Source organism: Oreochromis aureus, linkage group 3 (assembly GCF_013358895.1).
Source record: "Oreochromis aureus strain Israel breed Guangdong linkage group 3, ZZ_aureus, whole genome shotgun sequence".
NCBI lineage: Eukaryota > Metazoa > Chordata > Actinopteri > Cichliformes > Cichlidae > Oreochromis > Oreochromis aureus.
In genome coordinates, this window is record NC_052944.1 from 11,261,450 (window position 1) to 11,314,189 (window position 52,740).

The window sequence follows — 52,740 nt, forward strand, 5'->3', positions numbered from 1 at the left end:
AAGAAACGGGAGTATTATGTTGTGGCGATGCTTCATTGCATCTGGAACTGAAGATTGAAGATTTTGAAAGACAATCTCGACAAAGAACAATGAGCCAGGTTTGCTCAGGAGGTGAGTGTGAGACTTGTTGAAAGCTACAACAACTGATTACAGATGGTTAGCTAACAAGGATGCACAACTTACCATTAGCATCAGAGAGCTTATAGGTTTGACCCTGGTAGGTTTTTTTTTTTTTTTTTTTTTCTAGGGGGGTTCTGTGTGCAAAGTAAAATAATGAAAGCATCCATAATAAAACTTGAATGTTTGGAAAAGTTGTGTTAAAAATTCTTTGCTCAGTTTAACAGCACTTGAGAAATACTTGTAAAACACAACAATGAATTTTCATAGGGAGGGCTAATAATTCTATCCTCATCTGTATATTGGCAATACAACAAAGCATTCTGCTAGTATTAATTGAAGACCGAGGCTGCTGTTTGCATAAACACATTTGTTGTTAAGGTGATTACTTAAATACGGAAGGTCAGCAAATGAAAACATGCATGGCTATGTTTCTCGTGGGACTCTTTTTACATTCACTGCACCTTTTCAAAGTTGATCTCAAACCAAAAACATGTGAACAAAGCTCCTCGAGGCGCTTGCTGGTTCAGAACTTTTCCTTCCTTCAATTGTTTTGCGTCATGATATGGCTCATTTCAACCCCCATGACACCATTTACTCAGACGCCTGGCATGTACTGACAGCTACTGTTTACTATTCATCGAAACATACTGTGTATGAATTTCACCAGAGCATAAATTATTAAAAGAAAACCTCTTCACACTATGTCAGAATTTAGGTTGGCAAATCTTTTGCATATGTAAACTTCCAAAGGCATTTGAATGTACAATTGCTAGCAAGAATATTGTTAACGGGTGTAGGATTGTAAGACCAGCTTGGAAAAATGTATGTAAACAGTTAATTAACAGATTAGTTTGGTCTGAACATGTGTTTGTGACAAGAATGACCCGACCACACAGTTCACGTTTCGACACTTTTTATTTGGTTGTTCTTTCTTCCAACTCTCGGCAGCAGCTTTCCAACTGCCAGCCACACACAAAACACCAACTCAGGTCCTGGTACATTCTTTATAGGTGAGACATAATCAGCGGATGGAGCTCAGGTGTGTCTCAGGCTCCCCTGACACCACCCTGAGCCCACTGCTCCACCTCTCCCCTGCAGCTGAGTCACAAGCCACACCCTGCCACAGTGTTTTATGGGGAAAATGGGCTGTTGGCCCCACAGACGAGCAGACTTATTTTTTTGCTTCAAAATTTAAGGTGAGGCTGATTCCCGTCACAAAACACCCACAAATTTTAAATTAAGCTACTTACATATGCTAAACGACATATATTTGCAAAGGTAAAGTGAGTACACTCTTAATTTTACAGAAAAAATGACATTATATTGAAATTGACTTATTAGTCTTTCAGGGAGCATAAAGTTTTGAAACAAACACAGCTGCTCATGTTTTTCGGCTCCTCAGCAAACATGTCTGTGTTGGGCAGGTGGTCACTTACAAATTACATTGTTACATTCAAAATCCTGCTCCTCACATACAAGGTCTTAAATAATCAGGCCCCATCTTATCTTAATGACCTTGTAGTACCATATCACCCTATTAGAGCACTTCGCTCTCACACTGCAGGCCTACTTGTTGTCCCTAGAGTATTCAAAAGTAGAATGGGAGGCAGAGCCTTCAGTTTTCAGGCCCCTCTTCTGTGGAACCAGCTTCCAGTTTGGATTCGGGAGACAGACACTATGTCTACTTTCAAGATTAGGCTTAAAACTTTCCTTTTTGCTAAAGCATATAGTTAGGGCTGCACCAGGTGACCCTGAATCCTCCCTTAGTTATGCTGCAATAGACGTAGGCTGCCGGGGGATTCCCATGATGCATTGAGTTTTTCCTTTTCAGTCACCTTTCTCACTCAACATGTGTTAATAGACCTCTCTGCATCGAATCGTACTTGTTATTAATCTGTCTCTCTTCCACAGCATGTCTTTATCCTGTTTTCCTTCTCTCTCCCCAACCGGTCGCAGCAGATGGCCCCGCCCCTCCCTGAGCCTGGTTCTGCCGGAGGTTTCTTCCTGTTAAAAGGGAGTTTGTCCTTCCCACTGTCGCCAAAGTGCTTGCTCATAGAGGGTCATATGATTGTTGGGTTTTTTCTCTGTATGTATTATTGCAGGGTCTACCTTACAATATAAAATGCCTTGAGGCAACTATTGTTGTGATTTGGCGCTATACAAATAAAATTGAATTGAATTGAATTATGTACTCTGGACATACTGGTGTGTTTAGCCATTTTGCAAAGAATAACAAACTATTTCAAATGCCACTTTATATGATTTTAGTTTTTCTTTTTCCCTGAAGATTCTCCTCTGTACAATAGAGCCCATAAAGTGTTAAAGAACAGTTTTATGCTGAAACATGTTCATCTTTATCTACCAAACAGTTTTTTTTTTGTTTGTTTTTTTACTAAGGTGTGAGTCTCGTCCTGACTTGGTCTGAGGTTATTTCCAAATTGAGCATCTCAAAAAAAAAAAACAACTGAACAGACCCTGACCACCTTTGTGCAGTTTGCAGCCCTGAAGTAAACAATCCCACAACTGCCACACTACAATCTAATACAAAATAAGTGTAGTATTTTGACTGTTCAGTAAATATCATAATTTGCTCATGTATGTCAATATTTATAAGAAATTGATTGATTGATTGATATACCTTTATTAGTCCCACAAGGGGGACATAACCCAGGAGAAGAAAGAAGATCAGTCAGTTTCATAAATGATCAATTGTTATTAAATCTAAGGCCCCGAGAACCAATCACAGAAAGTTGGGGAATGGCTGCAATCAAAGCATTGTAAGATAGTGAAAGATATACCCTTAGGCCCCCTTCTCCCCCCCTTCTTCAAACCAGTGTTCCTCCCTGTCCAAGATGTGTACATTCTCGTCATTGAAAGACTGGCCAGCGTGTTTTGAGGATCACAGAGATGGTCGACCCAAAGGATTGGGTCGCCCCAGCACAAACAGAGTGGTGCTGGTTTCAGTCATTATGCAAAGTTACTGTTTATAAAGTTGAGGAAACTCGCAGTCAGCTGAGACTGAAGAAGTAATTTGGATGAGTGACGAAACTGTTCTCCCACTGGTAAATGGTAAATGGCCTGTATTTGTATAGCGCTTTTCTAGTCCCTAAGGACCCCAAAGCGCTTTACATATCCAGTCATCCACCCATTCACACACACATTCACACACTGGTGATGGCAAGCTACGCTGTAGCCACAGCCACCCTGGGGCGCACTGACAGAGGCAGAGGTAACGTTGCTAGAGATGAACAGACTCAACTTTTTGGGAGTTCCTTACCTGGATGATTGAACATGCATTAAGACACAAACAAACATCACATGAATGCAAAAAAAAAAATGATACCATTGGTTTTACATGGTCTTTTATTGAAGGTTTACATCTTGTTTTTAGAGTCCAGTTCTCTTTAAGTTCTGTTTCATGCATGGTATTCACAAACACACAGTTATCGGTTATGGGTATGTCATAACCTGTGATCTTGCATTTCTCTGAGCTGTGACTCAAAGAAATAATATCAATTTCACACCAACTGCAGTTTATGCCACAAGTAACATGCTCACACCCATCCTCTAAACCTCAGCTTAAAACTATGTCAAAAAGCTCAAAAAAGTTTCAAGCTTGAAAAGAGTTCATTTCATTTGCTTTCCTTGTAGTCAGTGCTGGCTGGTCATTTTAAACATGGCAAACCCATCAAATAATCAGGACAGCATGTGCACGTAATTCCAATGAGCCAAAAACTTCCTTCCTCCCATTTATTGTTCAAACGTACTGTTTATGAGGGGCAGCCAATCAGAATGAATTTGGCCTAAAGGGAGTGAAAGGGAGCTCAAACAGCTTCTTTCAGATAGTTAAAGCACATTTGTAGCTAATTGTAATAAAGTTAGCACAAAAAGTAAAGAAATTTGTGTTTAGTCAACTATTTCATTGTCGTAACAATGCTTTCTGCCAATATATCGTATGTGTTGGAAAGGCTGTTTATTTCCCCTTAATGCATTTATAGGTTTAGCAGCAGAGTTGAGCATATGGGTTGAATCTTCTCTGCCAATCAACCAAGAAGCATTATTACAACAAACAAATAATGAACCTAACACAAATTTCCTGACCTTCGATATCATATCAAAAACCATGTTGTACTATATGATGCCTATATGAAGTAAAACTATTCCCCCTGAATGACAAATCTCTTTTGGGTAACTTTTTCTAAATCTCTAGCAAATGCAGTTCTAATTGCAACAATTTACATCTTCTTTAGAGCAAAAATTTAAGGGAGAAATTATTGTAAAGACTAATCATGTGACACTGACTCTGTTAAACTAAACTTTGCAAAGACTGCATCATGTTTGGGTCATTTACTCTGGTTTCATTTTTCTCTTTGACTTCTGGCAGCAGAGGAGCCTACAGACAAAGACCAAAGTCCAGATGAAAATTCCAGTTATAGCTATGGTTAAAGCAGCCACATCCAGGCAGAAATAGGAATACCAAGGCAGATGAAAACCTGCTGACTGTAGGTGAGGTGCTCCTTTGTTCCTAATGACATATTCAATCCAAAAGATGGCAGTGTCCATTGGAGTCACTGGCTTGTCACGGTGTAGCTGGGACAGATGCTGCATGTTAGTGTGGAAAGAGGGATTCTCAAGAACATCCTTGAGAGCGCCCAGGAAGTCTTCTTTGGTCAGTGAGTAAGCCTCTACAACCTGAGCTGCACCACGGACCTTCAGCCGGAGTAAGTTGTCAAACTGGTCAAAGAGGAGTGGGAGGCCCACAACAGGAACACTGTGGTAGATGGCTTCATACATGCCATTGGTGCCTCCATGGGCCACAAAGGCACGGGTCTTGGGGTGTCCCAGGAGGTCGTTCTGAGGTAGCCACTCCAACAGCAGGGTGTTGTTTCCAAGAGATGAAGGTTTTTCACCCACAAAACGCCAAATCACCTTCTGAGGGAGCTCAGCAAAAGCAGCAGCAATGGCCTCTGTGACCTTCCGAGGTAAGACTGATATCAACGTCCCCAGAGACATGACAACCACTCCGTGTTCTCCGGAGCTCTGTACGAATGCTTCCAGCTCAGCGGGGAGGGGTTGGGCCTTTTTGCAGTGGAAGCCCCCTACATATACTACATTAGGCATTGTGGGCCGAGGGAACTCAAAGACAAAATCTGCCCTGAACAGCCAGATATCAGCTCTACGCTGTAAAGACAGCAAATCAGTACCAGGAGGGAAGTGTCGTTGGAGCAGGTCTGAGTAGGCAGGATTTATGATCAAGTGCTGTTCAATGGCACTATAAAGATAATGCAGCATATTTTTGATTCTTTCCAGAAAGTCCATCTGATCATGGAGCTCACTTCCTGGCACAGGGACATATGACATAGGAGAGGGAGCTATGGTGAAATGACCTTCTCCGGTATTAATCCAGCGCACATTAAAAACCATAGGCAGCTTGAGGTATGTTGCAAGAAGAACCCCTATTGTCAGACCAGGGTCAGTTAACATTAAGTCAAACTTGGTATCCTGTAGCTTCTGAATAAATACTGTGTCTTCTATTATTGTAGCAACTGATCTGGCCAAGATCTTGTGACCCTGATCTAACATGGACGTGATCAAGTACTGTTGGCAGAACGTGCGTATAAATGTAGGATAAGTGCGACATTCCATAACATCTTGTATCATTTTGTTGTAGTAGTTAATGTCTGACTCATCCTCCAGCATGGTTATATTAATAGAAGTATAAATGGAAGAGTTATTAGGGATGTACCAGCTCTTTGCGGAGCGCAGAACTGTGATATTGTGGCCCCTGGAGTGTAACTGTTCAAGGATAATTTTCATGTTTATCCAGTGGCTACCATCGACGGGGACTACCAGAATGTTGCTGCTGCTACATGAAGGGGGCCTGAGAAGCAGGAAACAGAGCACTGTCAGAAACAGAGGGATGGAAAGACTGGACATTTCCTGGAAGAAACAATAGACAGAAACAAAGAATCAGACTTGTAACCTCAGTGAACACTAATACATTAAAAGTTTGAAAGTTACTGAGTCACTGGTGAAATGCTTACGTTTCAAACTGGTCTTTATTTTAATCACATAGTCAATAAACAAATGTTCGGAAACTAACTAAGGCCGATTATCAACTCAGTTTACCTAGTAACACATAGTCAATAAAAACATTTGATGAACTCTGTGCAATATGCGCCTCAGCATCCGTTGACCCCAGTCTGTGATTTTACATGGCCTACCACCACCCTCCCAGCTGCTGTTGTTCCTAATCACTGCCACTTTGTTATAATACAACTAACAGCTCACTATATTTAATAGCAAGGAAATTTCGTATTGTGGAGGTATGTAATAACGACAGGAGAGGTCTCAGTGTCTCACTCCAACTTTATTAACTGACTCTCACAAACTTCACATACAGTAAGCGCCAAAATCTCCACCCCAGCACTTCCTTTCAACTTGGGTGTGAGTGGAGCCACCTGGTGGTCCGCCACACATACCCCCCCTGAACACACAGTTAGGTCTCTATTCAGTCCAGGACCCTGGGCCTAAGCAAACGGCCCGAACGACTGAACCTGGGAGGGAGAGAACAGGCAGAGGAAGGTCCATCCTGTGAACGAGGCTGGCGGGCGGCGGGAAAGGCAGGAGGAGGCTCAAACGCCGGTGGGCGGGGGTAGTCCTGGGGAAAACCAGAGTCTGTTAACCCCATCGAAGGAGGCGGCCACGGCGAGGGGCCTGGGCCGGCACTACATGACTGTCCGGAAGAACATGTGCAGGTTTAAGTCTGTCAACACACACAGTCTCCCTCGACCCCAAAATCCAAAACAAAATGTTTCTGGCCCGGTTCGATAACCCTGAACGGGCCGTCATACAGCGACACATAGCGGTGTCCGGTGGGCATCGTGCCTGACAAAAACAAACTTAGCAGTCTCTAAAGTCTTTGGAACAAAAGCGTCAGGCAGGCAATGGTGCACGGACCAGGAACCCGAGCGAGTGCAAAAGCGGGTTGAGAGATAGCACCAATGGATCGAAGCAGGGGAGGGTTCTCGGGCAAGAATTCTCCAGGCACGCGGAGGGGCTGACCAAACACTAGCTCAGCTGGGGAAGCGCCGAGATCCTCCTTAACCGCAGAGCGCAGCCCAAGCAAAACCCACGGGAGGCGGTCAACCCAATTTCCATCCTTTAAGGAGGCGCGAAAAGCAGCCTTAGCGACCAGTGGAACCGTTCACACATCCCATTAGCTTGCGGGTTGTATGCGGTTGTGCGGTGGACCTTGGCCCCAGTCCATCAGCCATGGCCGACCAAAGCTCGGAAATGAACTGGGGCCTCTGTCTGAGGTAATGTCCGCGGGGGCGGCGCGAGACCCAGGTTGACAAAACGCCTTGGCCACCACTGCTGCTGTAGTGGGCGCCAGGGGACCGCTTCCGCCAGCGGGTGGTGCGGTCAACAATAGTCAAAAGGTGCGTAAAACCTTGTGACTGCAGCAGAGGACCCACCAGATCGACATGCACATGATCGAAACGTTTACCGGGTATGAAGAACTGCTCCAGGGGCGCTTTGGTGTGTTTATGAACCTTCATGACGCTGGCAAGGAATGCACGCCGCCGCCCATTCCTTAACCGATTTGGCGAAGGCCCGCCAAACAAATTTAGAGCTTACCAGTTTAACAGAGGCCCGGACCCCCGGATGAGAGAGAGCATGTACCGAGTCAAAAACTTGACGACGCCAGGAACGGGAACCACCGGGCGAGGGCGGCGGTGGAAACGTCACAGACCAGGAGGGGACCGCCGTTCTGCACGGGTCTGTCCTCCAGTATGAGGCCCGTCTGCGTGGACTTAAGTGCGAGGATGTCTGGGTCACTGCTCTGATCGGCAGCCATGGCGGAGTAGTCTATGCCGAGAAAGACATTAGAAACCAGCGCACGGGACAAACAGTCAGCCACATGATTGGATTTACCAGCCACGTGCCGAATGTCCATGGTAAACTCAGAAATGGCTGCCAACTGGCGCTGCTGGCGTGCACTCCATGGATCAGAAACCTTGGACATGGCAAACGTCAAGGGTTTGTGGTCCACGTATGCGGTAAAGTGACGACCCTCAAGAAAAAAACGGAAATGACGAGTCGCCAGGTGGAGAGCCAGTAGCTCCCTGTCAAAAACGCTGTAATTGCGCTCGCTGTCACGTAGCGTACGGCTGAAAAAGGCGAGCGGTTGCCAGACACCCGAGATTCGCTGTTCCAGCACCGCACCCACCGCTATGTCCGACGCATTGGTGGTCAACGCAATCGGTGCCGACGGGGATGGGTGGGCCAGAAGGGCAGCATTAGCTAACGCCGACTTAGCATCAGAAAACGCTTGGATGCTTTCCGGAATCCAGTCAACGGAGTCATTAGCCTTCTTACATTTTAACGCCCCATAAAGGGGTTCAGCAGATGTGCCACTCTGGGGAGAAAACGGTTGTAAAAATTCACCATCCCCAAAAATTCCTGCAGTGCCTTAACATTCGTGGGACGCGGAAAATCTGAAACAGCTCGGACCTTGTCAGGCAACGGAACCGCACCCTGGGCGGAAATACGGTGCCCGAGGAAGTCGAGAACCGGCAACCCAAACTGGCATTTAGACGGATTAATGATCAGTCCATGCTCCGCCAAACGCCGAAAAACCTGACGCAGATGGAACATGTGTTGCTCCTCCGAGCCGCTGGCCACCAGTATATCATCAAGATATACAAAAACAAAGGGCAGCCCGCGCAAGACCGAGTCCATCAACCGCTGGAAGGTTTGGGCGGCACCTTTCAGGCCAAAAGGCATGCGCAGAAACTCGAAAAGGCCGAAAGGTGTAATGACGGCGGTTTTGGGGACATCCTCCGCGCGCACGGGAACCTGGTGATATCCCCGTACCAAATCGATCTTCAAAAAAACCGAGGTCCCCGCAACATGGGCGGAAAAATCTTGGATGTGGGGAATGGGATAACGATCGTTCTCCGTGACGTTATTGAGACGGCGGAAATCCCCACAAGGTCGCCACCGACCGTCAGATTTGGGCACCATGTGTAACGGGGAAGCCCAGGCACTGTTCGAACGCTGCACGATGCCCAGGCACATGGTGGCAAACTCTTCCCGAGCGACAGCCAGTTTGGCAGGGTCGAGGCGGCGCGCCCGCGCAAACACCGGGGGCCCTACTGTAGTTATGTAATGCTCCACCCCGTGCTTCGTCACAGTGCTCGAGAAAGTGGGGACAGTGAGTGAGGGAAACTCAGAAAGCAAACACTGAAAAGCATCACCCGAATCTACCGAGTTAGCATGCACCACGGGCTGGGCACCCCGAGTCAAACAGGGTAATGAGGAAAATGACACAGCATCAATTAAACGTCTGTTAGCAACATCAACCAGCAGTCCGTGAGCACAAAGAAAATCAGCGCCTATTATAGGCACAGAGCTAGCAGCAACAACAAAGTTCCACTGAAAGTCACGGTCATGAAAGCAAACAGTCACCAACCTTTCACCGAAGGTTTTGATGGGGGAGCCATTAGCCGCAGTTAGCAAAGGCCCGCAGCCCTCAGCTAGCCTGTCCGAGCCAGCCGGGGGAAGAAGGCTCTTCTGTGAGCCGGAGTCCACCAGGAAACGCCTCCCCGAGCGTGAGTCCTCTATGAACAGCAGCCGTTCCTTGTTGCCAGCGGTCGCAGCTGCTACAGAGTGCTGGCGTGCCCGTTTCCCTGGGTCTGGAAACTGCAAGGCGGGAGACAGCGCCGTGCCTTCGCTCCAAAACGCTGGTGATAAAAACAAAGCCCTTTTCATGGTGCCGCCGTGCAGCGATTCCAGCCACCGTGGACGGTCGGAGGGCCCCTGGAGCATCGGTGAGGGGGCGGGGAAACGGCCGTGTGATCCGGGACAATCGCCTGGGCGCCAAACTTCTGGTAGCCAGGAGGATGCGATCCGCCTCTTCCGCAAGGGAGCGGTAATCTTCGTGGCCAATAGCGGGGAGTTGGCAAGGCCAGCGCGCACTGGAGCCGGCAGCTGTCGGAGAAAGAGGTGGGTGAAGAGGAATCCTCCGTCATCCGCGCCCAGACAGCATGCTCTCCATGAGCTCGAGAGCTGTGCCGTCGCCCAAGCCCGCGAGGGAAAGGAGTTTCTCGGCTCGCTCAGCATCAGAGAGGGAGTAACGCCGCAGCAGCAGCGCCTTGAGGGCGGTGTACTTGTCTTGGGCTGGGGGGTCCCGGAGGAGAGTCATCACGCGGCGGGTTGACAGCGGGTCAAGTGAGGTCACCACATGGTGGTATTTAGTATCGTCGGCTGAAACTCCACGAAGAGCAAACTGAGCTTCTCGTGCACGAACCATGAAGGAGGGTCGTGAAGCCAAAATCCGCAATTTAAGCGCCACAGCAAACGCAGCCATCGGCGGAGGTGGAAGTCCGGCGGCAGCCGATGCTTCCAGGCCGGAGCTGGCTTCGTCTTCGAGCCTTAGCATGTTCGCCACAGGGGTCACCAATGTGGAGGTATGTAATAACGACAGGAGAGGTCTCAGTGTCTCACTCCAACTTTATTAACTGACTCTCACAAACTTCACATACAGTAAGCGCCAAAATCTCCACCCCAGCACTTCCTTTCAACTTGGGTGTGAGTGGAGCCACCTGGTGGTCCGCCACAGTATCACGGTTTCCCAAAGGAATTCACTAAGCTCCTAAGATTCTTCCACAAATGCTTGTAGAAGCAGTCTGCATGTCTAGGTGCTTGATTTGATACACTTGTGACCATGGAAGTCATCGGAACCCCTGAATTCAATAATTCATGCAAAATGTGAATACTTTTCGCTATATAGTGTTTTGTTTGAACAGAACTTGTCTGCGAATTTAAGTCATTGACATCCATTAGTCTGGAAAGGCTTACAAAGCCATTTATAAGGCTGCGGGACCTCAGTGAACCACAGTAAGAGCCATTATTCACAAATGGAGAAAACTTGGAACAGTGGTGAACCTTCACAGGAGTGGCTGGGCTACCATAATGACTTAAGGAGTACATTGAAGAGGTCAGAAAAATCCCCAAACAAACTTCTAAACAGCTACAGGCCTCACTTGTCTAGAATATATATATATGTATGTATATATATATATATATATATATATATATATATATATATATATATATATATATATATATATATATATATATATATATATAAAAAAAGCCCCTGCGGGCGGTTTATCCTTCAAGCTCGGGTCCTCTACCAGAGGCCTGGGAGCTTGAGGGTCCTCATGCAGTATCTTAGCTGTTCCCAGGACTGCGCTCTTCTGGACAGAGATCTCCGATGTTGTTCCCGGGATCTGCTGGAGCCACTCGCCTAGCTTGGGAGTCACCGCACCTAGTGCTCCGATTACCACGGGACCACCGTTACCTTCACCCTCCACATCCTCTCGAGCTCTTCTCTGAGCCCTTGGTATTTCTCCAGCTTCGTGTTCCTTCTTCTTGATGTTGCTGTCATTCGAACCGCTACATCGATCACTACGGCCGTCTTCTTCTGTTTGTCTACCACCACTATGTCCGGTTGGTTAGCCACCACCATTTTGTCCGTCTGTATCTGGAAGTCCCACAGGATCTTAGCTCGGTCATTCTCCACCACCCTTGGAGGCGTCTCCCATTTTGACCTCGGAACTTCCTGGCCATACTCGGCACAGATGTTCCTGTACACTATGCCGGCCACTTGGTTATGGCGTTCCATGTATGCCTTGCCTGCTAGCATCTTGCACCCTGCTGTTATGTGCTGGATTGTCTCAGGGGCATCTTTACACAGCCTGCACCTGGGGTCTTGCCTGGTGTGATAGACCCCAGCCTCTATGGATCTTGTACTCAGAGCTTGTTCTTGTGCTGCCATGATTAGTGCCTCTGTGCTGTCTTTCAGTCCAGCTTTGTCCAACCACTGGTAGGATTTCTGGATATCAGCCACCTCCTCTATCTGCCGGTGGTACATACCGTGCTGGGGCCTGTCCTTCCATGATGGTTCCTCGTCTCCCTCCTCTTTCTTGGGTTTCTGCTGCCTGAGGTATTCACTGAGCATGCTGTCAGTTGGGGCCATCTTCCCAATGTATTCTTGGATGTTCGTTGTCTCATCCTGGACTGTGGTGCTGACACTCACCAGTCCCCGGCCCCCTTCCTTCCGCTTAGCGTACAGCCTCAGGGTGCTGGACTGGGGGTGAAACCCTCCATGCATGGTAAGGAGCTTTCTTGTCTTTATGTCAGTGGCTTCTATCTCCTCCTTTGGCCAACTTATTATACCAGCTGGGTACCTGATCACAGGCAGGGCGTAGGTGTTGATAGCCTCAGGACTTGCCTGACCCTCTGCAGGTACTTGGTGGTTGCAGCTTTCCTAGCGGTCTCTTGATATATATATACAGTGGCTTGCAAAAGTATTCGGCCCCCTTGAACTTTTCCATATTTTGTCACATTACAGCCACAAACATGAATCAATTTTATTGGAATTCCACGTGAAAGACCAATACAAAGTGGTGTACACATGAGAAGTGGAACGAAAATCATACATGATTCCAAACATTTTTTACAAATAAATAACTGAAAAGTGGGGAGTGCGTAATTATTCAGCCCCCTGAGTCAATACTTTGTAGAACCACCTTTTGCTGCAGTTACAGCTGCCAGTCTTTTAGGGTATGTCTCTACCAGCTTTGCACATCTACAGACTGAAATTCTTGCCCATTCTTCTTTGCAAAACAGCTCCAGCTCAGTCAGATTAGATGGACAGCGTTTGTGAACAGCAGTTGTCAGATCTTGCCACAGATTCTAGATTGGATTTAGACACCAGACAGGTCAGGGATAAAGTTATTGAGAAATTTAAAGCAGGCTTAGGCTACAAAAAGATTTCCCAAGCCTTGGACATCCCACGTAGCACTGTTCAAGTGATCATTCAGAAATGGAAGGAGTGTGGCACAACTGTAAACCTACCAAGACAAGGCCGTCCACCTAAACTCACAGGCCGAACAAGGAGAGCGCTGATCAGAAATGCAGCCAAGAGGCCCATGGTGACTCTGGACGAGCTGCAGAGATCTACAGCTCAGGTGGGGGAATCTGTCCATAGGACAACTATTAGTTGTGCACTGCACAAAGTTGGCCTTTATGGAAGAATGGCAAGAAGAAAGCCATTGTTAACAGAAAACCATAAGAAGTCCCATTTGCAGTTTTCCACAAGCCATGTGGGGAACACAGCAAACATGTGGAAGAAGGTGCTCTGGTCAGATGAGACCAAAATGGAACTTTTTGGCCAAAATGCAAAACGCTATGTGTGGTGGAAAACTAACACTGCACATCACACTGAACACACCATCCCCACTGTCAAATATGGTGGTGGCAGCATGATGCTCTGGGGGTGCTTCTCTTCAGCAGGGACAGGGAAGCTGGTCAGAGTTGATGGGAAGATGGATGGAGCCAAATACAGGGCAATCTTGGAAGAAAACCTCTTGGAGTCTGCAAAAGACTTGAGACTGGGGCGGAGGTTCACCTTCCAGCAGGACAACGACCCTAAACATAAAGCCAGGGCAACAATGGAATGGTTTAAAACAAAACATATCCATGTGTTAGAATGGCCCAGTCAAAGTCCAGATCTAAATCCAATCGAGAATCTGTGGCAAGATCTGAAAACTGCTGTTCACAAACGCTGTCCATCTAATCTGACTGAGCTGGAGCTGTTTTGCAAAGAAGAATGGGCAAGAATTTCAGTCTCTAGATGTGCAAAGCTGGTAGAGACAAACCCTAAAAGACTGGCAGCTGGAATTGCAGCAAAAGGTGGTTCTACAAAGTATTGACTCAGGGGGCTGAATAATTACGCACACCCCACTTTTCAGTTATTTATTTGTAAAAAATGTTTGGAATCATGTACGATTTTCGTTCCACTTCTCACGTGTACACCACTTTGTATTGGTCTTTCACGTGGAAATCCATTAAAATTGATTCATGTTTGTGGCTGTAATGTGCCAAAATGTGGAAAAGTTCAAGGGGGCCGAATACTTTTGCAAGCCACTGTATATATGTATGTTCAAAGGATAAGTGCTACAAGCCTCATTGCTCATTGCTATATATATTAGTGCGGATCGCCCCGTGCGAGGGCTGTATGGCATCAACGCATTAGCGTGGCTAGCTGGTTAACGGTTAGCTCATTAACACGTTAGTGCCATGCAGCCACTGCAGGGGCGATGCGCGTTAACTCACTAGGGGAGATTTGCTGCGTTAATGCGGTTATTGCATTGACGTCATTTTAACGAGAATAGCGCTGACAGCACTAATGTGTATATATATATATACATATATATATATATATATATATATATATATATATATATATATATATATATATATATATATATATATATATAGATATGTATATATATGTATATACAGTATGTTCAAAGGATAAGTGCTACAAGCCTCATTGCTCATCACTGGTTTTATAACATGTTAAAATCAAACTTTGCTTGAGATAAACTGAGCTTTAACATCTTTCAGGGTCCAATGATCTGTGCTACTAGCTTTGTATTAGATTGTGATCTGGTCTGCTGTTTGTTACCAACAGCAGGTAGCTGTTTCTTTTTCTGTCTGCCACTTTAGCACTTTACCAGTATCATCCAGGTTCTCTCTGTGCAGAAACAACACTGCAGGAGACCCAGATCAAACCAGTAGAATTCTTTACTTTGGCCAGTAGAAGTATATTATCATACTAATTCTGAAGCAATCCTTTTTCATATACAGTCGTCCCTCGCTATAACGCGGTTCAGCTTTCGCAGCCTCGCTGTTTTGTGGATTTTTTTTGTGCAATTTTGCATGCTTTTTTTTTCCTGATCAGCTGTAGACCATTGTCAATCAATCTCCTTCATGCCATGTCTCCTGTACAGTACAGAAAGCATTCAGCTTGTCAAATTTACCTAAATCTTCAGTCGTTAGCAGCGTAACTCTGAAGTGCTGTACTGTATGTTTGTAAGTTTTCTCCCCAACAAACACAACAATATATAAAAATTGTTTTGCACTGTCAAATGCACCTGCGGTAATACGCAAAAGGCAGAGGAAGATGCTAACCATCGCACAAAAAGTTGGACTTCTGGACATGCTAAAGGAAGGTATTTTTCGGACTATAAGGTGCATTAAGCGAAACAAAACAGTCAGATAAGTCAAACTTTACTCAACTTATTCTTCTTGCTTCATCTACTTCCATACCATTGATTCATCAATCTTGAATTCTCTGGCAGCTGCTCTATTCCCATGTTCTTGACCTGAAAACAGGGTTTGATCTTTGGTTTCATTCTATAATACTGGACTTTTTCTACGAAGGTTTGAACTTTGAGAGTGTTTAAACAAGAAAGAAAAGTGTGAAATGCCTGTCTGAGAAAAGTGTATAACGTGTGTAGTGAGGGGTTTTACAGCCTTAAAACATCTATAATAATTGTCAAAATTAAAGATGGCTACTTTGTGGATTTCACTTATCACGGGTTATTTTTTGAACGTAACTCCCGCAATAAACCACTGTACAGTAACCACTGTACTTCAGATAGTCTCTTCATCCCTTCACTCAGATAAGATACTTTCAAATCTCTAACCTATTGCTCAGCTTTCTGAATTTCATATGGCTGCAGAGACCTATAAATATAAACAGACAGACACATGTCAGTAACAGGCTCTGAAGCCACTCATCATGTTACAGACCAAAGTCCCTGGGTTTGGGACTGTTGGGATTTTTCCAATGGAAAGAACAGACAATATGTAAAACAAAAAGATATCATATGTAAAAATTCCCATTAAAATTCCTTTTTATATAATAAAAATGAATGAATTTTTTAAATTTGAATTTTAAACAGCTTATTAAAGTGGTCATTAATTATACAAATATATAATACCTCAGACTTTACTTTTCCAACAGTCATCACTGTCTGTCCACTCTATAATCTGTGGCTGGAATTCTTCACACATCCACCCTCCAATTAGCTATTTGTTTGGACTTGTGAGAAGGACAGAATATCTTGTCTGAATATGCTTTTTTAAACAGGGTTCAAATAGTTGCGCTCACCTTTGTATATTACGCTGTATAAAATCCCCAGTGACACTGATATGTGAAGGGCTAAAATAATACACAAGTAAAGTTGTATTATGGCTGACATTTTAAGTGAAAAGTGTTAGATTATAATAGACCTTACCTGTTTTTTCCTTTATCAAATTCCAGAAGTTTGACTTGTGCTCCAGATGCTACGTGAGCTGAGATACTGTGTGATATGTTTCTGCAGACTGTTGTACCTTTGAACACACAGACTATTTTACATCAGGTCAAAGTTCAGAATGTAGATGAGAGGTAACTCATAAAGGTCTGTGGCCTGTGCGTCAAAGTAAAAGTTAAATTAGTGTAGCATGAGTCTAATATGTCCTGTGCTCATGTGTATAGTATGTGTATAGTATCCTTACATATTGCAGATATTTATATATAATTTATCCTACATTTTAGTTTTGTTCTAAATACTTCACATATTATCCTTATTTTGCCTTTCACCCAGGTGTCTACTGGTTATCAGATGTACTTTTGTTTGGTTTAGTACAAACTTACCCCTCACCTTATTTCCTGATCCCCTCAACATTATTTCTCATTTTCTAGAGGAAAGATTTATGACTGTGATTAATGAGTGAGGCATGTGAGAGCCCACGTCACAAGGTTTCCATCCTGATTCTGATTCTCAAAGTTCACTGAGGAAAATTTAAGCAAAATTCACTCATTGCACAAAAAGTTGGATATTCCCAATAAAGTAAATTCAGTAGTAAAACATGTTTTTTTTTAAATGACCTCACCCAGCGGTCCCCAACCTTTTTTGCGCCACGGACCGGTTTAATGTAAGACAATATTTTCACAGACCGGCCTTTAAGGTGTCACCGATAAATACAACAAAATAAAATGATACGACCAAAACAAAAACTGTGGTATTTTGTAAATATCATAATAAATGCGAATTCACTGTGTAATTGTGCAACTTTATTAGAATAGAATAGAATAAACCTTTATTATCCCACGGATGAGAAATTTCGCTGTTACAGAGCTCTTACAGCAAGGGAAAATAAAATATAAAAGGAAGACACAAGGTGGTCCTATATACATAAGCAACCGAAGGTCGTATATATAGGTATATACAGGTAACAATGTACAGAATATGTATAGAAAAATAGAAAAATTGCACGGAGATATGTATAAAATATACAGAGATATGTATCAAATCTACAAAGCTATGTATAAGTTAGTCCACAAAGTCCAGTTTGTTTTAGTCCAGTTTGTTATTGAGGTGAACACCCAGGTATTTGTACTCCTCAAACTGTACACATTTTCAATGTCCAAAGCCTGGATGTTCACTGGTGTAATAGGGGGTGGCTTCTTGCTGAAGTCAATGACCAGCTCCTTCGTCTTGCTGGCATTGATGCGAAGATTGTTCTGTTCGCACCAGGTTGTGAAACAAACACAGTTGCTTGACTTTTCGGCTCCTCAGCATACATGTTTGCATGGGGCAGGTGGTCACTTGCAAATTACATTATGTACTCTGGACATATTGGTGTGTTTAGCCATTTTGCAAACAATAACAAGCTATTTCAAATGCCACTTTATATGATTTTTCTTTTTCTTTTTCCTTGAAGAATCTCCTCTGTACAATAGAGACCCATGAAGTGTTAAAGAACAGTTTTATGTTATTAGTGTCAGACTGCGATAAAAATGTCAGGTAATTTCCTGAGTAATCTGAAACATTTGCTGTCAGTGACTTGCTTATTTGAAGTGAGTCTTAGATATAATGACAGTGTAACTCATCCTGAATCTGAATTCATGCCTGTGCTTGCATTTGTCTGAGCTGTGACTCAAAGAAAGAATATCAATTTAACACCTACTGCAGTTTATGCCACATGTAACACTCTCACACCTATCGTGTAACCTTCACCCTAAAACTATGTCAAAAAGCCAAAAGAGTTCGTCTCCTTTGCTTTCCTTGTAGTCAGTGCTGGCTGGTCATTTTAAACATGGTCAACCCATCAAATAATCAGGACAGCATGTGCACGTAATTCCAATGAGCCAAAAACTTCCTTCCTCCCTTCTTTCAGATAGTTAAAGCACATTTGTAGCTAATTGTAATAAAGTTAGCACAAAAAGTAAAGAAATTTGTGTTTAGTCAATTTTTTCATTGTCGTAACAATGCTTTCTGCCAATATATCGTATGTGTTGGAAAGGCTGTTTATTTCCCCTTAATGCATTTGTAGTTTTAGCAGCAGAGTTGAGCTTATGGGTTGAATCTTCTCTGACAATCAACCAAGAAGCATTATTACAACAAACAAATAATGAACCTAACACAAATTTCCTGACCTTCGATATCATATCAAAAACCATGTTGTACTATATGATGCCTATATGAAGTAAAACTATTCCCACTGAATGACAAATCTCTTTTGGGGTAACTTTTTCTAAATCTCTAGCAAATGCAGTTCTAATTGCAACAATTTACATCTTCTTTAGAGCAAAAAATTAAGGGAGAAATTATTGTAAAGACTAATCATGTGACATTGACTCTGGTAAACTAAACTTTGCAACGATTGCATCATGTTTGGGTCATTTACTCTGGTTTCATTTTTCTCTTTGACTTCTGGCAGCAGAGGAGCCTACAGACAAAGACCAAAGCCCAGGTGAAAATTCCAGTTATAGCTATGGTTAAAGCAGCCACATCCAGGCAGAAATAGGAATACCAAGGCAGATGAAAACCTGCTGACTGTAGGTGAGGTGCTCCTTTGTTCCCGATGACATATTCAATCCAAAAGATGGCAGTGTCCATTGGAGTCACTGGCTTGTCACGGTGTAGCTGGGACAGATGCTGCATGTTAGTGTGGAAAGGGGGATTCTCAAGAACATCCTTGAGCGCGCCCAGGAAGTCTTCTTTGGTCAGTGAGTAAGCCTCTACAACCTGAGCTGCACCACGGACCTTCAGCCGGAGTAAGTTGTCAAACTGGTCAAAGAGGAGTGGGAGGCCCACAACAGGAACACTGTGGTAGATGGCTTCATACATGCCATTGGTGCCTCCATGGGCCACAAAGGCACGGGTCTTGGGGTGTCCCAGGAGGTCATTCAGAGGTAGCCACTCCAACAGCAGGGTGTTGTTTCCAAGAGATGAAGGTTTTTCACCCACAAAACGCCAAATCACCTTCTGAGGGAGCTCAGCAAAAGCAGCAGCAATGGCCTCTGTGACCTTCCGAGGTAAGACTGATATCAACGACCCCAGAGACATGACAACCACTCCGTGTTCTCCGGAGCTCTGCATGAATGCTTCCAGCTCAGCGGGGAGGGGTTGGGCCTTTTTGCAGTGGAAGCCCCCTACATATACTATATTAGGCATTGTGGGCCGAGGGAACTCAAAGACAAAAAGTTATTAGGGATGTACCAGCTCTTTGCAGAGCGCAGAACTGTGATATTGTGGCCCCTGGAGTGTAACTGTTCAAGGATAATTTTCATGTTTATCCAGTGGCTACCATCGACAGGGACTACCAGAATGTTGCTGCTGCTACATGGAGGGGGCCTGAGAAGCAGGAACCAGAGCACTGTCAGAAACAGAGAGATGGAAAGATCGGACATTTCCTGGAAGAAATAATAGAAACAAAGAATCAGACTTGTAACCTCAGTAACTTATAACCTGTTAGCTTTCACTGAGTCAGTGGTGAAGCACCTACGATTCAAACTGGTTTTTGTTTTAGTCAATAACACATAGTCAATTTTTTTTTCTGCACACTGTGCGCATCCGCTGACTCCAGCCCTTGATTTGACATGGCCTACCACCAGCCTCCCAGCTGCTGTTGTTCCTAAAGTGAGCTCAGGTGAAGCAAGAGCATAAACTCTGTGAGCCTGTTTCTTTAAGGTGCCTGAAGATTATCCCAAGCTGATTGATTAGACATGCCAATGTGACAGAGTTACACACATTTACAATCACAAATGTCTGCAAGTATACTGGATCATTCTCACACGGAGAGGAACAGGACTGTTTGAATGAAACTGTGAGGAACATTAAAGTAGAAGAGACCCATGTTTAATGGACAGAATAATGTTTCTTTAACAGGTTTGCAAAGGCAGCAAAGTTAAAGAACACAAGAGTGTGACTGAGTGTGAGATGGGTGTTTCAGGGAACGAGGGAAGAAGGAAGCAGCAAGGTCACACAGCGGAGGGAAAATAATAAAGTAGTTACAATAACAGCCTCATTCAGTGTTCAGCAGTCATATCAGTGAAACACAGCCTGCCCCACCTATCCTCTGACTCTGTGGAGTTACATAAACCTGAGCCAAAGAGCAGGAGTCAGTTGGAGGTATAGGCAGCCCACAGACGTACAGACGTGTAGTATGCAGCTCTGAAGAATTGAAAAGAACACAAATCCATTCATCTGAGGAGAGAACTAGCTTCCAGCTCTGTTTCTGTGCAGATTGGGCTTCAACAGTTATCGGAATGAACCTCCGAAGTCACAACAGAAAAAGCTTTGCGTAAAGTAGTGGATAAATCCCATTACCAAGCATGTAAATTCTACTTACACCAAAGCGTAGCATTAACCTGCAAGCACTGCTCCAATGTGATTACATGTGGTTCATCATGTGTACGGCAGGAACAACTAACGAGGCACTGGGATTGGGTCTCTGGTTAGCTCAATCTGCGAAAACAAACCTATGCATTCTCCAAGCAATGCCTTTCCCACTGAAATTAATAAAGTTAATGTCAGGTGTGAAAAGCATTTGAAACTTGCGGTTGTGAATAAAGGTTGAAGTCCTTACTAATAAGTTTGTGGAGACGAATGTTAGGAAATATATTAACCTGTATTTCCCGACCTTGGTTCATGTCATTTCTTGTCATGGAGTGGGCAGGTTCACCGTTTGTGGTGTTGGGATTTATGTGGCAATATTATTGTAAATAACATGGTACACTGTGTGCTACAAGTGGTGTGTGCCTCAGGTTTGGTGAGTCGTTTTTTTTTTTTAACCCTAATTAGCGCGGATGCAGCTTGCTAACTAAGTTTTCCAGTGTTAGCTGATAAATTAGCACAGTACAGTACTTGTAGGGTGCTAAGTTATCAGCACACAAACACATGCTGTTTATCTCTGACGTGCAATCACTTTCATTCACGTTAATCCATGTATTCCGTGTGCACGCTTGTCTTCTCACAAATGACCTCCTAACAGGTTAGGGCAGCACTACATATCTTATACCATGGAAAAGATAGGATGATATTCCTGGATTAGGAAAGCTGATAAAATTTTACTTTCACATCCAAAAGTAGAACCAAATACGCATCAGCTTGAGAATGCTGAGCAAGCCAGAACGGATTTTTGAGATGAGATATCCAGACAAAGACATCCAGTAATGTGTTTTGGATATTTCAATATGATAAAAAAAAAAAAAAAAACCCAGAGGCCTAAAATACTGGAAGGATTCAGCAGGATTAAGAGCAGGATGTGGCCTCCTGCCTGTATTGTTGATCTCTGCCCACCTGGCACAGTGAGCAGATGCTGTAGATAGCAGATTGGATATAGTCAGCTGTCACGTGTCCCTAAGTAGAGACAAAAAATGTCTCAAGGGAGAAAAGGTACAAGGCATCTGTCTGAATATACGTAGAATCATGCAGAGTGCGATGGGACGAACAACATCTGGTATCCGCAGCACGCTGCAGCACATCCAGCAGATGGAGACAGAAATGCTTTCATGGGTGGTTTTACAGAAAGAGAAGCAGCTGGAGGCAAAGCAACCTGCAGAAGGTCACATGGCTGTGCTGTGGAAACAGGCCTTATCTGAGAAGCTGTATCACATTCTTTATTTTAGAAAGGTTCAAAATAACTAATAATAGATAGTTTGTTGTAAGATAGATTCATTAGATTCATTGTAAGATGTTAGATTTATCACTGAAATGTTCTAAATACAGACTTTAGTCTATATAAGGACAGTTAGAGAAAAGTGCTGTGGATATTCAACATCTTTTCAATTCAGCGCATTAAAATCATATATATATATATATATATATATATATATATATATATATATATGTATACATACCAGAGGCCTGTGAGCTTGAGGCTCCTGTGCAGTATCTTTGAGATCTTGGAGGTTGTTCCTGGGATCTGCTGGAGCACTCGCCTGGCTTGGGAGTCACCGCACCTAGTGCTCCGATTACCACTGGGACCACTGTTACCTTCACCCTCCACATTTTCTCGAGCTCTTCTCTGAGCCCTTGGTACTTCTCTAGCTTCTCGTGTTCCTTCTTTCTGATGTTGCTGTCATTCGGGACCGCTACATCGATCACTACGGCCGTCTTCTTCTGTTTGTCTACCACCACTATATCCGGTTGGTTAGCCATCACCATTTTGTCCATCTTTATCTGGAAGTCCCACAGGATCTTAGCTCGGTCATTCTCCACCACCCTTGGGGGCGTCTCCCATTTTGACCTCTGGATTTCCAAGCCATATTCGGCAAAGATGCTTCTGTATACCATGCCAGCCACTTGGTTATGGCGTTCCATGTATGCCTTGCCTGCTAGCATCTTGCACCCTGCTGTTATGTGCTGGATTGTCTCAGGGGCATCTTTACACAGCCTGCACCTGCGGTCTTCCCTGGTGTGATAGACCCCAGCCTCTATGGTGCCCATGATTAGTGCCTCTGTGCTGTCTTTCAGTCCAGCTTTCTCCAGCCATTGGTAGGACTTCTGGATGTCAGCTACTTCCTCTATCTGCCAGTGGTACATACCGTGCAGGGGCCTGTCCATCCATGCATGAGCATGCAGTTGGTTTGAGTCATCTTCCCGATCTATTCCTGGATGTTCGTTGTCTCATCCTGGACTGTGGTACTGACACTCCCCAGTCCCTGGCCTACTTCCTTCGGCTTAGCATACAGGCTCAGAGTGCTGGACTTGGGGTGAAACCGTCTATGCGTAGTCAAGAGCTTCCTGGTCCTGATGTTAGTGGCTTCTAACTCCTAGGTCAGGGGTAGGGAACGTTAGTCCTCGAGCGCCGGTGTCCTGCAGGTTTTAGATCTCACCCTGGGTCACCACACCTGAATCAAATGATTAGTTCGTTACCAGGCCTCTAGAGAACCACAAGACGTGTTGAGGAGCTAATTTAGCCATTTAAATCAGCTGTGTTGGATCAAGGACACATCTAAAACCTGCAGGACACCTGCTCTCGAGGCCTGGCGTTCCCTACTCCTGTCCTAGGTCATTAAAGTTCTGTGGTTATTACATGGCTATGAAAAAATGTCTCCTCCACATAAAATAACAGTAAAGTATTATTGTTTTGCTCATCTAAATTCCATTTCATTTGTTGCATGGTGAACTTAACACACTAGACTTTTGCAGTTATCCAAGCTTTGTTAAGATCATAAACTCAGGTATGCTAACACTTAAACATGAAGTCATTTAGCTCAGCAGGACAAGTGAAGCATCAAAATCTTTGAAGTACGGTGTTTGAGCCACTGAGTTTGTTCTTTTCATTTTTTTTCTTGAGACACTTTTACATTTTTTTGTTTATTTATTTTTTATTTTTTATTTTCTCGTTGATAAATAGGCATAAAAAGCAATCCTTGAATACAAGGATTTCTCTTGCTAGAAGCTCTAATAAGAATCCAGGTGTCGGAAGCACCTGCAACTGATGTGAAATGAACATCCCAGATTTTGGTCCAACTTTCATTTTGGAACCGTTCTTCAGTCATATCAAGACATTGCGCAGAGACCACAAGCTGAAGGGCCATCCATATACTTTTAAAGAATGCAATAAATTCTAAGAATCAAGCAAATACAAAGCAAAGCAAAGGAAAAATACATAAAAAGAAAACAACTGCAAATGTGTGCACATAAATAGTCATCATCAGTTTACCAGCATGCCTCTATAGGTTGTATAGGTTGTATGGGTGTATATCACAGAAACCCAGTGTCTGCTGAACTCCATGTTGATGATTTATGGCTGTCATGTGCTGCTCTTTAATCCTTTTCTCAGAAGTGTCATGCTTGAAGCAGAATTAGAAATCCATCTAAATGGCCCTTGCTTTTTTCAAATAGCATGACGGCACGAATGATGGTAATGACGTCTCTGTTAGTGATTCATATTGGGACATGTTGACAAAAGTGATGGTATTCTTCCTCATTTGGCTCCCTCTTGCTATCTGGCACCATGTACAAGGCCCGCAGAAAGAAGTGGTACATGCAGTTATTGCATACCGTTCCCTGTGCAGACACGAGCTAGGGGCAAGGATCAAGGGAGTTAAATATACAGAAGAAACAAATGTTATCAAATAGTTCATGTTCACAAAGCTATAACAGCTCTATAACACAGCTGATTGCTTGGCTGTGGTCATTAATCATAGTCCAAGTCAATCTAAACAAAAACGCCTGGAACAAAAGTAGAGTGCAGAGTGGAGTACGACCCTCTGAAACAACCACGAGATTTCTCAGAGGCCGTCTGAGAAAGTAAAAACAGACTGAACACGTCGAAGCTGATCCCAAATCAGATAAACTGTGAAAGCAGCTGTGACTTTTGTGATGGTTTGCTAAGTACTGACGCAGTTACGGTGCCATTTATTTATGAAAAAAAGCCTCAGTAATAATAAATGTGTCATATGAACCTGCACCTCAATACTGTATCACTGGCATATCAACACCCTGACAACTGTGGTCATCCATGGAATGAGTCCAGAAGGATCCAGGACAGGTAAACGCAGATACTCCCAAACGTCTCCTGCTATCTTACAGGTAATGCATGAAAGGCATTACCTAAGGCACCAAAAAAACAAAGCAGTCGGTACACATCAATGAGATTTTAGCTGTTAGATATGTGCAAGTGCCTCCTTTTGATCTTTTACACCTTTTAAAAGTAAACACAGTTATTGTTTACCTCACTCAGTTTCTGTCCTGATCCTGTATTTATACTGAACCTGAAAACAGCTGCAGATGCCAGAAGCTCACAGGTTGGTTATAGGGGTCATGACAGAGGCCCGGGGATGTAATGACCATCTGGCCATATTTGGTGGATGCTTCACCTGATGGCAAAGGTTCCCTCAAAACCTTAATGCTATGTGTTCACACATGGCAGTGGCAAAGTGAGTAAATCAGAGAAATACACTAATTCATACCCTCCTCATCATCATAAATAGTTTGAACTTAACGTTAACATCGAACAAGTCGCCCAGTAACCTATTTAGGGTAAAGATTAGGTTGGAATGTTCCTCTTAAATGGAACTGGTATACCTAAATAGAGACATTAAGACAGAAAACTTTGAGGTCAAAATGCATGAACGAGAGTTGCTAAATCAACATCTTCTCAAATTATGCTGATTTAGCATGTGGGTAAAATCCAACTCAAAGTTGATGCTTACGCGTAAAATGCTGATAAAAATGACTTGTTTGAACCTTTAAAGGGATATAGAGTAGAACAAAGGAGTCCTGCGGAGCAGTGGCATGTGGCTCCGTCCCCATATTTTGAAATTCACTGACAAGTTGTTGACTCTGGCATTTCCTTGGATTCACACCACACTATTGTTTTAAAATCGATTTGCAACATTTAGTATTTATTACGAGTCACAGAAACAATCCAACACAAAATATTTAGCAGCAACACAGAGATCAGCTAAATAGATATGCACAGGAAATGGAATATTAGCGGTGAAACAGAGAATATTTACAGTGAATAATCAAAGAGTTTACAGAAGCAAAATGGAAATATTTGACATTCTTCAATTCTTCCCCAACAGCCCACTCACTAAACCGAACTGAACTGGATAAGCAGACACAAATATGGATGGATGAATGCTTTAATCTCAAAATCCTAATTTGATATGTACATTCAGTATAAACAGCATTACCATATAATCATTATTAACCAAAACAGATGCATTTTTGCTCATAAATAACATCCTGGAAAACAGTGTTGTATAATTTAATGTGTAGTTTAAATCAGTGTGCTAAATCAGTCAAATCAGCTGTGTTTGTGTTTCCTTCATTCTTCTAGAAGGTGAGCATTTAATATGAAGATGGTGTCAAAATAGCATTAAATTAGGACTGTAGATAAAAGCTCTCTTCGCTTTGCAAACCCATAATAACATTTTATAAAGGCATTTTCTCAAGTGGTGAAATTCATGTCATTGTACATTTTGACATAACATTGCAGCATGGTGTTCACTGTAAATTATGTCCCGATTTACAGTAGAATAACTAATAAAGTAAAACGTGCTGTAGCGTGTGGCTACCTTGTGATCACAAGTGTCAGTCACTTAAAAAGGTTTAAAGAAACAAAGATGCACATTGTGAACTTCTCACCTCAATTGAGTCATAAAACCAAATGGTGACATTATGATAACAATGTCCAGTTTTTACATATCCATATATATATTTATAATGCTTACATGATCAGTATGTTGTAGTGTCTTGTGTGTATTAAAGGATAGAACAATAACAAGTTTCACTTCACTAAAAAATGTTCCATTAACCCAGCAATGTGCATAAATAGTACTCGCTATGTGCACAGAAGTACTGTGAACCCCAAGTCTACCTTACCATTAGAAGAGAAGAAGATTTTCTTGCATACACTTATCATCATAAGGGAAACTATATCTTCTAAGGTTACTGAAAAGAAATAGTTTGTAGAGTTGAGCTCTATTAGTTTCCACCAGCGAAAGAATATAATCTCACAATCTAAGTAGTTACTCAAAGGAACACAAAGCTCCCTGCTCTAATATTGAAATGCCTTTTTATCACAGCTCTTTCACTTCATCTTGGGACAAACTGAACTTTCCTCTCCGCGGGACGCATTGTGTCCCTGCTGAATTCTCTGAGGTAACCGGGAGTGGCTCCAGAGCAGAGGAAATGTGATTAAATCAACTCCTGTACCCTGGAGGACACACTGCGGGGAGAAAGTCAGTTCTGGACGTGTCTAGACCAAGTGCGCCCCCTGCAGGGATGTTAGATGGGTGTATCTGGCTGAAGAAGAAGAAGAGGCGTGGGATGCTGCTCTTCTTTTCAGCTCTCTGGAGATCTGGAGCCAAGATAGCGGATAGCAGCAGCATCCATACAGGCAGTCGCTCCACACACTCCCCTGTGAGACACACGAAGAGAAGCTTGAACGCAAGTGGGAGGCTCAAACAAAAGGTGAACATTTACATTTAGGTGTGAAAGAAACGCCAAGCAGCAGATTGGTACTGCAGTAAACCAGCACGATTACTTAAAGTCAGACTACAAATAGAGTCAAATATTTACATTACAGTTTTGCAACATTTCTTTTTGGCAAAGAAGGCCAGATTTTAAAAAATGCATGCAGTGTGGATAAAAGCAGGCCGCGTCTTTGTCAGTGCATGAGTACTAAGTGTTCTTGTGTTTCAGTGAGAATCCTCTCTCTGAGGACACCGGCTTTCTTGCAGCCAAGTCTTTGCTCATAGCAACAGAGAAAGGACTTGTCAGTAATGTCAGGATGAAAATGCTGGTGGGTGAGATTTGATAAATCAATAAAGTCTGAGAAACAGCAAAACAGCCGATGTTCATTCCATGCACAGCTTCGGCATGTGATTTTCCCTTCATGATACTGAGTCAGCACAGCAACTTTGAGGCCAGTTTCTGTCGGTTTTCTTTCCCTACTATCACTCCTCGCTGTAGAACAGTAGGTCTAGCCTTGTGTAAGTTAAACCTCTAGCTTCATTTTGCCTTGATTATGATGTAATATGACCTTTACCAACAGACAGCATTTATTAGGCCTAATTGGAAGTTTTGTGTGGGTCTGTGAAGTTTTGGCAAATGAAGTCCTGTTCTTCTATTTTGATTAACAGATACATTAGTCTGTGCACTGCACCTCTATGGTTTATGGATACAGCTAAACAAGCTTGCTTTGCAGATCATCAAGTGATCTATTAGTTGAGTGTGGCCCACAGACCAGCAGCATCCAATGCAAACCTTTTGTACAGAACTGACAAAAGGAGGAGAGGACACTACTGTACTCTTACAGAAAATCTCCAAAACAGCATTTGTCTTCCTTCCAACTCTTTGTTTCTAGTCAGCAAAGCAGACTAAACCTTTTTAACACTGAGAAATATGGTTGGTTAGAAGACTTGCCAGCTCATGAAGGTTTAAAAAAAACCCATAAACTATTACCGACATCTGATAAACACAAATTACAAACACTTTCAGGGTACACATCAGACAGATTTTTCTCTCAAAACTACGTCAATGTCATGCTAATGATAAAAGACAGCTCGGCCACGTTTGATGTGTCTCCGCAGTTGAAAGACTTTTGCGGGTATTTTGACAAGTCCCTGGCATTACATCAGATAAAAATTAAGATATTTCACTTTCAAGCCCAAAAAATAATGAGAACAAGTTGTACCAAATTCCATGCGAGTCCAATTACTTGTTTAAGACATTTCATCTATAAGGTGAATCTCATAGTAACACTACAAGAAATCCTGCTGGCCTTGGTAATCACCAGTGTCTACCCCAGTGATTCTCTGGGAACCATGAATGTCTATGAACAGTGAAACTGGGGGTAACTGAAGAAAATATAGCAGGATAAATATATTTAATTCTTACAGAAAGATGACCCTGAACATCAGATTATGTAAGTAAGTTTCATTTTCATGTTATGTACCGTTACGGCCTTATCTCTTTCCTCTTATGAGAGAATAGTTGCCTTGTTGCACAAACAGCCTACATGCTGGGACTTGTTTTCATAAGAATTTTTGGCACCCTCCTAGCTCATGCTCTGCGGTATTGACAGCCACTGACAGCCCACTCCACCTCCATTAAAGCCAACATTACCAACCACCTCCTTCTCTCCGATGGCAGCGCTCCAGCATCTGCCTTACTGGCCTTCAACCACTCCCACCTTATCTCTCCTTTTCTTCACTGTCCCAGAAAGGACAGCCTGGCCTTATCCGACATCAAACTGAACATTTGCTGTTTGCATGGGAAACAGCTGTTTCATATTAGCTGAGCACTGATCAGTGACGGCGACCTGATGTCTATCAGGAGTCTGTGTTCACACATGCAGGTGGATGAGTGCTCAGTGTGGACAAACACAGCAGTGAGGCAGTAGGTGGGTGCCGGAGCAGTTCAGTACTTAGTTGTTTATTCATTTGGTTATTCATAGCAGTTATGCGGACTTATTTATTTAATAATTAACAAATATCTAATGTTACCGCACAGACTAACAATATTGTTTGCGTTGCTCAAGTAATAACTGGTGTCATTACGGTAACACATAGTGACGCTGGATCTATTTCTCCTGTGTGCTGTTATTGTGATTCATCACTTATATACCTCAATCTCCTCAGCTACAATCAGAATTATTCAAAGGCCCAGCAGCTCTGTGTAATTGAGCTGGGGACACAATGCGCTGCATCAGGAAGCAATCAGCTGCATTCTGTTTATCATGACATCAACTACAACTACAGGGATAGATTTCTTCATTTGAATGAAAGACTTTATAATCGCTAACAGTTAAAGTAAAGTTTAACTTGTGTTTGAAAAATGACGGCTTTGTCATTTATTCACTGAGAAAACTGTGACAAAAGCTTTAATCACATCAGTGTTGGTGCCAACACTGAATTTAAACAGAGACCATGGTCAGTTTTGTTCACTGGCAATTGCATATAAGATTTATTCAGACAATATGCCTATATCCTATTAAATACCGCCAACAGAAGAAGAGGGGAAAACATTGAAACCCGCTCAAACAACAGTACAGAGCCACATATGACTACATGGTACAGAAGTGGCACCTGTTTTGCAGAACAGCTAAGTTCTATTAATACAGTCTTAATGAAGTTAATAACAGATGCTTGTGTACAGAAGTGCTCCCTTAACTTCGAGACATTTTTTGATGACAGCACACATCAAATAATACTGTGAGTATTGAAAACTAAAAATAAAATTGTGGTTTTTTGGCTTGAACTGGTGGTAAAAAATGATAAGCTAGCTAGCATTTAATCACAAACCTCACTAAAACTCGCGTGAAGCAGCTCCCCAGCTTCAGATAGTAGTTTCTAGTACTATCATCAGTGAAGCACATGGGAAAATACATTTTTGAAGACATGGTGTCAGTCTTTTCAGAGGAGTTTAAAAAACTCGTAGTGTCCAGGACAAGGAGACATGTAGCCTTTCTGTGTGATTGCTATCAGTATTAGCATTAGCAAAATGTTCCTTTTCATTCACTAACCATTTGTGTTTACTAAGCAGCAACCTGTGGAGCTCTGGACTCACTAAAATGTGAGTATCTAGTATTTTATCTGTATCTTAGCAGTAAATAGTTACTGTCTCTATGAAATCGAAGCTTGCTAGCACTGTGTTGTAACTTTAGCTTAGCACTCCATCTTGTCAGTCAAAGACAGTCATTTCTACCACAAAAAAAGAAAGAAAAAACATTTGCCACCACTCCATTGTCCATTAAAAATAGATTTGGATAGGATTTAAGCCCAAACACTGGAATAAATAAGAACTTGAATTAAATAATTACTAAACTGCTACAAAGACCCACCTTGGAACTTTATAGTCTAAGGCGCAATATCTCCATCTCCTTAGGCTCTAAAGTTCCAAACTTGAGACTGACTAGAACAGCGGTCCCCAACCTTTTTTGTGCCACGGACCGGTTTATGCCCGACAATATTTTCACGGACCAGCCTTAAGGTGTCGCGGATAAATACAACAAAATAAAACTAGTACCGCTACCGAAAAAAAGAAGATTTATTCATAACACACGTGAAAAGACCCAGGAAAACCGAGTTAACGATAAAAACGATAACAAAATAACGCTGAAAACCGATAAAAACCCTGAAACCATACATTTCACACCTGAGCCTCAACTCTCGCGGCCCGGTACCAAACGACTCACGGACCGGTACCGGTCCAAGGCCCGGGGGTTGGGGACCGCTGGACTAGAAGACATGAACTAAAATATCTATTTGTGCATATTTCTCTAGGTTGTATTATGTAAGTGTTACTGGAGGTTTCCTTATTTCAAATATACATATACTGACATTTTTTGTCATTAATGCTTAATTTTATTATTAATTCTATTATTAATGTTTTGGTGAGGCTCAGAGAAGCCAGCTGCCCCTAGTGGGGTTAGAGATGCTTAGACCTCACAGGTTTTATTTTAAAATGTCATGTCAATTTGAGTGTGGTACATCTTAGAATTTAATCAGAAAACAATTTTATGTGTTTGTTTGTTTGTTTTTTTAAAGGCATAATTTATGCTGTTTTCTAATACCTTTATGCCATATCGCTGCCTGACAGAAGCCCTCATGGCAAGAGAGGCTGGCGGTACACAGCCTATACAGTCCAGCAGAGGTAGGCAGGGGCATGCTCCCACTGCACTGGTCACTTTACAGGTAAAGACTGGGAGGCAGCACAGGGCAAAACAGCCTGCATAGATTACATAAATACACTATATTAAATCACTGGCAGCTAATAAGAGTTCAATCCAACTATCAGTCAATCACTGGGGATCAGCAAAGACAATGTAATAATTTCATATACTTACAGTCGCCCATGTCTTTGTAGCACTCACACAGACCAGTGCTCCATTGCCCTTCCTCTTGAACCGTGCTCTGTGGCTGAACCTGTACCACCTGTCGCAACATTGTTGAACTATTCAAAAGAAAAGTGGATTAACATAAGAAGATAAAAGATAAGAAGAAAACTATATTACAATTGCAAATAAATTCCTTGGCGATGCTCATTACATATTGAAGTTTAGTCCATCTATCCATTTTCTGTTGCTTATTCAAGTTTGGGTCAGAGCAGAGATACCCTGACCTTCCTTTCCCAAGATCATCTGTGGGGACATTGAAGCATTCCCATGCCAACCAAGAGATTTAATCTTGCCAGCGTCGTGGAGAGATCCTATCCTGAATCTGCCTTCTACCCTTCTCCTGGTAGCACATGGTAGGAAACACCTCACCTAGGAGGCATCAAGGAGTCACCCTAATCAGATGCACTAATTACCTCAGTTGGCTCCTTTCAGTGTGAAGGAGAACTGGCTCTACTCTAAGTCCCTCCCATATGACCAAGGAGCAGTCCAAAGCGTGGTTGGACTGCATTGCTCCTTCTGAGTATGAGGCTCAACTCATCCCCCTTTGTCCCGGTCCTTGCCTTCACTGCAGAAGGTGTGTGGGATTGAAGAGATTATTGAAGCATTCTTTCTACCACCATTATACTCTCATTTGAGGTTAGCAGCTGTCCTTGCCCACTCTGTGCAGTGTGAGGAAGAAGTCACTACCCCTTCCTGTTTCACCTGATGATTTGCTAGAAATACCTTGAAGTTGACCAAGTCTTTGCTTTAGCCACTGCCAGGGTCATATTGTCAACTGCCTCCGGAGTCCAACAGGCTTGCCACGCTTGACAGGACTCCTTCTTCATCTTAGCTGCTACCTTCACCTCTGCGGTCTATCTGGTTTGGGAGTTACTGCCACTCAGGCATCAACTACCTTGGAGCCACAGCTGCATAAATCAGCTTTGGCAACAGAGGTGCACGATATGAGGGACTAATTGTGGACCCTTGGAATGCTCTCAAAGCTTTACCAAAGCTGGGATTTGAAGATCCTGTGGAGCAGGCTTTTCCCAGACACTCCTTAAGAGCCTTTACTGTACATAGAGTAAACCAGGTTTCTCCAGCATCTTCCACTGCCGCCTGATCCAACTCAACACCAGTTGGCAATCAGCTGATGCCTCTGTCTCTCTCTTTACCAAGATTTCTAAGACATATGGTTGCAGGTTTAATGATAAGATTACAAAATCAATCCTCAAACTGTGTCTTAGGGCATCCTGGTGCCAAGTGCACTTATGGACAGTCTTATGCTCAAATACAGTGTTTGTAATTGACACACAGTGGTTAGCACAGAAGTGCAACAAGAAAACACCACATGAATTCAGATCACTCAGGTCTTCCCTCCCAATCACACCGTCATTGTCCATGTGAACGCTGAAGCATTCCAGCTGAACAATTGTGTCCCCATCACGCATACCTTCAAACATCTTGCCCAGGGACCCCAAGAAGGTTGAGTACAAACATGATGTGGCACATGAGCACAAATGACAGTCAGGACCTGTTCCAGGTTCCAGGTCCAAGGCACACAGAAGCAATTCTCTAATCCACTGGGGGGAAAAACTCCAATCTGCAGGTACCAAACTGGACAAATACAAGTCTACCTACTCCTGCTCACCACCTCTTCTACCAGAAGTCATATTTCATACTCCTAAAGCCAGATTCAACCAGAAACCAGGCTCAGGGTCACCAGGATTTCCACCCCTGACCCCTGCCCGATCTACAAAGTATAAAACTCCCTGAGTCGGGAGTTCACCACAGAAATTAGACATTCCCTCATTCAAAAATGAAATTATATTATTAATAGGTTAGGAATATGGAAAATAAACACCTGTGAACATTTTTGCAGTTACTGTAGCAATGAGTTATTTTTTGTTTATTTCTGCCCCTGCATAACCCACACAGATTAACATCTCTACACAGCAGCAAAAAAAAACAAAACAGGTACAGATGTACAAACTAGCAAACTTTGCATTTGTGACCTCGGGAGCGAGCTGCCTCACCTCTCACTCATTAAAGTATTAAACACTGCTGTCTTCTAACATGAGCTGTTATTTAGCTTTATCTCTTCAGCCACATTCCAGTCACTGAGGAGATAAAATATTCCACTAGAACTCTGTTACAGGAGCAGGCCGGGTTACAGGCAGCCTTCCGTCTGAGGAATAATTCGCATCGCTGTTCCAGAGAGTGTGGAAATGTTCAACCAGACTTGATAGAATAGATGACTCACCTTATCCAAACCGTTGTAAGCCAAGTTTTCTGCTCTACTCTGTTTCACTTTTTCTTTCTTTTACTCTTCCCTTTTTACTTACATATATGAATGCTGCTCTTTAGTCACCACCTGACTGTAATGTTTTGGTGTAAATATGGGTGAAACGAGACAAACAGGCCCTTTTGTTCCCATGACAGTTTGCTTTGCTGACCTGCAGTGTGCTGAGTCCAGTGACAGGTTAGTTAAGTGTAAAAATTAGTTTAGACACAAACATTTGTAGGAAGCTATGTAAAATAAAACGATTGCATAACTCAACACCTCTAATTTAAAAAATGAGTAATTTGGAATTTCACCATCCGAACAGGGTTTCCAGTGATTCTTCTTGGTAAACCGTTTCACCACAAACAATGCCTCCACTATGATATCTGATTTCTCATTATCCTTGTTGAAGTGTGCAAAACAGATAACAGGAAAGGCCCATTCACTAACGCTTACCCTTATCACACAGAACCTGTTGTTCTCCTGCATGAGGGCTAAAGCTGAGACGAATGATCATAAAAGAGATTAAAAGAGGTGACATTCCACGTAGGCAGTAAATAGGTGGGTATGGAAAATATAAGAAAATAGAGATTATTCACAGCACAAACTGACAAGAAATAGATAGAAAAGAAGAGAGATGAATGGTGGGAAGGACATTAATATTTTCATAGAAGATATAAAGCACTAAAAATAACTCCGTTTCATATCGTGTTTCATACTGTGGTGATCTGTTGTAATACTGTACTTAATATTTCACAGGCCCACAGAGTAATGTTCTCATTTCACAACCAAAATGCAATAGTTGTGAAATAAAGCAAAGCTAGACTTTGTCATTTTGGGAAACACCTATTTCCTTAGTTTAAACTTAGAAAGCAAGATTCCAGTAAAATCCACAATTTCGTGGTGTTTATATCAAATTCTGACTCTACCATCCTAAAGTCACAGCAAAAACTGTCCAATGTAGTTGAACAAATGCAACAAAACTTTTAGCATGAACAGAAAAGGGGAGGAGAGGCACAACAGGGTTTTACAGCCATCTGTAAAACACGGTGGCGGCTCTGTCATGGTTTGGAGCTGCATTTTAGACAGTGGTGTTGGTGATCTTTTCAAAATTGACAGAATTATAAACATTGAAATGTACTGACAGACTTTAATCTACCAGGCAAGAGCATCTAGAAAGTCTTGATGCATGCTCAATCATCTAAGTAAATCCCAAAAGGTTGATTCTGTTCATCTGGACGCAGCGTTTTCAGTGGCAGAAACGTTTCGTAAATCATCCAAATGACTTCTTCAGTCTCAGCTGACTGCAGGTTTCCCTAACCTCATAAACAGTTCATTGAAACTAGCACCACTTGGTATAAGTGGTTTAGTATAAACTGACAAGGAGAGACAAGATGAGAACTGAAAAGGGGGACAGGCTGGAATAATTCTGTATCCTGATAAAAAGAAATATAAAGGTCCATGAGACAACTTTGTGGTGATATAGAAATAAAATGTAACTGAACTGAATATTTAGAAAAATGAAAAAGAATGTTGTGTCCAGACAAAAAGCTATAATTCTATGTAACAGTGGCGACTGCTTCATCCGCGGTGAAACATAACCACAGTTTCATAACCATCACATTCAAAGCAGCGCGTGCTTTAATGACATCAGGGGAAATCCTTCCCTTTTCCTTTAAATTTTGAATGGAAGAACTGAAACTGATCTCATTTTTTTGTAAATATATGATGGAACCAAAAAATAATACAATAATTCATACAATAATATGAACACAAAACTCTGATAAAGATCTGTTTTTATTTACAGCAGCAGAAAATTCACAAACATAAAACAAGAATACTATCATACAAAATAGGATTTCATGTCAAGTTCATTTATGATTCCACTGATTTATATCAGAACGGTGTAGCAGACCCCCCAAACACACTTATGTGGCAGAATCGCAGAAGCTCTGGACGCTCTACAAAAAGACAAAAATCAAACAACACCAACTTAAATATCTTTACTGAACATTATTACAGGATCCATGAACTTCAAACAAACATGACTGCTTTTTACTTACTGTTTTGTTTTCCTGCGCTGCAGAGGCATTTTTTCAGAGCCTGTTTCTCTTTGCTGTCTGTGGGCATGAGTGGTTGGGGACACCTAAGCTTGCCTCTGGAAGACTCTGCAAGACAGAATAGAGGTGGTCACTGAAACCATTTAACTCCAGTCATTGCCAGTTAACCAACTTTATGTGGCATCATGGTAACATTTACAATGGCACACATTTGCAGTCGATCTTTTTGAGATAGGACACACTTCAATATAGCATCATAGCAGCCCTGAGGACTGCAATGTTGGTGTTTGTGTGTTTTGTTGCAGTTACAACTGCAACAATGACATTACCAAACAAAACTGCTGGTAACTTACGGGTGCATCTGCATCTGAGAATATCCAGGTTGGTCACACCAGACTGAGCAACAGACTCTGTCCTCGCTGGAAAAGAAAAGACAACAAGTAAGAAATCATTTATACGAACCGTAACACATTATCCATCAACCCCGTATAACATATATTCTCAAACTCACGGGCAGACAAAGTGGTTCACAATAGTTTACATTTAAACTGAGTCAGTTAGTTATTGTCCCATTGATGAGTAAAACAGCAACATAAACATCCATGCATAAAAGGTTCAAAGCTAATGATCCTTGTATGTACCTGTGCTGTCACACAAGCTGCTGACCAGAACGATGAGCAGCAGCGTGATCCCTGTGATCCTGGACATGATGGCGAAGGTTCGTCTGTTCCCGCTGACGTGTTCAGATTCTTCTGCAGAAGACGAGGATCTGCGGGGAGTTATATACCCCCGCAGCGAGTCCACACTGACACGGTGTGGGGAGTTTGAACTTACAGATCAGTCCTGACATGTTTAAGGGGGATGTTCTCTTGTTTGTTAAAGTTTTTGTTTTATTTGTTCAGATGCGATCTCAGCTCTGCTTGGATTCATCTGTAAAATCTTAGAACTTATCCAAATCGTTGGAAAACTGAGTGCTGGCCACAATTTTTGCACTGTGGCATTACTGAGGTGTAAATTTAAAACCAGGCTTCATCAGAGAGACTCAATGGATCCTGAACAGATGTGTGTAGGAGAGTTCAGTGTAACCAAAGATGGACGCTGTCCCCCACTAGACCCAAAGAATCATTTGGTAGTGCGATCTAAATGATAACAAGCCAGACATGTTTTTGCACTGGTCTATGAAGTTTTAATGTTTTAATGCTATGGATATCTCCCCTTCTTTTTTTTTAACTGGAAAAACTGCATGAAATTGTTGCCAAGATGGCTGCTGCCGAGTGGACTTGCTCCTACAAGCCTTTGAGGAACATTAGAGACAAAATGGCGCTTTGCCTGCAGAGTTCTGCTATAAACCTGAAATCAGATGGATCGTATTATTTGGAAAAACAAGCCTCTGTGTTCACATGACAGTTATGTCTGCTGACCTGCAGGATTTGGGTTTCAAAGAGAGAACTTTAAAAGGACTCATGGCCCACAGGTTTTACTTCACTATTCAGTGACAGAGAGTGTGCCTGTGTTGGTTCAATGGGTTAATGTCATTTGTTTCCATTAGTGCTGGGGGTGATCGTGGCTCAAGAGTTGGCAGTTCGTCTTGTAATCGGAAGGTTGCCGGTTCGCGCCCCGGCTCCGACAGTCTCAGGTCGTTGTGTCCTTGGGCAAGACACTTCACCCTTTGCCTACTGGTGGCACCAGTGTCCAGCAGCCTCGCCTCTGTCAGTGTGCCCCAGGGCAGCTGTGGCTACAATGTAGCTCGCCATCACCAATGGGTGGATGACTGAAAGTAGTGTAAAGCACTTTGGGGTCCTTAGGGACTAAGTAAAGTGCTATACAAATACAGGCCATTTACCATTTCAACTAAAGGAAAATACGACTATTTAAGTTTGAAAGTTACACAAAATGATTTGCAAAGGCAATTCCTATTGAAGCATGTCCACATATGCAGTGCTGGTGTGCTGATATCTAAATATTCCTTTGTCTTGGCAGATAAAGTTGTGAATCGATGCGTCTATCAAACAAAACTTTGGTCTACTTCTTCAAGGGCCACAGCTAACAGAAATCAGCTCTGGTAGCATTAAAAATGCTACAGCCTGAAAATATATCAAGTCTGCTCAGAAATGTAGGACCTGATTATTAACAGTAACTGACAGTAAGACAAGAACAGGACGTGTGAGGCTATCATGTGAAGTGATTCTGTGTCTAGATTTTGTTGTTTTCAGTTGAAGGCATAAAAATAAAATTAAACCTTTAAAAAAAAGAAGATGAACGGTATCATCAGTTTATATATCTGTGGACATTCCTGCCTGTGTGGTGAGGATTTCATAACAGCATTGAAGAAATGAGTCATTTATTTCACAAGCATTTCTGCCATTGAAGCAACACACGCTTTGATGACATTTAGGGAAAATGTCCCTTTAATCTCTTGTTTAACTCTGGATGACATAGAAACCACTCTCACGTTTGTGCTGAACTTCTTTCACTATAGTTCAACATAAAGACTGGAGGGCAGGAAGCTGGGAAACAAGTAATCCTCCATAGAAATGGTTCACTATTAATCAATGTATTTATGTTATTGTCTCTATGAAATCTATGAACACAATTCAGAGTGAGACCAAATCAAATATAACAATAATGGTTTCCCTTTCATATTTTTAAAGTTTCAAAATACTAAAAAAAAGGACAAAAAATTGAATAATTGGATATTAAAAATGTTCATTTCAGTTGTTCTCAAGATTGAGGACTTTTTCAGTTAAATATGTGGAAACACAAAAGGACACGAGACTGTATGTAATAAAAAAATATCTGTCTTTATTTACAATTTCAGAGAAAATCACAAACATCTACATAACAAGATTAATGTCATACGTAACAGGATATTAAGTTTGGTTAGTCAGTGACTGGACTTGTTTATCTTAGAGCGGTGTAGGAAAGTCGATCACACGGCAGAATCGCAGAAGCTCTGGACGCTCTACAAAAAGACAAAAATCAAACAACACCAACTTAAATATCTTTACTGATCATTACTACAGGAAACATGAACCTCAAACAAACATGACTGCTTTTTACTTACTGTTTTGTTTTCCTGCGCTGCAGAGGCATTTTTTCAGAGCCTGTTTCTCTTTGCTGTCTGTGGCCATGAGTGGTTGGGGACACCTAAGCTTGCCTCTGGAAGACTCTGCAAGACAGAATAGAGGTGGTCACTGAAACCATTTAACTCCAGTCATTGCCAGTTAACCAACTTTATGTGGCATCATGTTAATATGTACAACAGCACACATTTGCAAACCAATCCATAGGACACACTTCAATATAGCATCATAGCAGCCCTGAGGACTGCAATGTTGGTGTTTGTATATGTGTTTTGTCATTGTTGCAGTTGTATTTTTAACCACACAGAATAGAAAAACTGCTGGTAACTTACGGGTGCATCTGCATCTGAGAATATCCAGTTTGGTCACACCAGACTGAGCAACAGACTCTGCCCTCAGTGAAAAAGAAAAGCAAACAAGTGAGAAATCATTTATACGAACCGTAACACATTATCCATCAACCCCGTATAACACTTCCTCTCAAACTCACGGGCAGACAAAGTGGTGCACAATAGTTTACATTTAAACTGAGTCAGTTAGTTATTGTCCCATTGATGAGTAAAACAGCAACATAAACATCCATGCATAAAAGGTTCAAAGCTAATGATCCTTGTATGTACCTGTGCTGTCACACAAGCTGCTGACCAGAACGATGAGCAGCAGCGTGATCCCTGTGATCCTGGACATGATGGCGAAGGTTCGTCTGTTCCCGCTGACGTGTTCAGATTCTTCTGCAGAAGACGAGGATCTGCGGGGAGTTATATACCCCATGGCGAGTCCACACTGACACGGTGTGGGGAGTTTGAACTTACAGATCAGTCCTGACATGTTTAAGGGGGATGTTTTCTTGTTTGTTAATGTTTCTGTTTTGTTGTTCAGATACTATCTCAGCTTTGCTTGGATTCATCTGTAAAATCTTAGAACTTATCCAAATCGTTGGAAAACTGAGTGCTGGCCACAATTTTTGCACTGTGGCTTTACTGAGGTGTAAATTTAAAACCAGGCTTCATCAGAGAGACTCAATGGATCCTGAACAGATGTGTGTAGGAGAGTTCAGTGTAACCAAAGATGGACGCTGTCCCCCACTAGACCCAAAGAATCATTTGGTAGTGTGATCTAAATGATAACAAGCCAGACATGTTGTTGCACTGGACTGTTTATTAGTTAATTTATTTGTTAGACATGATTGGACACTCCATACATGAAGTTTTAATATTTTAATGCTATGGATATGAACCCTTCCTTATCGATAAAGACTTGTTTAGCTGGAAAAAACTTCATGAAATTGTTGCCAAGATGGCTGCCGCCGAGTGGACTTGCTCCTACAAGCCTTTGAGGAACATTAGAGACAAAATGGCGCTTTGCCTGCAGAGTTCTGCTATAAATCTGAAATCAGATGGATCGTATTATTTGGAAAGACAAGCGTCTGTGTTCCCATGACAGTTATCTCTGCTGACCTCCAGGATTTGGAGTTCAACTCTAAAAGGACTCATGGCCCACAGGTTTTACTTCACTATTCAGTGACAGAGAGTGTGCCTGTGTTGGTACAATGGGCTAATGTCATTTGTTTCCATTAGTGCTTTCAACTAAAGGAAAATACGACTATTTAAGTTTGAAAGTTACACAAAATGATTTGCAAAGGCAATTCCTATTGAAGCATGTCCACGTGTGCAGTGCTGGTGTGCTGATATCTAAATATTCCTTTGTCTTGGCAGATAAAGTTGTGAATCGATGCCTCTATCAAACAAAACTTTGGTCTACTTCTTCAAGGGCCACAGCTAACAGAAATCAGCTCTGGTAGCATTAAAAATGCTACAGCCTGAAAATATATCAAGTCTGCTCAGAAATGTAGGACCTGATTATTAACAGTAACTGACAGTAAGACAAGAACAGGACGTGTGAGGCTATCATGTGAAGTGATTCTGTGTCTTGATTTTGTTGTTTTCAGTTGAAGGCATAAAAATAAAATTCAAACATTTGAAAAAAGAAGATGAACGGTATCATCAGTTTATATATCAGTGGACATTCCTGCCTGTGTGGTGACGATTTCATAACAGCATTGAAGAAATGAGTCATTTATTTCACAAGCATTTCTGCCATTGAAGCAACACACGCTTTGATGACATTTAGGGAAAATGTCCCTTTAATCTCTTGTTTAACTCTGGATGACATAGAAACCACTCTCACGTTTGTGCTGAACTTCTTTTACTATAGTTCAACATAAAGACTGGAGGGCAGGAAGCTGGGAAACAAGTAATCCTCCATAGAAATGGTTCACTGTTAATCAATGTATTTATGTTATTGTCTCTATGAAATCTATGAACACATTTCAGAGTGAGACCAGATCATATATAACAATAATGGTTTCCCTTTCATATTTTTAAAGTTTCAAAAATACTAAAAAAAGGAGAAAAATTGAATAATTGGATATTAAAAATGTTCCTTTTAGTTGTTTTCAAGATTGAGGACTTTTTCAGTTAAATATGCGGAAACACAAAAGGACACGAGACTGTATGTAATAAAAAAATATCTGTCTTTATTTACAATTTCAGAGAAAATCACAAACATCTACATAACAAGATTAATGTCATACGTAACAGGATATTAAGTTTGGTTAGTCAGTGACTGGACTTGTTTATCTCAGAGCGGTGGAGCAGAGTCGATCACACGGCAGAATCGCAGAAGCTCTGGACGCTCTACAAAAGACAAAAATCAAACAACACCAACTTAAATATCTTTACTGAACATTATTACAGGATCCATGAACTTCAAACAAACATGACTGCTTTTTACTTACTGTTTTGTTTTCCTGCGCTGCAGAGGCATTTTTTCAGAGCCTGTTTCTCTTTGCTGTCTGTGGCCATGAGTGGTTGGGGACACCTAAGCTTGCCTCTGGAAAACTCTGCAAGACAGAATAGAGGTGGTCACTGAAACCATTTAACTCCAGTCATTGCCAGTTAACCAACTTTATGTGGCATCATGTTAATATTTACAACAGCACACATTTGCAAACCAATCCATAGGACACACTTCAATATAGCATCATAGCAGCCCTGAGGACTGCAATGTTGGTGTTTGTATATGTGTTTTGTCATTGTTGCAGTTGTATTTTTAACCACACAGAATAGAAAAACTGCTGGTAACTTACGGGTGCATCTGCATCTGAGAATATCCAGTTTGGTCACACCAGACTGAGCAACAGACTCTGCCCTCAGTGAAAAAGAAAAGCAAACAAGTGAGAAATCATTTATACGAACCGTAACACATTATCCATCAACCCCGTATAACATTTCCTCTCAAACTCACGGGCAGACAAAGTGGCGCACAATAGTTTACATTTAAAATGAGTCAGTTGGTGAGTAAAACAGAGTAATAGAGCCATGCATAAAAGGTTCAAAGCTAATGATCCTTGTATGTACCTGTGCTGTCACACAAGCTGCTGACCAGAACGATGAGCAGCAGCGTGATCCCTGTGATCCTGGACATGATGGCGAAGGTTCGTCTGTTCCCGCTGATGTGTTCAGATTCTTCTGCAGAAGACGAGGATCTGCGGGGAGTTATATACCCCCGCAGCGAGTCCACACTGACACGGTGTGGGGAGTTTGAACTTACAGATCAGTCCTGACATGTTTAAGGGGGATGTTTTCTTGTTTGTTAATGTTTTTGTTTTGTTGTTCAGATGCGATCTCAGCTCTGCTTGGATTCATCTGTAAAATCTTAGAACTTATCCAAATCGTTGGAAAACTGAGTGCTGGCCACAATTTTTGCACTGTGGCTTTACTGAGGTGTAAATTTAAAACCAGGCTTCATCAGAGAGACTCAATGGATCCTGAACAGATGTGTGTAGGAGAGTTCAGTGTAACCAAAGATGGACGCTGTCCCCCACTAGACCCAAAGAATCATTTGGTAGTGTGATCTAAATGATAACAAGCCAGACATGTTGTTGCACTGGTCTATGAAGTTTTAATGTTTTAATGCTATGGATATCTCCCCTTCTTTTTTTTTAACTGGAAAAACTGCATGAAATTGTTGCCAAGATGGCTGCTGCCGAGTGGACTTGCTCCTACAAGCCTTTGAGGAACATTAGAGACAAAATGGCGCTTTGCCTGCAGAGTTCTGCTATAAACCTGAAATCAGATGGATCGTATTATTTGGAAAAACAAGCCTCTGTGTTCACATGACAGTTATCTCTGCTGACCTGCAGGATTTGGGTTTCAAAGAGAGAACTCTAAAAGGACTCATGGCCCACAGGTTTTACTTCACTATTCAGTGACAGAGAGTGTGCCTGTATTGGTACAATGGGCTAATGTCATTTGTTGTGCTTTCAACTAAAGGAAAATACGACTATTTAAGTTTGAAAGTTACACAAAATGATTTGCAAAGGCAATTCCTATTGAAGCATGTCCACGTGTGCAGTGCTGGTGTGCTGATATCTAAATATTCCTTTGTCTTGGCAGATAAAGTTGTGAATCGATGCCTCTATCAAACAAAACTTTGGTCTACTTCTTCAAGGGCCACAGCTAACAGAAATCAGCTCTGGTAGCATTAAAAATGCTACAGCCTGAAAATATATCAAGTCTGCTCAGAAATGTAGGACCTGATTATTAACAGTAACTGACAATAAGATAAGAACAGGACGTGTGAGGCTATCATGTGAAGTGATTCTGTGTCTTGATTTTGTTGTTTTCAGTTGAAGGCATGAAAATAAAATTAAACCTTTAAAAAAAAAGAAGATGAACGGTATCATCAGTTTATATATCAGTGGACATTCCTGCCTGTGTGGTGAGGATTTCATAACAGCATTGAAGAAATGAGTCATTTATTTCACAAGCATTCCTGCCATTGAAGCAACACACGCTTTGATGACATTTAGGGAAAATGTCCCTTTAATCTCTTGTTTAACTCTGGATGACATAGAAACCACTCTCACGTTTGTGCTGAACTTCTTTCACTATAGTTCAACATAAAGACTGGAGGGCAGGAAGCTGGGAAACAAGTAATCCTCCATAGAAATGGTTCAATGTTAATCAATGTATTTATGTTATTGTCTCTATGAAATCTATGAACACAATTCAGAGTGAGACCAAATCACATTTAACAATAATGGTTTCCCTTTCATATTTTTAAAGTTTCAAAATACTAAAACAATGGACAAAAAATTGAATAATTGGATATTAAAAATGTTCATTTTATTAGTTTTCAAGATTGAGGACTTTTTCAGTTAAATATGTGGAAACACAAAAGGACACGAGACTGTATGTAATAAAAAAATATCTGTCTTTATTTACAATTTCAGAAAAAATCACAAACATCTACATAACAAGATTAATGTCATACGTAACAGGATGTTAAGTTTGGTTAGTCAGTCATTCAACTTGTTCATCTCAGAGCAGTTCAGCAAATTTCTTTTTGTAGTTCACACGGCAGAACCGTAGAAGATCTGAACGCTCTACAAGAAAAATAAAGAAAAAAAATGATGACAACTTAAATATAGTTACTGAATATTATCACAGGAAAGAGAAACATCTCTCTTGAACATACAAACGTGATTGTGTTTCACTTACTCTCTTCTTGTATTTTTTTGCAGACGCATTTAACCAGATCCCGCTGCTTGTTGTAGTTTGTGGGCATGAGCGGTTTGGGACACTTAAACCTGCCTGTGGAAATCTCTGCAAGAGAAGACAGCTGGTCACTGAAACTGTCTCCACATAAAAAAGCAATGTTTTCAGTAGCAGAGAACTTAGGAGAAAATTCCCTAAATGTTCAATTGGAAACCCCATCACATACGCCCATAGCAACACAAAGAACTAAGATATTTGTTTTATGTCTGTAAATTTGTTTTTGTTTGTTTTGCAGTTTTTTACGCAAAGAAGATGAAAGTGGTCACTCACCTGTGCATCTGCACTTGCGAATATACAGGGATACTCCATGGGAAGGAGCTGCAGTGGAAGAAGATAACAAATAAGAAATCAGTCATGTGGAGCAGCGATACCTTACCCATCAACTCTGTAGACAGTGTCACAGTCTACAGTTTAACAGAGTCACCTGTTTACGGCCAGTAAAACTGTAACATCTCTGCAGAACAAGTGAAAAAGAATAATCGTTGCGTACCTGCGCTGCTGCACAAGCTGTTGACGAGAATGATGAGCAAGATCGTTACCGCGGTGATCCTGGACATGATGCCAAAGGTGTTTCTTCTTACTCTGAAGTCTTCAAAGTGTTCGTTGGGACGACGAGGAACTCTGAGTCCGCTGATCGCTTATGCCCACAGTTATATAGCTGTCCAGAGGGTGTGTATCCATGTGGGGTCTAGAGTTTGTATTTCAGATCAGTCTTGGCATGTCTAAGAATTTTTTACTTGGATAATCTTTCAACTGTGCATGGGCTCACCTGTAAAATGTGATAAACATGGAGATAACACCCTCTCAAAAACTGTGAGCTGAATGCAAGTGACCCGGTGTATTGTTTTCTTTTCTGCACTGGGGTTAATCTTCACCATACATGAGCATTAATGCATTTCAAACCACAGAATTGTTAGTGTACACCACAGGAGGCTATTTGGTCAGATTAAAGATTAGTATGGGTGTTTAACAATCACTGCACTATTACTGACATTTCTAAGCAGAACGTAAACATAAACTGGTTTTTACCATTTTCATGTAACAGTCTTGACTTCTGGTTTTACACAAATATGGCTGATACATTAATTACAGTATTGTCAGCAGTTAGTAAATGCAACAAGCAAGCAAGCAAACACACCCCTGTTAACTGGTTTGCAATAACAAATAGAGAAAACAAACTAACCCTACTATTCATGGGAATGTAAACTCCAACTCCAAACAAGTTGGGTTATTGCATATAATGTAAATACAAACAGAATGCAATGATTTATAAGCACATATCTTATTAACAACAGAATACAGAAAGCAGAGATTAAGATGCTCCCATCTGCCACAAAACAAAAACTGTCTGTTTAGAAACTATTTGACTTAATGTATCTGAATGCAAAAACATAAATGATTTGAATACAGTATATAACATCAACTACATAATATATAAAGACTCTGAAAATCTGGAGAAACCTCTGTGCGCAGGGAAGAAGGCCAAAGAAGACATGTGTGATACTCTGGCCGAACAGCACAGCATTGAAAATAGGCATGATTCTCTCATGGAAACCACTGCATGGACTCAAGAACACTTCTAGAAATCACTGTCTATGAATACAGTTCACCGTGTCATTCATAAATGCAGGCTATGCCTTTTTAAGCAGGCACATCTAAAAATGCATCATCAATGCTGAAAAGTATGTGCATGTTTTAGAGCAACATATCTTCATAGCCAGCTGCCAAACTGCATGCTGCATCTACTCCAACAGTATGGCTTCATAGTGAAAGATTCCAGGTGCTGAACTGATCTGCCTGCAGTGCAGACTCAAGACTGTTAAGAAGAATGGGGCAATGTTCCTCTGCCTAAAGTCCTGCAGCTGGCCTCCTCAGTTCCTAGATTGTTATGGACTGCCTCAGTAGGAGAAAGGATGCTACACAATGATAAACATGGCCCAGCACCAACTTCTTTGAGATGTGTTTCTGTCATCAAATTTAAAATGAATTCAGTTTTCCATAAAATGGTACATTTTCTCAGTTCAAACATGTGATTAAAATATGGGTTTATGATATTTACAAGTTACACATTATGTTTTTATTGACAATTTACACTGTATCCAAACATCTTTGGGATTGGGGTTGTGCAAGAACCTTTGTATTTGCTGTCCATCAGTAAAATTTGGCCAAATCAGAACCAGTATTTCACTACATTTTACAAAGTAAGGTGACTCACAGTCACGCAAACGTCGCAAGCAAAACAAAACAAAACAAAACAAAACTTTATCCATCGACTCAATCTGAAACTAAACATTTTGTTTTAGTCAGTTTTGCAAGTGCTTAATGTCTTTTTTTGTTGTCTTTATATTATTCTAAAGTTGGGTGTTTATTTTTCAGTTAATTAATATGTGTTTCCAAACCTAGTTTTAGTCTTTGGGACATGATTCTTTCATCTACAATAACCTAACTGCTCAACACTGATTATTAAAACAAAGTATTTGTGCTACATCTACATCACAGTGTGTACTTGGTAATAATTCCCCTGGTTGGAAACCAATGATTTTTAATTGATGACTGATATGAGCTTAGTTAAAGAAAATGGAAATGGTATCATACTCAAGCCTAGTCTGCCTTTTCTTCATTGAACTATGAAGCTTCCACTGAGTCAAAGATGCATTTTCAGAATTCAGCATAACATGTTTGGTGTGTTTGGACTCTCTTGAATTTCCATTGGAACTACTGTAAAAAAAAAAAAAAAAAAAAAAAAAAAAAAGACCACTTGAGTTTTATGTCCAACTGCAGGGCAGTGAATTTGTAATCACTGACAGTGTTGTTTAAGAAGGTAAAGATTTGTTTTTGTCTGTGTCATTTAGTCAATAAGTGGCAGAGGTAAGTGACTGGGGTTAAGTCAGGTTGCTTAGATAAGTGAAGGTGAACTCAGACATAGCCAGGGGCACTGACTCAAGGCCACAGCATACTGCAGTAACCTGAAAAAAATGACAAAGTGACAAAGCAAACAAAAAAACTTGTGTACTTTCGTGGTAAATAACAACTTCCTGTAAATACTTTCATGTTCCCCATATGAAATGAAATGAAAGTCTCTGGTAGAGGGGGTTGACGTGAAGTACCCGACATGAAGCGTTCTATGTGGTGTGTAAGGGGTGGGGGGAGGGGGGGTGTTATTGAACACCGTCCGTCATTGGTTGGCTCTGGAGTCACTCTCTCATTACAGGAGGTGCGTAATTACGCATTGCGCCCTCGGAACTTTGGCACACCTCCACTGTATAATCTGAAGTTCAGGGCTGTCAACCGCACGGTGACGTCCGCTAGACGCTATGAGTCAAGACACAATACGAGGAAATCCCCAAGGCCGAGAAAACGCTGAGAGGCCCCTTTAAATCGACGCTTCCTCAACGCCGTGCCAACAGAGAGAGAGAGAGAAAGAGCGCTGATAAACAACAACACGGTTCTCAGAAGCGGCTTTTACCGAATTCAGCTCTTACTGCGGCCTCAAAGAAACGAAGGTGAGATCATATTTTTATATTTAGTCATATTTTAAGCGTCTTGTAGAGAAACCGTTGAGTTACTGTTGTTTAGAGCCGGGTGGAAAAGCTTTTCTTATTCTGACTATAGCGAGTAGATCGAACGAAGACACGCTTTGTGTCGCCGTGCTGTTGTAGTGGGCAGGAAGGGAGCTGCTACACCTGATAGTAGTAATACAACTGAAAACACGTATGAGTACACGGTTTATTGTAGTGTAAACAGCCGAGAAGTGTTGGGAGACACCTGGCAGAGCTTTTCGCTCTCTAACTCGCGGTTCTTGACAAACGTGTTCACTTTAATTGACAGGTTTGGCGGACTTCCCTTCTGTAATTTCCAGCATTTAGTCGTCTGTTGCCCATACATTCGTCGGTTAATACCATTGCGGAAGTGAGAAGCTTTCCATCACGACACAAAGCTTGGGCTGTGCGGACATCTAGCGGTCAGACACTAAAGGACGCCTCCCAGAGATGTACGGTGCTTCAGGTATCCCCGAGCTCATTCCGCCCAGCGGGCCGCCCAGGCAGCCCGGCCCGGCGGGGCAGTTCAACCCAGGACACCCCCAGGTCAACGGCCACGGTGGCGGGCCCAACCCTCAGAGACTCGGACAGAGGGCACCCAAACTAGGCCAGATCGGTCGGTCCAAGAAAGGTGAGGCTCAATACAGAAATATAAAGTGATGACCCCACCTACACAGTTTACAGTTACACAATGACAGGACAACAGGCAGCAGATGCATTTGTTCTATGTACATATGTAGTAGGAGTAGATATGTTAGAGCTCCTCATTGGCTGTTGAACTGTATTGAATTAGTCATAAATATTAATAAGGTGGATAAAATGTTGCTATTATATATGTATGTGTGTTTCTGTTAGCAGAGATGTAAACAAATAAAGATGTCTCATAGATAATGCAGAACAAGTCAATGGGCAGACATAAGCAAGGTTACAATTCAATAATTAAGTAAAGACAAATCCAACTCCACTGAAACAAAATCAAGCAACTATAGGGAAAAAAAACCCCACAAGTAGGTGTGCAGCGATACACTGATTATGGCATTCACTGTGATATCTGAGAAATGGAAAATTAGGTGTTACAGATAAGTAACTAGTTAGATAAAGAAAGTGACATCACTCTTACGTCTTTAATACAGCGTGACTGTAGCTTAGCTTGGCTAAGATAAAAAGCAGAAAACATAGCTTAGTAGGAATGGCTAGCATGTAACCCTGTGTCAAACAGCTTTTAGGTACGTTTGTTTTTAGAGGCAAGCTAGCTGTTTACCCCAATTTCCAGTGGTATTGCTACGCTAAGCTAACTGGCTAACCACTGTGGCTTCATTTGTAACATACAGATACGAGAGTGATCAATCTTTTTTGTCTAATTATTTAAAAAAAGCAATGTTTGATTTGAACTTACCCTTCTTGCCCCTTTAAATTTCATTTTGCTTAAGTAGCTAATCTGTCTTGCTCCTCTCACCCCAACCGGTGGTGGCAGATGGCCCCGCCCCTCCCTGAGCCTGGTTATGCCAGAAGTTTCTTCCTGTTAAAAGAGAGTTTTTCCTTCCCACTGTCACCAAAGTGATTGCTCATAGGGGGGTGATATGATTGTTGGGTTTTCTCTATGTATTATTATAGGGTCTACCTTACAATATAAAGCACCTTGAGGCGACTGTTGTTGCGATTTGGCGCTGTTTGAATAAAATTGAATTGAATTGAATTGTAGCTAATATGTGATTATTATAATAACTGCTTGTCTGCTTTTTCCTCCTCAGTGGACCTGGATGATGAGGACTTGGATGACATCATGAACAACAACGGGCAGTGCCCTGTATCCCTGTCACCCATCTCCTAAACTTCACCAAGAAGTGCCAAAAAAGAAAACCCCCGGATCGCCAAACCCACCCCCATACCCTCTGACAGCGATCTTGGCCTTGCTCCTGTCAAGTGTCCTACTGAAGCTTCTTCAAGGCTCAAAAACGGCTCATTTATCGCCTGTTGAAGCCCTGACTGTGTATATAGCGTTTATTTAACTTAACTTTGGTCAGACTGTGAATGAATTCGTATTGCATCGCTCTCTACACTATACCTCGGTAGGTAGTGGACTATCAGGATTTAAGAAAGATTTGAAGGAAGTGTCTATATTTTTTCAGAGCTTCTTATCAAGGGCTACATTTTAAAAGTTGCACTGAGCAAACGGTTAGATGACAAGCATCCTCTCGCCTGCCTATTTACTGGTGAGGGTTACTGATTACCCGTGGGCTGCTTGTGTTGGAACACAAGCCTGTTAATGTGTATTGGACAGGTGAATTGTTAAGCTTTGGTTGTGCAATGACTATCATTCTCTACTCTCTCACTGATCCAAGTGGTGTACTATTATCCAGTGGATGAAAGCTCGCTAGTTGCTTTAAAAAGAAAAAAAAAAAAAAAGAAAAGGGAAAAAAAAAACTAATGCTAATAATTTATTATTTAAAAAATGAGACACTTTGTTGTGATGTTACGGCATCTGTTTGGTTTTGGTTTTTTACTTGTTTCTGAGCAGGTAACGCTTCAGTCTGTGAGATTTTTATTATGTTTCCAAATGGTGCACTTTGTGGGAATGCCTGTTATGTGCAGTGACATGTTGCAGAATTCTATGCATGAAGCATCAAAACCTGTGACTGGCATCCTGTTATTTAAGGGCTACGTAGTAGACTTTGATAAACCAAACCACCGTTTTGCTCTTCAGATCTGGTAGAGTCAGCGTTTCCCTGAGCTCATTGGTGGCTTTGAGCTGCTGACTCGACAGTAAACAACAATAGCTTCATAGAGCTTTCTGTGTGTTTCCTAATGCAGGCTTTTCCAGTTTGGCTACATGACTGTGAGGACAAAAAAAACAAAATGTGTACAGTAAATGACTTTGATGAAATTGCCAAATGATTCCTGATGCTACATCAGATTGATGCTTAAAAAAATTGACTCTGATTGGCATGCCGACGTGTAAAAAGTCAAACTTAATTGTATTTATGTTTATTTATAAAAAGCACTAATCTGCTTTGTGAACTACACCCACGTGGTGTGGTAATGTCTTTCAGGTTTAGGTGAACTATTGTGTCAGACTTTATAATTACAGTGTGAGGTCACAGAAACGAGCACCCTCGCTGCAGAGACAATCTTTGGATTTTTTTTTAAGACGGCAGTGGCTCTCTCGGGTTGAGATGGTGTTGTCTATAAAAGGCGGCTCATGTTGATGTCATGTTCCTTTTTTTTGCTGGCTGTGAAATTGTTACTTAATTTGTTGGCGTCACGGGAGCACTGCACCTCACAGCTTACTCTCTGACTCAAAGATAGTTGTTTTGATCTTTGCATGGAAATAACTTTTCATAAAGCATCCTGGGAAATAAAACATGAATCTTTGTGGAATCTCTGTGTTTTTGTGGTTCAGCTGACTCTGAGCTCTTTTTATCGCGCAGATAAACATGCAGACACTTTATTAGGTACACATGCTCAACAGCATCTAGACATGATCAAGATGACCTGCTGAAGTTCAAACCGAGCATCAAAATGGAGAAGAAAGGTGATTTAAGTGACTCTGAATGTGGGTTGGTTTTTGGTGCCAGACAGGCTGGTCTGAATATTTCAGAAACTGCTGATCTGCTGGCATTTTAACACAACCATCTCTAAGGTTTACAGAGAATGGCCAAAGAAGAGTGAGCCACAATACCTTGTAGATGTCAGAGTTCATAGGAGAATAGCCAGACTACTTCAAGTTCATAGGAAGCATACAGTAACGCGCATAACATCACTCTAAATATTTTCATCAATTAGGTGTCTGTAGGGGTAAATTAAGACTCTCTAAACAACATACTTAAAGCATTAAGAACTCTGATAAAGTTACTAACACTTAGTATTGACTAGTCCATTGCTAATAAACTGCTCCCTGAAGGTTATTTAAAGGTTCCACATAAATGTGTTTTATAAAATGTTCCTTTAAGGTTCTTTAAAAGTTGAAAATGACCACATTCAGGGAAGCTTTGGAAAATGTCCCCTCAGGGTTCTCTAAATGTTCAGAGAATGCTCCTAGCAGGTTTTTTAAAAAGCTGGAAACGCACTTCAAAGAACCATTATCCAGTCTTCCGTGAAGGTTCTCTAAAGGTTTTACACAATATAAGCTTTGATGAATGTTATGAATGGCTTCAAAAACATTCATGAAATCCTCAGAGTACTAAAGGTTACTTTTACTAGTTCAAATGAAACAGAAAGTGCAAAATCTATGAAAAGACTTTCAGTAGAAATGTTACTGTGCTACTGCACTGGAGAAAACAACCATTTATTCAGTTTGATGGACCACAACACAGTTAACAATGTTGCAATATCTTTATTATTTAAGTACTGATGGACATGTTAAAAATATTCTTTCATATATTTTCCATGGTGCTGTTATCTGCTAAAAGTATATAAAACTATGGCATTTACAAACATAGAACCAACTGTTCAGAACATTTAAAAAACACTAAATTGTGAAAGCTACAGGAAGCT

The 52,740-nt window shown here is 41.7% G+C and overlaps 5 protein-coding genes across 9 annotated transcripts in view; 1 reads left to right on the forward strand and 4 right to left on the reverse strand.

Annotated features, from left to right (window-relative positions):
- Nucleotides 1-3,471: 3,471 nt before the first annotated feature.
- On the reverse strand, nucleotides 3,472-16,351 carry LOC116316453 (UDP-glucuronosyltransferase 2A2-like). 3 transcript variants are annotated; one of them, XM_039606735.1, is made up of 4 exons: nucleotides 16,284-16,319; nucleotides 16,157-16,207; nucleotides 15,310-15,365; nucleotides 3,472-6,060 (listed from the first exon to the last, which is right to left on the reverse strand). In XM_039606735.1, exons 3-4 carry the CDS (start codon nucleotides 15,310-15,312, stop codon nucleotides 4,468-4,470), a joined length of 1,596 nt encoding a protein of 531 aa, XP_039462669.1. In that variant the 5' UTR covers nucleotides 15,313-15,365; nucleotides 16,157-16,207; nucleotides 16,284-16,319; the 3' UTR covers nucleotides 3,472-4,467. The 3 variants fall into 3 exon arrangements, with proteins under 3 accessions (XP_039462669.1, XP_039462677.1, XP_039462673.1); XM_039606743.1 differs by lacking the exon at nucleotides 16,157-16,207 and having other exon boundaries at nucleotides 3,472-6,001; nucleotides 16,284-16,339; XM_039606739.1 differs by lacking the exons at nucleotides 15,310-15,365; nucleotides 16,157-16,207 and having other exon boundaries at nucleotides 16,284-16,351.
- Nucleotides 15,690-19,558, reverse strand: LOC120433348 (UDP-glucuronosyltransferase 2C1-like). The gene is made up of 3 exons (XM_039599481.1): nucleotides 18,771-19,558; nucleotides 17,445-17,554; nucleotides 15,690-15,729 (listed from the first exon to the last, which is right to left on the reverse strand). The coding sequence occupies exons 1-3, from the start codon at nucleotides 19,488-19,490 to the stop codon at nucleotides 15,690-15,692; spliced, it is 870 nt and encodes a 289-aa protein (XP_039455415.1). The 5' UTR covers nucleotides 19,491-19,558.
- Nucleotides 19,559-25,654: 6,096 nt separating this feature from the next.
- Nucleotides 25,655-33,933, reverse strand: LOC116316486 (PLAC8-like protein 1). 3 transcript variants are annotated; one of them, XM_039609343.1, is made up of 4 exons: nucleotides 33,696-33,829; nucleotides 31,630-31,736; nucleotides 31,357-31,511; nucleotides 25,655-27,198 (listed from the first exon to the last, which is right to left on the reverse strand). In XM_039609343.1, the coding sequence occupies exons 1-4, from the start codon at nucleotides 33,704-33,706 to the stop codon at nucleotides 27,037-27,039; spliced, it is 435 nt and encodes a 144-aa protein (XP_039465277.1). In that variant the 5' UTR covers nucleotides 33,707-33,829; the 3' UTR covers nucleotides 25,655-27,036. The 3 variants fall into 3 exon arrangements, 1 of the variants encoding a protein (XP_039465277.1); XR_005612214.1 differs by lacking the exons at nucleotides 31,357-31,511; nucleotides 33,696-33,829 and adding an exon at nucleotides 33,923-33,933 and having other exon boundaries at nucleotides 27,064-27,198; XR_005612215.1 differs by lacking the exons at nucleotides 31,357-31,511; nucleotides 33,696-33,829 and adding an exon at nucleotides 31,832-32,061 and having other exon boundaries at nucleotides 27,064-27,198.
- A 14,025-nt stretch (nucleotides 33,934-47,958) lies between these two features.
- si:dkey-112a7.4 lies at nucleotides 47,959-51,624 on the forward strand. The gene is made up of 3 exons (XM_039609344.1): nucleotides 47,959-48,210; nucleotides 48,536-48,877; nucleotides 49,998-51,624. The coding sequence occupies exons 2-3, from the start codon at nucleotides 48,697-48,699 to the stop codon at nucleotides 50,075-50,077; spliced, it is 261 nt and encodes an 86-aa protein (XP_039465278.1). The 5' UTR covers nucleotides 47,959-48,210; nucleotides 48,536-48,696; the 3' UTR covers nucleotides 50,078-51,624.
- A 935-nt stretch (nucleotides 51,625-52,559) lies between these two features.
- cldn7a (claudin 7a) overlaps nucleotides 52,560-52,740 on the reverse strand; it is a 7,376-nt gene continuing 7,195 nt past the window's right edge. Inside the window, exon 4 of the mRNA XM_031735043.2 lies at nucleotides 52,560-52,740. This exon is cut by the window's right edge and continues 927 nt beyond it. The gene's annotated coding sequence lies outside the window, so the exon portion shown is untranslated.

Excerpts from the sequence above, each read along its gene's own strand:
- LOC120433348 (XM_039599481.1), bottom strand. The coding sequence starts at position 19,490 with ATGCCTAATATAGTATATGTAGGGGGCTTCCACTGCAAAAAGGCCCAA. Across the intron at positions 17,555-18,770 it reads TCACCTGGGCTTTGGTCTTT|AACAATCTTCGCATCAATGC; the intron begins GTCTGTAGGCTC and ends TGGTGCGAACAG. Across the intron at positions 15,730-17,444 it reads GCTTTGGACATTGAAAATGT|GTCTCTGCAGCCATATGAAA; the intron begins GTACAGTTTGAG and ends TTATATTTATAG.
- LOC116316486 (XM_039609343.1), bottom strand. Across the intron at positions 31,512-31,629 it reads CTACAAAGACATGGGCGACT|GCTGTTTTGCCCTGTGCTGC; the intron begins GTAAGTATATGA and ends TAATCTATGCAG. Across the intron at positions 27,199-31,356 it reads GGCAGCGATATGGCATAAAG|GGGAGTGTGTGGAGCGACTG; the intron begins GTATTAGAAAAC and ends TGTGTCTCACAG.
- si:dkey-112a7.4 (XM_039609344.1), top strand. The coding sequence starts at position 48,697 with ATGTACGGTGCTTCAGGTATCCCCGAGCTCATTCCGCCCAGCGGGCCG. Across the intron at positions 48,878-49,997 it reads GATCGGTCGGTCCAAGAAAG|TGGACCTGGATGATGAGGAC; the intron begins GTGAGGCTCAAT and ends TTTCCTCCTCAG.